Here is a 72,089-nt window from a genome sequence, read left to right as displayed (position 1 = left end):
CCCCGTAGAATGAGACGGAAGTTCGCAGCTTCCTGGGCATGGTGACTTACTGTGGGCGGTTCATAAGGAACCTGGCCACCCTGTCAGATCCCCTGAGGAGCTTCACAAGGAAGGATACCATCTGGCAATGGGCCGCTCTTGAGCAAGCAGCATTCGAGGATGTGTAAAAGGCCCTCATGTTTGAGGCAGGGATGTCATTTGGGGGTAACCAGGGGTCTCAACTGCGACCCCTGAGGTTTCCCTTGCTAAATTCTTTTTTTTTTTCATTGCATTGAAGCTCCTGGGCTGTGGCCAGTGCCATGTGGCTCTTTGTTTCTGGAGTGGATGGAATTTATGTTGAGTACTCTTAAAAAAGACAGGGGGTTCCACAAGTGTAACACTTTGAGCAGTGACCCTGAATAAGAAATAATAGGAATAACAAACAATTTGTCTTTCTGGAATTCTATACAATAATTGCTAGACTCATTAAAGGGGTGAAAGGTCATGTTCTATCGCTTCCCATGATGTCAATTCGGGGTTGGGTAAAGGGTCATATGATGTCACTTCCGCTTCCCCTTGCATTTTGGTGAAATGACCTCCCTTGTTGAGGTGGTGGTGGACATCAGTCCATTTGGTCTGGGAGCGGTTCTAAAGCAGATGGACACCAAGGGAGAAGTAAAGCCCATTGCTTCTGCCAGATGCCTGTTGTTGGAGACTGATCAGAGCTATTCCCAGAATGAGCGTGAGGCCCTTGTGGTGCTGTGGGGGTGCAGGCATATTTGGCTATATGTGCTTGGGAGGTCGGTAACAGTGGTGACAGATCACAAACCTTTGCTGCCCATCATGTCGGGCACATCATGAAGCAGCCAGCCCGGATTGAAAGGTGGATACTGGCGCTGCTTGAGTCTGGCGTATCGCTGGTGTATCAATGGGGCTGACTATTTGTCACAGTACCCCCAGGATGGAAGGGATGCTGACGACGTGTCCAGCGTTGAGGAGGCTAAGGAGCACGTGCAACTCATCGTGTAGTCGGCTACCCCAAACTCAGTGCCCATCCAGGAGCAGAAATGGGTGTCAGAATGTGACAAATGCTTCATGATCCTCAGGGACGCACTGCAGTGAGGGGAATGAAAGTCAGTCCTGGAGGGCCTGGGTAAGACAACTCAGGAAACTTGAGTGAATCTGGAACAGCTCTGGAGGGTCAGAGATGAGCTGATATTCATGCACTCAGGGCTACTGCTACTGGGGGACAGGATGGTTGTGCCTGCTCACAAGATACAGCATATGATTGATCTGGTGCATCAGGACCACCAAGGAATGCTGAAGACCAAAGCCCGATGCAGCTGAAGGTGTGGTTCCCGGACTTGGAAAAGAGAGTAGAGGATTTGGCAGCGGCCTGTGTGTGGTGCCATGCGGCATCCCCAGTGCAGACGGACCCGCTGATTGAGTCCATGTCTCGAGGAACACGGGCATGTGAGGTGGTACATGGATGTCAGATCCACGGGGAGAGACGTCCACTTCCTTGTGTTGGTGGACAAGTGGTCAAGGTACCCAGAGGCTTAGTTTTTGGACTATGTGGCAGTGGCGCTGGAAAAGATCTTTGCAACCCATGGTCTGCCACAGACCCTGTGCTAGGACAATGAGCTGCCCTTCCAAGCCAAAGCCAGTTTCTGAAGGATTATGGTGTACACCATAGGAAGATCACTCCGGTTTGGCCATGGGCTAACAGCGAATCAGAAAGGTTTATGTGGACCCTCAACAATGTGTTTAGGATCGCCCATAGGCAGGGTCAGGGTCTTTGAAGGGCCTCATACCAGTTCCTTAGGGAATATTGAGCAACTCCCCATTGCTCGATTGGAATAGCCCCAGCCGAAGCAATGTTTTGGAGATGCCGGAGGGGCCTCTTGCTAAAGGCGAGTGATCGGGAACTGGCTGTGATTGATGACGCCCAAGTGGAGGAGGAGAGTAGATACTGAAATTAGTGTATGAACATGAGAAGGGGGCTTCAACGGCACCAGTTAGCCCTGGAAGTTGAGGTAATAGTAAGAAACTGGCACCCCACAAGGGAAATTGTCATTGACATATGAAACAAGCAATGGATGTGGTTGCAGTGAAGGGATCGATGGTGACATCCCCGGATGGAAACAACACCGTTGCCAGGAACTCCCATTTCTTCAAGAGGCTTGGAGATGGCGCATGGCTGGGGGCATCCCCGGGCAGAGATACTGCTGAGGAACCGGATGAAGGTGGTGGGGCTAACTGCTCTCAAATTCCCCTGGACCGAGATGACACAGGTGAAGAAAGGCTGAGCTGGAAAGGGGGCAGATGGTATCCCCAGTGAGCTGGGAGGGGAGACCTGCCCACCATTATGACAATGTACTGGACCCCTAAATCAAGCAGCCAGGAGTTTCTGGAGACTGTTTCACCTGTTTTAGTTAGAGGGTGTGATTTGATTTGTGTCACGCTCACCTGAATCTCAGAAGACCCATAACTCGGACAGGCGGTGATGATCAGAAGGACCGCGAGTGAAGAATGAAAGCTGCCGACGTCGTCGGAAAGCCACGGAAAGGTGAGTAGAGACCGGCTCTGTACTAATGCTTCAGTTCTTTTCTTTTTCAGATGCGGAGCTCGTAGTAGGGAAGATGGAGGCCCAGCCGGGCGCCGGAACTGCAGGTAAGCTGTAGAAGACTCCAGGTATTGGGATCAGGTAAGCGTGTGCTCGATGCAACAGAGGAATACACGAAGGAAGTCTTGTTCTTTGGGCGTGGCTTTTATAGGGAGCCTCGCCCAAAGACTAGAGCGTTGCATTAGTTCTGGATTGGCCAAAAAGGGGTCCATGCTAGTGGAACAGGAAGTCTCATGTTATTCTATGGCCGCAGGGGTTTTCATTGGCTGACATGGATATTAACCCTGTTTTTGCTCTCCATGCTTTCACCCACAATGCACCTGCCTGTCTTCCCTTCTGCCTACCATGAACTGGATATGAGGGCGACTTGATGATGTCCCATAGTCTGGTGCCCATGACAGTCCTCCCCCTCAAGACCCATTCTAAGTGTGTGTTTCCTGGCCCAGGCTTGGTGGGATTGTTCTTGTGGAATTTGAGTAATAACCGAGGGGCATGAATGTTCTCACCTGGCTCACATGACCTATCTTGTGGGCCATATCCCTTCCAGTCTACCAGATAATACAAGGTTTTTCGCACCATTTTAGAATCTAATATCTGTTTGACCTCATATTCTGGTTCCTCCCCTTTTATTACTATGGAGGCTGGCGGAGCTATTGTCCTAGTCCCAGGCTGTACAGGTTTCAATAAAGAAACATGAAAAACTGGATGTATGCGCATTTGTGGAGGTAGAGTCAATCTCATGGCGACAGGAGTTACTACACTTTCTATGGTGAATGGGCCTAAGTATTTAGGTTGAAATTTCCTGGCCCCTTTCAACGCTATATACTTTGTCAATAACCATACTGAGTCTCCTGCATGATAGTTAGGGGCCTTTTGTCGATGGCGATCAGCATACCTTCTTTGTGGGTTCTTGGCTGCCTCAAGGTGTCTTACTGCATCTTGGTTGGCTTGTGACTTTCATGTAAGGTCTCGATGGCAGGCATCTCAATTGCTTTAGGTGGATCGTATGTTGAAGTTCTTGAGTTGCGGCCATATAGGATGTAAAACGGCGTCATGCCTGCGGAGGTAGGTATTGAATTATTGTATGCGTATTCAGCCATCCACAGGATTTCTTCCCAAGAGCATTCTGTCTGGTGTAGTAGACAACGGAGGTACTGCTACAGAGTTTTCTTGGTATGCTCTGTTTGACTGTCTGTTTGTGGGTGGTGACTGGTGGACAACCGGATTTCCATTCCGGCCAGTGAACAACAATGCTTCCAAAATCGTGACACAAATTGGCTCCCTCTATCGGAGATTAATATGGATGGAAATCCATGGCGCTTCACAATGTTGCGGAGGAAAACTTGAGCCAAGACCTGTGCCGACGGAATGCACTTTAGGGCGATAAAGTGGGCCATCTTGGTGAATAGGTCCACTACCAGAGGATGGTGTTAAACCCAGAACTGGGAGGCAAGTCCGTGATAAAGTCCATCGATACTGTGTGCCAAGGTGTGGGTGGTATGGCCAGTGGTTGCAGTAAGCCAGCCGGTTTTTGTCGTGAGGCCTTATGTTGAGCACACATTCCGCATGAGTTGACGAAATCGTGAGTATCTTGTCGCCAATTGGGCCACCAGTAAGATCTTTCAATCTTTTCAATGGTCTTTCCCACCCTGGATGACCTTCCATTGGTGAATCATGGTAACTAACCAACACTTCTTCTCGTAGGGTACATGTTGGAAGGTAGAGGCGGTCTTGGTAACATGGTATACCATCTTTGATGGTAAAGTTCACTCCCTTTCTTTTCCATGTCTGTAATTCCTCTATGGGTAGATTTTCCTTTATCTTCTTCTTGAATGCCTCCCACGAAGAATCGTCCCCACACAGACCTAGGATCTTGTTCCCCGGGATTATGTCCACCGGATAGGGAGTTCTCTAGGCTTGATCCCCTTTGCCAATGCGCGATAAGGCATCTGCCTTTCCATTTTTTACTCCAGGCCGGTAAATGATCACAAAATCATATTCTGATAGGAATAGAGCCCAACAAAGCTGTCTAGAGGATTCTGCTTTAGCCGACCGTAGATTCTGAAGATTCTGATGGTCCGTGATTATGGTAATAGTATGTTTGGCTCTGAGTAGATAATGCCTCCATTCCTTGAGGGCCTCCTTTATTGCAAGCAGTTCTTTATCCGTAACCGCATAATTTAATTCCGCTGGTGAGAACTTTTTTGACCAGAAAGCTACGGGGTGTAGATGACCGGTATCAGGGTTCCGTTGGGACAAGACCGCTCCCATGGCTACACTTGAAGCATCGGTCTCTACGATGTGAGGGAGGTCTGGTTGCGGATGTTGTAATACAGGGGCTGATGTGAACCTGTTCTTTAGAGCCCTAAAGGCTTCTTCAGCTGCAGGGGTCCATTCAAATTTCTGATGCTTACGTAAGAGGGTGGTGATAGGATGCACCAGATGTGAAAATCCTGGTATGAAGCGTCAGTAGAAGTTTGCAAAGCCTAGGAAGCTCTGCACTCCCTTTAGAGACGAAGGTGATGGCCAAGTGAGAATTGCCTCCTCTTTCCTGTTGTCCTTTCGAATCTCTTATGGAGACAAGATAAACCTTAAAAACTCAACTTCGGTGACATGGAAAGAGCACTTCTCAAACTTGGCATAAAGATGGTTTTCGCGCAGCTTGTGGAGAACCGCCCGTACATGTGATACATGCTCTTGTACGGTAACTGAATAAATGAGGATGTTGTCTATGTACACAACGGCACATACGTCTAGCAGCTCTCGTAGGACATCATTCATGAAGTGCTGGAACGCCGCCGGTGCGCTGCACAACCCGAACGGCATCACCTGATACTCATAGAGGCCGTACCTGGTGCAGAACGCGGTCTTCCATTCATCACCCTCCTTAACACGCACCAGGTGGTAGGCCCCCCGAAGATCCAATATCGTGAACACTTGCGTTTGTCGTACTTGGTCAAGCAGTACAGGTATCAGAGGTAATGGGTACCAGTTCTTCACTGTGACCTGGTTTAACGCGCGGTAATCAATGCATGTTCTAAAATCCCCCTCCTTCTTCGGGACGAAGAAGAGAGGAGAGGCCGCGGGGGATTTAGAAGGGTGGATGAAACCATTTGCGAGGTATTGGTCCAAGTAAGTTTTGAGATGGGTGTTTTCCCCTTCCATCAGGGCATATATGCGGCTACACGGAACCTTTGCCCCTAGTAGCAGGTCTATCTGGCAGTCATAAGAACGATGCGGGAGCAGAACATTGGTCATTGTTTGGCTAATACATCCCGGTATTCCTGGTATTCGGGGGGTAAAACTCCCAACATCCCCAACACGGGGAGTGTTTTCTGAGATGCTGATATAGGCTGCTCCGGCGACCGACCTGACTCGTAACAGTGTTGGCAGTCCCTCGGAAAGGTTAATGATCTCCTACGCCAGTCTATAAGCGGGTTGTGTTTCAGAAGCCAAGGTATGCCAAGGATCATTTGGAATTGTGATGCTGAAATCAGATCAAATGAGATTTCCTCCTTATGCCCGTCTTACAGAGCATTAAGATCTTGGTGGTGCAACGGGTAACCGGTCCTGACAGCAGAAGAGTTCCGTCGACTGCAGTTACGTTGTCAATAATTTCCTTTGTACAACTTGGTAACCCAATTCTCTCAGCTATCTCTGTATCCAGATAATTCCCAATGGCTCCACTATCCACAAAGGCTTCTAGTGCGTGTAACCTGGAAGGCTGACACTGGTCCACTATGGTCACCGGAATGGTAAAATGGGAGGTCGAGGGAGACTTAGTTGCGCTCGCCAAACCGACCTCTAAGTTTGCCGGAGTTTTCCGCTTGAGTTGATTCCTTTGCTCCATCCATTGCCCCAACCGTCTTTCGGGGCGGTTTAGCTGGACAGTTACAAAGAAAGTGGCCGGATTGCCCGCAGTACAAACATAATTGCTCTTGCCACCTTCTATCACGTTCCGCTTTAGTGAGGGGGCCTCGAACTCCCCTTAATTGCATAGCTTCAGGATGTGCTTCCATGGACTGGCGAGCTGGCGTCTCCTTGTGCCGCATATAGAATGTTCTGCTCTCAGAGGGTGAGCGGTCGGCTCTCCGGTTTTGCAGACAGTGATCTAGCTGGAGTGCTAGATCTATGTATTCAGCACACCCCTCGGGTGGGTTAACTACTTGTGTTAGGACTTCTTTCGGCTCCCCCCTTAGGCCTCTGTAAAAAAGAGTTGTACGCTTTTCTTCTGGCCAACCTGGTTCGGCTACCAGGCGATTGAAAGTTGCCACGTAAGCCAAAAGGTCCTGATTCCCTTGTCGTAGGGATAACAACTCATCATCCAAGGCCTGTCCTTGTGTACTGCGGGCAAAAAGCTTTCCCAACTCATGATGGAAGCCGGCAAAATTTCGAAGTAATGGATCGTCCCTATTGACTAATGGTACAGACCAATCTGCTGCATGTCCCCACAAGTATGACAACACAAAGACCACTTTAGACTGATCAGTGGGAAACAGCCCTGGCTTACACAGAAAGTGTAGACGACACTGATTCATAAAAGTGCTGAATTTTCTGGGCTCTCGTGAACCTCTCCGGGGGTGCCAGGGGTATGTTCCCAGGAAAGACTACTTGTACTGGGGCTGCTACGTGTTGGGGTGGTGTCGACGGCGGAGCCGTGGCTCCCCCCGGTAATGGAGCCATACCCGCTTGGGTCTGTAGTAATTGGAGAGCTATCTCATCCGTTTTATCCCTGTTCACTTCCAATTCTTGCCTTAAAGCGTTTGTCTCTGAACGTGCTGCATGCACCTTGGCTCTCAATACCCCCAATCACTGTGACAGTTGATCTACCTCCGAGGTCTCCATCGCTCAGTCGGCGGTGTTTAAGGTAGGCCTTGGCCCTCATTACGACCCAGGAGTTGGACCATGGTGTTAATAGCACCATGGTCCATGCCGGTAATTTACCGACTCCGCCATGGCAGAATGGGGAATTACCGCCCCATTCCGAGGTAGGCGGGCGGTAATTCCCCATGCCGCCATGGCCCTTCCCCATTCCCATTTTTGCCCCATAGGGCTCAATGGGAATGGGGAAGGCGCTAAGTACGGTGCCGCAAATTGCGGCACCGTACTTAGCACCAAGGTCCCTTTGCGGGTTGGTTTTTTAACGCCTGCTAAAAGCAGGCGTTAAAGTGCCACCCGCAAAGGGACCTCGTAATCAGGCATTAAGGGTTTAACGGCGCTGCCACCTTTTACAGCGCCGTTAACCCCTTAACGCCTGGGTTGTAAAGAGGGCCTTTGTGTTCTGTCACGCTCACCTGAATCTCTGCAGGATTGATAGATTCCTTTGACCTCTGCTCTGCTCTCCCTTCACCCGGAAACCAGCTTTTTCTCCCTTCACCGGGGTTCTATCTCTTCTTTTAGGAAGGTGGGCTCTCCGTCCTGGCTCTGCAGGGGCGCTATGGTGCGGGCCGGATGGTTGCCGTGCAGGCTAGAAGCTGTTCTCCTTGCTTGTTTTGGTGATGCTGCTTCGAAGAATGGCACAGCCGTTCCCCTTATGTGTGGCTGGAAAACGTTCAAAAGTCCCGAATAAAGTTCCAGGGCCAGTTACTTCACTGACCCTTAGTGCGTATAATTCCCAATGTCCTCGGCTTTCCCAGTTGCTTCACTGGGTTCCAAAGGAAGATGTGCAGGTTTGTATTGTCTTTGTGGATCTTGCTCACCGAGTGTCTATAAAGACTAACCTGTCTTTCTCTTGTGTTTTCTTTTCCTTGCAGATTGCCAAAGGAAGGTCCAACGGGCAGTGAAGATCAGAAGACCCGTAACTCGGACGGGCGGTGATGATGAGAAGGACCGCGAGTGAAGAATGAAAGCTGCCGATGCCGTCGGAAAGCTGTGGAAAGGTGAGTAGAGACTGGCGCTGTACTAATGCTTCTGTTCTTTTCTCTTTCAGATGCGGAGCTCGTAGTAGCGAAGATGGAGGCCCAGCCTGGCGCCGGAACTGCAGGTAAGCCGTAGAAGACTCCAGGGATTGGGATCAGTTAAGCGTGTGCTCGATGCAACAGAGGAATACACAAAGCAAGTCTTGTTCTTTGGGCGTGGCTTTTATAGGGAGCCTCGCCCAAAGACTAGAGCGTTGCATTAGTTCTGGATTGGCCAAAAAGGGGTCCATGCTAGTGGAACAGGAAGTTTTATGTTATTCTATGGCCGCAGGGGTTTTCATTGGCTGACACGGATATTAACCCTGCTTTTTCTCTCCATTCTTTCACCCACAATGCACCTGCCTGTCTTCCCTTCTGCCTACCATGAACTGGATATGAGGACGACCTGATAATGTCCCCTAGTCTGGTGCCCATGACAATTTGCCACGTGTTGTGTGGGTGGTGGTTCTGTGATATTGTTGTTATTGTTATGAAATAGGAGGAGTGTGGTGCCCCTTTAACAGGAAGAAGGTGTGGCAGTAGGATGTGATCAACAAAGCCTGGAGTTTAGGGAAGCTGGGGGTAGGCATGAGGAGGGTGTGAGAGTGGTGGGGCTGGTATCCTGGAATATAGCTGCAGTTAGGAGGAAGCTGGAAAGGGTGGATGTTAGTGAGTTCTTGAAGACCTATGAAATAATTCTTCTTCAGGAAACCTGAACCCTTAACCTCCCTCTGCTTGATAGATATGTTTCATATGGAATACCCACTAAGAAAAATCATAGGGGTCGCCATGTTTAGGGCATCACTGAATGGTAGGGTCAAGGTGGTGGAGAAGGGGATGGATTTCCTTCAGATGTTGTTGCTAACCTCCACTGGAGGCGGAAAGATTGCCATCCTGAAGTGCTACAATAGCCCCCACAAGGCAGAAGTGAACCGCCTGGGGAAAGTTAAGGGTTTTGTGGATGCATATCTAGGTAGTGGAGGGAGGAACCACACCAGGTTTGTCTGGGGGTTGGGGGGCGATATTAACCTCAGAATGGGGTGTGGACTATCTAAGGACCTCTATGTCCATTTGGAGGATAGACTCTTGAATGTTCAGGTCCCACAGATGGAGGACACTAGGACATGTGTGAATGGGTTACTGCTAAGTTCATGGCTGATAGAATGGGGAATGAAATTGGTTAATGGCTATTTTGCACATGACATTCCAGGGAAACTAACTTTCCAAAATCACCATGGTGTTACCACGAGTGACTATTTTTGCATATCCCTTGATTTGTGGAGCATTGTAGTAAGTTTTGAAGTGGTGGCAGATACAGTGACCCCAACCCCATAATATTGAAATTAAGTGGGAATATTGGGGGGGGGGGTGTTTCCAACAGAGCATCAAACAGGGTGGAAAGGAATGCGGTATCCAAAAAAAGAGTGACCTGGGGAGAATAAGGGATTTGGGCCTGTATCTGAGTATCATGGCAAGAATATTTCAGAAATTAAATGGGATCCTTGGGGATGAGCCAAACCCAGCACTGATAGTACAGCATTTCAGTGACATATTGGGGACCTTTAGTGAGGGACCGCAAACAAATCACAGCTTCTAGATCGATTGATCATAGTATGCTGATTCAGTATGAGAGGGTGACCCGGATTAAGCACATCAACCGCCAATATCATACTTGGCTATGCCACTATCGTAAGTCCCAACAAAGAGTGAAATGGGAAAACTTTGTACAGACACTGTGCAGCAGAAATATGCAAAAGATATGGAAAACTCTAGCAGAGGCAGGAGGGGATCAGAGGCTGAGAATTTTGAATCCCATTAGTGGGGAGCAGTGGGTAGAACATTTTAAGAACAAGTTCTTTAAGGCCAATGTGCCTGCCCCCCCAACTGTGATACAAATTGACTCTTAGCCCCTCCCGCTAAACCACAAAATGGTAAAGCAGGCTATTTTAGATCTCAAGCCCTCTAATGTGCTGGGCCCAAATGGTGTGGCAAACTCAGTTTTAAAAAAGGACCTGGATAACTGGGCGCAAGTACTCCTGACTCTCTTTTCACATGTTTGTAGATCCACTGTGATCCAGTCGACATGGAGAAGGTCAGTACTCATACGGGTGCACAAGGAAGACCATGCTCGATGTTACCAGTAAGATATTCATGACACTTGTTTGAAGAGAGTTAGAGACTTGGGTGGTAGCAAATAAAATCCGGAGCTATGCACAGACTGGTTTCAGACCTGGGTCCGGGACAACACATAATATCAGGGTCCTGGATCAACTAATTAACATCACACTGAGCAACAGAGATGCTACCCTGTACATAGTATTTGTCGATATCAGTAGAACCAAGTCAATTGGGAGACTCTGTGGTCCAAGCTAAGTGGGCTACACATGTATTGATGACCTTACACAGTGACAACAGTGCCAGAGTTAGACTTGATAATGAGGGAGTAGCTACTGATCCCATCTGTGTCAACATGGGAGTTAAACAGGGTTGCGTGGGGGCACCTAAGCTATATAATTTGTATATAGCTGACCTACCACCAGGGATGGCCACCAAAGCAAATTGCCCTCCTAAGCTTGGTGAGATACCTTTCGTAGGCATGCTCTATGCTGACAACCTGATACTGTTTGATCGAACACTATCAGGTGTCAAGAGCATGCTAGATGAGTTGGCCCTGTACGTGGCCTAACTATTCATTTGGGAAAAACAAAGATAGTGGCGATTGCCAGAAAGGGACCCTCCCACTCTGGGGTTGAGACTAGTCTGGGTAGGATTAGTATTGATCAATCTTATCCATACCTGGGTTTGGAATTTGATGCTCACCCTAATTATAGTCTGATTATCACCCAAAAAAAAGTGATGAGCCAAACTTCTTACACTTCAGGTCTGTAAATTCGCCAAGGGGATGGCAGGGTACAGTATTTCTGGGATTATAAAACTTTACCAGCAGTGTTTTACCGCGGCCATCCTGTATGGCCTGGAGGCATTAGCAATGCAAGACCTGAATTGGCTTAACTTTCTGGAGGGTCAGTATTGGCGAGCAGTACTGGGTATGGGTCCTGCCTGCCCCATTCAATTTTTAAGGCTGGAGTTGCGTTTAACATCACTCAAAGGTGTGGCTTTGAGGGCACGTAGTGTGTTCTATTTGAAAGCGCATTTGTGAAAGTGCATTTGTTTAAGTGGATTTGTGCCTGCTGTCTCGCTGGAAGACACTGCCCGTTTCACACGATTTTTCTAAGTTGCTGCGGACTTGGCCCACGTGACTGCTGTGGCTGCCGTGAACAGACCAATAGGCTGCAAGTGCTTTGGTCCCGCCTGGTTTCCCAGAAAACCTACACAAGAAAAACACCCGCGCATTTGCGCATGCGCATTTGTGAAAGTGCATTTGTTTAAGTGGATTTGTGCCTGCTGTCTCGCTGTCTAGCGGGATAGTTGGGAGTGGCGGGGCCTTTTTCCTTTCTTTCCTTTTTTATTATTTTGATGTTGCTGCATACTCTTTCAACCTTGTGTTGACCGACATGCATCTACTTGGTCATAAAACGCGCAAAGAAGGTAAAAATTGTTGTTTTAAATATATAGAAAAGAAGCAACAATTGTATTGAGTCCCGGTGTAACAGTTTACCTCTTCATAATAAGGCTGAAGATAAGTGTTGATTGCATATTGTATTGCACATCCAGGAATTGACAGAGTGGTGAGATTAACTGCTGGTAGATCCTGGGTAATGGTTACATCTAAATAAGTGATTTAGCCACCAGAGGTCTTAGTTTTTTGGCTAATAGATTTTGGCTAATAGATAAGTGCACATTGCACAGTACGGTGCCACTTGATTACAAGTGATTATATTGTCCGTTAAGAAAACGAAAGAATGGAAAAATTACCATTTACTCTGAAAACAGGAATGCCTGCTGTAAATGTGCCTCTATTTAAAGAAGGGCTAAATATGACTCCAACAAATCTGGCACCTATCTCTGACACGCCAATAAAACATCAAAAGAAAAATGTATTGACTCGCTTGGGAGATAAGAAAATGACAAACAAAAATAGAAATCATTTCATAACTAAAGGATGTGATATTCGCCAATATTGCAATCTGGGGGCTGGCATGGGGAAGGGAAAAAGCGAAATCGATTTGAACAAACCAGTCATGATAAACATGATAATCTCCATGAATTAAACATACGTCTTGATCTAGAAGTGGCGGCTATTAAAAATAACGTGCAGACCTTAGGGAGTTTAAAATGTGGTAGAATGAATCAAGACACAACAATGGAAAATGAAAGTAAATGTTGTGATGACAACATACCAGTAATGTGCAAAACACTTGAAATGATCAATGAGAGTCCGCCAAAATGATGCTCTGTGGAAGCTCAATATAGATTAAGGGAAGCTTATCACAACATGCGTATCACAGGACAAGTTGATGAGGAAGCCCTCAATTTTATGAACTTTAGTGGCGCGTCATCAATTGAGGAAGAAGTTGTATTTGTCTACTCTAACACGGGCGACCTCATGCAGGTTGATGGCCTGTCTCCAATTCAAATGCATAATACAAGTAACCAGATCTTGCCAGAGGAAGTAAATGAGACTGGTGATCCTCAAACCTTAGAAAATAAAGAATCTAAAACAACTCCTAATTCATCAGCAATTTCTGATAAAGAAGCTTCTCTAAGCTCCTTGTTGTTTGTTCTTCCTACTCCAAGACAGGTGAAGATACCCTGGGAGGGTCCCCGGTCACCAGGGTCTGATAATAATCACATGGAAGATACTCTAGCGCAGGGAGACATGAGCACTACCCTACTGTCAATGAAAACAGCCTTGCTATCCCTGGCCAAACTGTATGAAGCCATGGATCAAAAAATGCACTATCAGACATTAGTACCCGGGACGCGTGGCTGAACGGGAATACTGTGTGGTGATTGGCTCATTTGCGAGCCATACCACACGGTATTCCCGTCCATGCCGTGCGTGCCGGCTACTCTGTTCCCGGCGAGGGGCGTGGCAGCCCCTCAGCCAATGAAGAGGCTCGAAACGGGGCAATCCCCGCTCCGAGCCTCCCCATGGCTGGAGGCTTCCCTCGTCCCCCGCCGGGGACCCAGGTAAGACATTTTTTATTTTTTTTCGCCTTTCCTCCTCTCTCCTCCCACCCCACCCCACTTACCTTCTATCTCGCAGTCTTTGGCGGGGGACGATGGAAACCTCCAGCTGTGTGGAGACTTGGAGCGGGGCCATCCCCTGGCGGAGAAGGCTATCCGTTTGTTTCTTTTTTTTTTTTTTTTCCCACCCCACTTACCTTCTTTTTTCTTCTTATCTCGGGAGCAGACGCGCTGGGAACAGAGTGTTCCCAGCGTGCCCGCTCCCGATGGCCGCCATGGAAAGGGAAAACGGACTATGTTTTCCCTTTCCTGGCAGCCATTTTTTTCCCTTTTTTATTTTTTCTGTTCCGAAACGTTTTTTCAGAACAGAAAAAAAGCAATTAGTACCCCAGTCTAACGGCCGGGGTACTAATGGCAATAAGCCCCTCGACTGTGGCCAATGGTGGTGTTAAAGAATCCAAAGATGGCGGCAATGAGCTAGAGCCCAAAATCCAGATTGATCTAACTAGTGAGAGTTCTGGGGAACTGTTCACTTGTCCTGATATAGTGTGCAAATATGATGAAATAAGTAAAAAGAGATGCCAACATGAAATGATCCTTGTACCTGTAAAAGAGAATCTAGGAAAGAACACCATCAATAAAGGAGCGGGAGACCCTAAAAAGAAAATGGCGAACAAAGCCCGAGCAAAGCCTAGACGCTATCTAAAAATAACAAATGTTTCAAAAGACGAGGTTGGTAATAAACATGAGAATACTGGCTGCAGGGGGCAACTGAATCAACAACTGGTGAAGAACAAGGGGAAAGCCACCTTTGAATTGTGCTACAAGCCTTTGGATGACTTGGTGGCTGTAAGTGAGGTTGTGATTGTGAAAGAAAGAGTACAACTGCAGAAACCCTCTGGTGACTCTCTGCCCGCCACACAATCCGATGCAGATGTGGGTGGTCGGATTGATGCGCAAATGAGAGAGGAAATAAACAAGACAATAGAACAGTATATTGCAGAAAGGCAAAAGGAGAAAGGGGAAAATGAGCATGTAGCCCAAAGCACCTGGAATCCTAATCTCGGCCCTAGCACCACATTGCCCTCCTCGATTAAGTCTGTGGGGAACCTGTCAGACACAGGAAAAGTGGTACAAGGTAATCAGTGGAAACCAAATACAAGCTCAGCCAGAGATTATATTCCTAAAGCGAGAGCAAAGGGGCAAAATAATTATCACTGCTTTATTCTGGAATGTAGAGAACACCCGTCTGCCCAATATGATCTTAATCGATTCAGTGCCCTCAACATCTGTAAGGAAATACCAGAGTTGAGAAACTAAACATCATCTGATATCGATAGGGTCGAGTTTTTGAGTGACAAAGATTTATCAAGATCCAGGATTACTTTTCGCCCAACTGTTCTGGCTGACATTGTGTGGGAGGCAAGGAACACCTTTCTCCTCATGGGTTTTAACATTTTCAAGGAGGAGAGCCAGGAAACAGGAGGCGATAGATTGGGAGGCAAAAAATGGGTGCCTCACATATATGGCTCTAGTAGCCGGGGACAAAACAATGGTGAAATGGGAAGGTTTGAGCATGCATACCAAGCCATAATAGAAGAAAAAAACAACCTGTTATGCTGGAATACCCGTGGCTTTATGCATTTTACCAACACTCAAAGCACGGAGTTAAATGATTTTGACATTGTAGTATTGCAGGAAACTTGGTTGGTGGAAGCTCTGATTTGGAATGGTCATGAGATAGTTTTAGAACCCGCCATCTCCTTGCCTAGGGGGAGACCTATGGCTGGTCTTCTTATAGATATAAGAAAATCAAAAGGGTTTAGAGTTACAATTTTTGACTCTGGTGCACCCTTTATTCAATTTATTAAATTGACAAGAGAAGATTACTCTATCATATTAGTTAACATCTATTGGGGGAAAGCTCACTTGTCAACAGACTGCTTTTTTGCTCATCTAGAGGACATCTGTAATAGAATTGTATAGGAAAAGCACATCGATTGTGTACTAATTATGGGTGATATCAATCTTCACCTTTTGTCCAAAAGTAAAAGGAAATTAACAGTTGAAGGACAAAGGTGGAACCAATTTATGGAAAACATGCAATTGGTTATGGTTAATGGTTTAGTGGAAGGTGATACGCCGGCTGCAGGTTCATGGCATAATGGCCTATTTGAAGCCACCATTGACTATATTTTTGTGAATAAAGCTATGATGAATATGATCCAGTCCCTAAATATAAGACCTAATAGCAAAAGTGACCATCACCAACTTTGCCTAGTGTGGGAGATGGTGAATAAACAACCAGCAAAAAAGCTGGGAGAAATATAAAGGCAACATAATTGCAAATAATGCGAGGAATCGCCTAAAATGGTCCAACTCCTCACTGATGAATTTTGATAATCAACTGTCTTGCAATTCGGGGAGGGATTATGTGTCATCCATGCAAAAATATGTGTCAGTAAAGGAATCTACCCAAGGTTATAGCTACAAGCATACACACACATTCGATATGGAGGTTAAAATTAAAAAATCTGCACTAAGACAGCAAATACGTATGAAAAAACATCGTCCAATTGAAGAAAGGATGTTGAAAGCCAAACATCTTCGTATGAGGTATAAAAACTGGCATAAAGGCCGGAAGACACTGTGTTTTCAGAGGGATAGTGAGCATATGTTAAGGAAAATATACTCCAAATCGTCTGCTGAAATCTGGCGTGTGGTAAATGAAGCAACATATAAAGACCAAAATTTGGTACAGATAAACTCTATTTCAGCAGAACCCTGGTGCGCTTACTTCCTTCAAATATATCAAACTCCGATGGTAGATAGCCAACTTACTATTACGAGTGAAAATTGGGACCATCAAATCTCATTTGATCAGGATGACATATTGTTTTATATATCGAAACTCAGCAGCTCGCGGGCTGCCGGTCCCGGTGGGCTCAACAACAAAATGCTTAAAGAAAATCCTGAAATTTGGTCCAATATACTAATGAATATATTTAGGGAGGCGATGCGCTTTGGGAATTTGCCTGATTCGTGGAGAAAGTCTATACTTATTCCTTTATATAAGAAAGGTAACAGATTAGATCCTGCATCCTATAGGCCCATTGCACTCCTGGATTGTCCAGGGAAGATCTGCCGGTATAGTGTTCTGAGAGTTCAATTGCTGGCTTGACAGTAAAAATCTAAGAGATCCATGGCATACGGGATTCTTGAAAGGTCTAGGTACAGGGATCAACCTGTTATGTATACATGCGGTCATTGCCAAGCAAGCTAGGTTGAAATCACCCCTGTATTTTGCATTTGTTGATTTTAATACCGCTTTTGGCTCCATTCCAAGGGAACTCCTTGTCATGAAGTTAATGAAAAATGACTGGCTATGGAACATTCTCAAGTGGATCTTCATCTCCACAACAAAACATCCTTGCAAATAAGACTGAAAAATGAGGGAATGCTATCAGATCCTATTTGTAGTTCTAGGGGTTTTAAACAAGGGTGCATACTTCCGTCATCAGTCTTTAACTTCTGTATCCTCGACCTGGGCAAGGAATTTGACAACATTGTGACTGACTAGCCGAGGTTGGGACCAAAGGAGGTTAAATGGCTGCTGTATGCTGATGATCTTCTTTTGGTATCTAAAACCCCCATGGGCCTACTCAATATATTACGTGCTTTAGAGAACTATGCAAGCCGTAACAAAATGACCATAAATATCAAGAAAACTCAGGTTGTCCAATTTGGTAACTGCAAACAACGCAATAAGAAATATGGTTGGCAGCTAAATGGCAAGGAAGTGGAATCGGCATGCGAGTATACATATTTGGGAACAAACATCAGCAATGATCCCAATGATACTCCATATGAGTCTTGTCTAATATCGAAATGGAAGAGTTTGATATCTCAGTCAAGAATCATCAGTGGCAAATACTGCAAATTCACTATTGCTCCTCTACTAATTTATTACAAACAGAAAGCCCTACCAATACTATTATATGGTGCCGAAACAAAATCAATCAAGCTCAGTAGTTTCTGGGACAAAAAAGAAAGGCTCTATTGGATATCATTGTTAAATCTTCCCTCATCCACACCTATAGCCTTGATAAGGCATGAGTTAGGGCTAATCTCTATATATGCCTCATATAAATGGAAGGTTTGCATGCTCTACAGAAAATGTGTTCTGGAAGAGCACCGGAATGGCCTAGTCACAAAAATGGCAAATTATGTACAAACATCTAAGGATTCTTTCATTGTGCAATGGAAACTACAGGCGCAAAAGTTTATGCAAGAAGCAGACATAACAGACAACTTGCTTTTACAAAATCCAGACAAGGCTAAGTGCAAAATGTGGGAAATGGATTGGATAGGGACCAGGGAATCGTGCCTTAATTACAAAAATTTCAAACAAAATCCCTCTGGTCTGAAAGCGTATGGTAATCCAGAGGCTTATCTTTTGAAATCTCTCAGTGTCATGCATCGTGCAGGACTCCTGCGCCTAAGATTTAATCTGTGGAATACCAGAGAAGGGACAGCAAAGTGGGCTAAGGACATTAATGCTACTAACATGTGTCGCTTCTGTAATACTGAAAAAGAATCTCTGGAGCACATTATTACGGAATGCGTTAAACTAGAGAGATCGAGAAGCAAATATTTAAAATCTTTATTCGAGCACATGATACACATGGGGGCGAAGGCCTTATGGAAATATATATTTCATGTGTATTCAAGAACAGTCGGCTACGCAACAATGAATTTTTTGAATGAATTGAATCTTGATAAGGATGTACCTAACACAAGAATTGCAATTGGCAATACGAATTTGTTGGATCCGGCTTAGATCTGAAGAATTTTTATTCTAATGTATTGTTTTTGATAGTTCTGTTTTAAAGTCTTGAGCATGTTGTGATTTATATTATTTCCTTTTATTTTTCAATTTGTACATGATATAGATTTTAGTTATGAATACGATAAATTAGAATAATTGATCTGAATTGAATATGTAAATGTATTTAAATGAGAATTGTAAATGTATTTATGTTATTTTATATTGAAAGGTTGCGTTTCTCAACCAAACCAATAAATAAATAATATATTTGAAAGCTGTCACCACTCCAACCTGTAAATTGCTTAGTTTTGCTGGCAACAACTTTGAAGCTGAAGAGGCCCCCCATGGATTCAGCTACAAACAGTTAAATGAATTCCTTTTTTGCGGACATAGACTGGTTTTACGACTGGAAGAGAACAATGGCATTTGTGCATCTGAAAAAATCTTTTATGCACAAAATGAATAGATGGGACTGGAACCAGAAATACACCTACGTGTCTACCCTGAAGGGGTATGAGGCAGTTACTCCCGTGATCCACAGATACAGGAAGACCCAACACTATCTGATGCTCTGTCCTGACCCAGATGTGTGACAATTTATGTTAAGGCTGCACACTAACCAGCTACCAGTATTAACTGTTGTTGGCCCGCGGTTGGGCATCCTGCCTAAAGATAGGTGTTGCCGCATTTGTGGGACAGGGAATAGCCTGGAGACCACTAGGCACATTTTAACACAGTGCCCCAGTATGGGCCCACTGTATATGTGTCTGCTAGGTAGACTGGTATGCAAGTACGATACTATCATGGGAGAGCCCTTCTGGGACTACTGCTTAAACTCAGATTCTATTGGGACTCAGTTGGCATTATTCAGATTATGGACTAACGTTAAAGGCCTGCTACTGAAGCAGCCAGATACCATAGATCCTGGAGTGGAATAAGACCAGGAATGTTACTACCTGTAATTGATGCAATCTTGATGGTTGGAGGAGTACTTGGCTCAGAATCTTCCAGTACTATTACTGTTTGGCTGCATTATATGTGCCACACTTTTCTGCACTATGTTCTTTGTCCTTATGTTTTTATGTTTCGGTTTATTCTCTCTCATATTCCATATGATTCTATTTTTTTGAAGCTGTAATTGTATGTATTAAGTTACTGTATGTATTATTTGTGTAAAGTTCAGATTTTGGACTAATTCACAATAAAACTATTATTATTATTAGTGAGGGCTTTGTGGTAGATTGCCACCAGACGGGGAAGGTCAAAAGGAGGGGTTGGTTTGACTCAGCCTGTACGAATGTTAAACAGGCCCAATTGAATGCTTTAAAATCACTGGTTATCTCAAGAGGGGAGATTATTCAGGCAAGAGCCCACCACTGTTTATTGGTAGAGAAAGGAAAAATGGAGTTAGAGAATGAGGCGTGGGAAGGTTTCTTAGAGGCCTTCAGCACTAATGACTTTCAAAAGATTCTTGGAATTTGTAAAGGGGGGACCGGCCTATAAAACTCCAGAAGGCCAGAGTGGCACCCACGTGGCAATGGAAGCCTAGGAGTCACGTTATGCCTCTCTGTTTGAAGCAAGAAGAGTAGTTGAGGAAGGGAGAAAGAGTAGCTCCACCCTATGTTTCAAATTTGAAGAGGTTTCATTGGCAATTAGGGCACAGGCCCATAACCGGGCCCCTGGACCAGATGTGATACCCGCTGATTTATTTCAGGCTCAAATGGATTTATGGGCACCGGTGCTGATCATAGCTTACAATGCCTGCTTAATGACTGGCCAGCTCCCACCAACATGGAAAACAGCAGCTATTTTCCCATTTTAAAAAAGGAGACTCCACAAGCCTGTTGTTGTATAGATCGATATCCCTTTTAGATACCTTGTTTAAAATCTTTGGAAGGGGCCAGCATATAGAGTTCTGGCTCTTGGAAGATATTCGCATTGGTTTCTGCCCAGGGTTGGTACCATGGAACAGGGTCTCAATCTGTACCTTCTAATTTCCAATTCTGTGTTCTGAAAGGGAGATGTGGTATATCTTGCTTTCATGGACCTAAGCACGGCCTTTGACAAAGTAGATAGATCAAAGTTATGGGCCATGCTGGGGTCGCTGGGATGCCTCAAAGAAATGTTGTTTGTATTGCGGAAAATCCACTTGGATAACAAGGCTTGCGTTCACATTGGCACTGGGGAACAATGCATAGAGTGTTTTGATGTCGGGCTGGGTGTCCGGCAGGGTTGCGTGTTGGCCCTAATATTGTTCGCACTTTACATTAATGGGCTCCAGAAGACCCTGGTGGATATCGGCATGAACTCCTTGAGTCTGGGGGTGGGGAGGCTTTTCCGGTTCTGGCCTATGCCGAAGATACAGTTCTTATGGCCATAACCCTAAGGGCCCTACAGGCAATGAATGATGCCTATGTAGCCTTCATGAATAGTCTGGGGATATAAATGAATTCCACCCAGTCAGCAGGGATGGGGTGCGTAGGTAGGAAGAGGACTGCACCCTATGGTCTTTAACAGGGAAATTATCCCAAGGGTAAAAGAATTCGACTACTTGGGGGTCAGATTTTCAGAGGCGGCCACGGGCATTGCCCACATTAAAAAACAGTCTCTGAAACTGAGCCTGTATTTAGCAGGTATTTCCCTCATTCTGAGTAGGTGCCAGGGTCAGCCCCTGAGTCAGGTTCTGAAGGTCTATGGCGCCCAGACAAAGGCAGCTACCCTATATGGTGCCCCATTGTGGGGTCACACGAAAGCGACGGAACTGCAGGTGAAAGATAAAATGTTCTTCAGACAGCTTTTGGGCCTCCTGGGCTCAACCGTTAGTGCCTCAGTCCACAGGGAATTGGGGATGCAGTTTTGGGGGATAAATGGGCTTCTGCCCCTAGTCTTTTGGCTACATCTAATGGCAAATGAACATGCCACTGTATGCCACTTTATCATTAGGAGCATTTTGGGCAAGGAAAGTTGGCGAAATATCCCCTGGTTGGCATTCGTGAAGGAGTCTTTGTGCTCCAGTAACATTCAAGTTCGGTTTCCCCCAGATGCACTGTTGACACCCATGCAAATGTGAATCAGCAAGCAGGCATTATACTGAGGGGCGCAAGAAAAGTGGGGAAAAATGTATTGTGCAACCTCCTCTCAGAGTCAACATGTGGTGATAAATAGGGCATCTGAGATCCAGACCCACCTCTTGTGGAGCACAAAAAAGAAGGATAGGTGGTTCCTAACACAGGCAAAGTTTGACTGCCTACAATTAAGGGGAAATACAGAAAAGTGGCATAGATTCGCAAATGATCCACATTGCCCAGCACGTGGGGCTGTGAGGGAAGATATGAAGCACTTTGTTCTGTTCTGTCCAGCATATGAGGATGATAGACGGTCAACCATCCTGCAGGTGGTCAAGCCTTCTAACATCCGTCTATCTAGGCCAGCAATACTCTATTTATTGACGGCAGAATTAGTGCTGACTACCTGGGCCTATTCAACATATTTGAAAAGAGCTACGTACCTGAGAAAGGGTTTTTTAAGTGTATAGATAATGTTTTAGTGGTTATAAGAAATCTGGTCTTAATTGCTGCACTTTTAACTGTGATTTGTTTTGGCATGGTAATGCTGTGTTTTAAAGTGTGATGTAATGGCTTTTGTCATTCATTTTTATGTGTATGTGATGTGTCTTACGTTTAATGGATTTTTTAAATCCGAAAAAACCTTGTTGAATTGAATTGAACAGGTACACGTGGCGTAGTGACGTAACTCTGTCACGTGTGGATTTCAATAAATGGGGCACGTCACGTGCACTATCCAGCGCACGCGTGGAACCCGGATGGGAAGCAGCGCGTTATGTGTCTTCTGTTGGCCGAGGAGCCTCACAGTGAAACTGGGAGCCTCCTAGCAGGGGGCCCCCTTCTACACTTCTCTGAACCAATAAGAATGTTCAGAGCACTGTCAATAACTATTGGTATTGACTACAATGCAATTTCCAGGAAAGGTTTCTTTCAACAAGACACTTCCTTTGTGGAGGGGACTTTTTTTGTGGCAGCATCCTATTTAATGCACCGAGAGAGAGAGGAAGTTAAAACATGGGACTATGCTGTAATTTTCTTATAGATAAACTGTTTACTTTTGCGTGTCGCCTAATGAATGCTCAAATTAAACCCAAGCCAGTTTAACCATGTTTGCAATTAAAATACTTAACTTGTGAAGACAACCTTGCTATTTTAACACAACAAAATACATCCACATTTAATTTCCTAACTCAATGTATTTATTTGACTCACTATTAAAGTCACGTTTTTACTTCACCACCAAAACTCCAAAATATGTATTGCTACTACCACTATGTTTTATTAGGTTTAAAGACCTCACAGTGGGTCATCACGGCTTGGGATAATGACCCCCCTCCAATGTATGGCCCTCTGCTTTGCTTCAGCCCATAAATTGGACCACTACGGTCTATAAGGATATAGGTGTATATTATTATGTTTTCCATGTGTTACTTTGTGCTCATTGGTTCTCCTTCCTTCACGTCCCCCCTTTAGTTCTCAGTGCCCCCACCCCCACACCTTCATTCCCTAAATTTTCTCTCCTCCTGTTTTAGGCCTTCCTTCTTCAATATAATCCACTTTTTTGTTAAGCCCTCCTAACGTCCAGTGCCCCGACATCTGTGTCACCTATATTTGCTGCATAGGTTCCCCCTTTGCGCTGAGATGCATCATCAACAGACCATCCTGTGCTTTCTCTCCCATCTCTCCAGGGCTCACATCTGCCATTCCTGACACTTCTCATAATCCTCAGTAAAGGATCACCAGATATTTGCTGTGGCTCTCCTCCATGCTATCTCTGCATCTGTATGACCTAGGCACAAAATGGAGGATCTATCCCTGTATCATTTGGCTCCTGGTGGCCAATAGAACCAGTGAAAAACCACTGCTTGCCCCACCTACTGTCACACTCTGCATTTAGCCCAGCAATCCTATGAGAGGCAGCTAGCTGGGAATACATCTGCTCATCAATCTTATATGTTTATAAAAGTGAACATTTGAGGGTTTGTTGCTGGGTTTGTGGCTTGGGAAAGTGGCATACCTCATACAATTCCACACATTTTCACCAATCTGCACCAAACTATGCATAGTTACCTGTTAGGACCCTCTGGACATTACTGTCTGCATTTGGACACCTCACCCCTTTCCCTGGATTTCAGCACATCTCTACATTTGTTTGTGGTCTGTGGCTTTGGAGAAGCATTGTTCCTTATACAATTCAACACAGTTTGACAAAAATGTTCATAGTTATCTGTTAGGACCCCCCGGACATTACTGGCTGCATGACATGTGGACACCTACCCCTTTCCCCGGATTTAAGCAAATCTCTACATTTGCTAGTGGGTTTGTGGCTTGGTGAAGCATTGTTCCCCATACAAATCCACACTGTCTCACCAATCTGCACAACGTTTTGCATACCTACCTGTTAGGGCCCTACAGACACTATTTGCTAATTGACATTTGGACTCCCCAGCCTTTCTCCCGGATTCCAGCAACACCCTAAATGTACTTGTGGATTGGCGTAGTGTTGTTCCGTATCCAATTCCACAAATCTGCACCACATGTTGCATAGTTACCTGTTAGGACCCTGCAGACACTGCTGGCTACATAACATTTGGGCACCCCACCCCTTTCCTCAGATTTCTGCACCTTTGCACATGACACGGTTGCCTGAAATTGGTGAAACATCAATGAGGTCATAGATGGGCAGATATCGGTGCAAGGAAAAAAAACTGAGGTCCCACACGCTTCAAGACCCAAGGATGTACTGTTTCTGAGATATTTGCACTGCAATGCACCACAACAAACTGCACCATGCCAGGGTGAGGCGACAGGTGGGGAGAGAGCACAGTAGGTCCCATTATGAAGCAGCAAACAAACTCTTGCCTCCCCCCAAAGTCTACCCCGGAGTATTTCAGCCATCCACACACGCCGATTCTCAGTGCAGTTTATTTCAGGGTGCAAAGAACAACAAACCATAGGAGAATGAGAACAGAAACCTACAGAATCATGGATTTTCAACCATTGATGAGAGTGTTGTCATGCCTGTCTACAGAACCCATTAGAAGAATGGGCACTTTTTGCTAGTAATTAAATAACGGTGGAAATTCTAAATGAATCTGGATCATGTAATGTTGGACCAGGTTGTAGCATTTGGTTTCACAAAGCTCAGTAACATTGAAATGGGCAATTGTCTTGATACAACATTTTTTTTTTAGGGTTGCTTTGTTTTACTCCTGATCTAGAACCTTTAATAGAGTCAACAGGAAAAATCTATTAATTAAAAATGCCTGCATTATTTATGTGTACCTATTCATATTTCCGATCTGAAGGTCTAGTCAATCTTTTCTTTCTGAAAGCACATTTGCGCAGGATACTACAAGTCAATGAGTAAATATATGTTCACCTTTTTATGCACAAGAATCTCCTTCTTGACTGTCCATGAGTGATGGCCATGTATGTTATACATTTTTTAAAATTAATTATCTATTCTTCTACATTGCTTCATGATCTTGTTGCAGTACGTGCATCTAAAAAAGTCATGTTTTTAGACAAATTCCAACTAATATTGGGCTTCATTACAAGTTTGTTGATATGGAAATAACATGCCGGTAATAATGTTTACCGGCACTGTAACGATTAATTGGGCGGCCACTCTCTACTTGGGGAGTTGTCGCACAGTACAACGCCTAACAGATTCAGACTTGGTAAGGTTTCCAACCTGTTTAATACCACACAGCTTCCTCCCCCTGTTCACCAAATATCCAGGAACAAGGCAGGTGTATACAAGAAGGTAAAATTGATTCATTCAAATTACAGAATTAAAAATAGCTACACCACTATCACACAAACTATGGCACAACACAATAATAACATAAGAGATAACAGACTGGCATATATTTCTTAGAAAACGTTCAGTTGAAACAACAAAACAGAGGTTCAATTTTAAATCAGATTACGCATGGGATTTCTCTGCACATTAACACATAGAAAACTTTAAAAACAGACAGGCATTAATTTAATTATCAAAATGCTCTTTTCTCCCAAGGTCCCCCCCCCTCAGGCATCAGTTATATGTGCCACCCCTCAGTTCTAAGGCAAGGTTTAAGGACTGAGAATATCTTACAAATTTCATTTGGCTTTTTAATTTGAATGGCAGGGCTTTGGAAATTAAATCAATAGGAACATTTGTTTGGGAACAATGCACATTCAAATGATATGTAGGGCTTTGGGGATTTGGAATGAATGGGAGCATTTGTTTGGGAACACACATCTTCAATTGAATGGCAGGGTTTTTGTGATTCTTGTTTTGGGACCAGGGACACCTCTCTCCTGTAAGGAATTGAGGAGTTACAGGAAAATAGAGTCACCCAATTACTTTATCGACTATAGTGACCAGAACACACAGGGAACGAGTGTGGGATGTTTTTACCCATGCATCCAAGCCCTACAGTAAAACTGTGCAGTACTGGCATGGAAAACATCATGATGGCCAGAACTCCCCAGAGAGTGCACAGGGAAAACATGAAGAATAGGCTGCCACCCATTTTTGCCTATGTTGTGAGCACAGGAGGGCACTGCCTAAAACCACCATTGGGCTACACACACAGTAGCCTGAAACCATTGGGAATGGCAATGCTGATTGCCAAAAAAAAAGCAACTCAGAACTGTGGGGAATTCATTTTCTTAATCCCAAAAACGGTTGCATTACCAGTACTCACCACTATCAGAAAGCCGGCGTTTTAAAACCACCAGACTTTTGTGTAAAACTGAACAAATGAAAAAAACCAGACCAAGGAAAGACTTGCTAAGAGGTGGATACAATGTAAAATTATATTCTGAAATGACTTGAAGGAAGTAATTATTTAATGTATATGTAAAAATTGTAAGTGATTTAAACTGGGAACAAAAAGTGACATTTAGCTGAAACCTGGCTTAATGAAACTGGATTCTGCCTGACAACTACCCCCGACAGGAGTTGAAACCTGCTCAGCCACTCTTCCCCTTGCCAAAAGGAGTTGTCACCTCTCTGATTAGATTAGGGGTGGAGCAGCTGGGGACTACAGGGAGTTGAACAAAGGCCTGTCCTGGACTCAGGCAAATGTTATATTGGGGGCGTCGTAAAGTGGCTTCCTCTTAGGGGAAACTGGGAGGGGCAGTGCCTCTGCTAGCAGCTGAGCTTGGGGGAAGTGGATAAACCAGTTATTCCAGCCTGTGATGTGGGAAGCCACACCCCTTTTTGACCAGAGCATAATTTTAAAAAGATAGATAACTCATAGTGCGGACTTGTCAGAATTATATAAGTAATATCATTATTTTTGTGATTTTTCTGTGAACATTTTGAGAGGCGTTAGGACCCTGTGGTATATTCTGGGGGGTTGCTAGCGGAAAATAGGGTCTCACTCCAAATGTATGCATGTTAAAAATCTGACACTTTATCATCTGTAACCCATATTCCTGGTGCACATTTGTGTAAAATCTGGAAAGGTTTAGAGGTCGTTATTTGGATGAAAAGGGGAGAATTCTGTCATCAGTGGACACAACATCGTCAAAAAACAGGGATCGGATGGTTTGGTGCTACAGAAGATATGTTAACTGGACCTATAATATTAGAAAAATGGTGCATAGATAAATATGTATATGGGTCAGAAATAGATTTGTGTGCAATCTGACAAGGGGAGGTTCCTCTGACCATAAAACCATTTGCGAACTATTCCACAGCCGGGCGAGCTGTTTGAATTCTTTTGCCAAGAACAATTGCCAAAGACCAGACCAGAGATCCAGAGTGACCCAGACCGCTGTGAGCAGAACCAGAGAGCTGACCCAGATCACTGTGAAGTGCCGAGACCAGAACCGGAGTCCAATGAAAAAACCTGACCAGATCCGTGGTGAGGCCTATTTCAAATTTATATTGTGAGTACCTAGCAGAACTGTGCAGAACCAATCTCTTAGTTAAAATAATCTAATCCAAACTATTTTAACCTAAGTAGAACTGCCTCCTAGAAATCGTGTCATCTGTCATTTTTAAAGCTGCACAACTGTCACCTGTCAATTCTGCAGCTGCAAGCTGTCACCTGTCATTTTGAGTTTTACTTTAAATCCGAAAAACTACCTTTATTAAATCGTCCGTATCTCTGGAACCGTTTGTCCTAGGAACTCGGTTTAACTTTCTTCTGAAAGCTTAGACTCTCAGCTTTTCAAGGGACCTAGAACTGACTTATACTTTTGCCGTAATCACGATTCACGCACTCGCGAATTTTGCCGCGATTCGCGATTTGGCCTGATTTCTTTACCTGTAAAAAGATAGCAGCTTTTTGCTTTCCTCTGCTAAAAATTTGTTTGCCTCTTAATAACCATCCCTGAATCAATGCTAAAGTGAGCCTTAGCTCATCCCAAGTATCTCTCACTCACCCTGAACCTCCTAAAGGGAATTAAAAGCATTTTCAGCATATTTCTCACTTCATTGCCACCACATTCAAAGCACTTGGGCCTGTGTTTTAAAATTCATACCTTTTTTCTCTAAGCTTGCTGGGGTGGGAATTGAATTTTGTATTGTATTTGATTGCATTCCTGAGAACTGTGTGCTCCTCTTTCCATCTCCTTCCATTTCTTCCATTGCATAGGGGAGGGGGGTGAATTGCCAGAGAAAAAGTGATTATCTTATCTTTTGCTAAAATCATATCAAGTATTTCTGTACTGCATTTTATTCCTCATTGCTTTTCCCTTGAAATCATAAAAGTATTTGTGCTGCTTTGTCCATCCTATACTAACTCCTCATTGATTATAAAGAAGTGTGCTAGTGTCAGATTACCCATTGTTGATTAACATTATATTTATAAGGGCGATATCGATTATTAATTTATTATAAAAGCGTGGTATCTATATTTTGTTTTATTTCTCAAATAAACCTTTTAAACTTGCAAAACAGAACTACTTCTTGGCTCAGTGGGGTCAGGGGGATTCTAAGAGAGGGGTGTTATATAGGGGTAGTCATCCAGAACTCATGAACTGGACATAAAGACATATCAATAAGGGTTTCCATTCAGTATCCCAGACTAGGCATTGACTTAGCTGTAGTGTTGAATTGAATCCTCTTACACGAGATTTGTTCATTTCAAATATTAACAAGAATTCTCCTGTAATCTTTAGTATAGGAGAATGTATTAGTTATTTTCAATGAAATGGGTTAAGGCTCTATATAGTTTTGCCCTCCCACCCACAATTTAAGGGAAAGGATTAAGGCAGGTAATTTGCCCTCATATGTGATAGCTTTGCAATATATCTAGTTACATGGTAGATCTCTGTTCTTAGTTCAGGATGTCAGCCAGATCTTAGGACCCTCTCTTGGGAACAGGTAGGAGTCAGCTCACACCACAGGCATGGACAGCTCAGCTATTTTTAAGCAGGGCCCAGTCAGGTTTGGAGGCTGTCTCCATCAGACAGAGCTCACAGTTTTCAAAGCACAAGTCTCCTTTATTTTCTCCTTCTTTCTCTCTGTGTTTCTGTCTCTTTCTGTCTCTCTCGCTGACGGTATTTTATCTATCCAGTCCACTTTTCTTGGGGTCATAGTGTGATGCTATTATATAGTACTTATGACACATCCACATTATGAATATTTTCACACATTGGATTGGACATTCATTTTCTCCCACACCTCTCTAGTCCGGCCTCTACCAGTCAAAAGGGCAAGGGTTTTAGGAGGTCCATATTATGGATAATGAAGGTAAGAGAGAAATGCATCTTTTTAAAGTGGCATTTAAAGTTGCATTTTTCTCTCTCAGAAAGTCACAACATGACTACTTTCTACAATATACATATAACTACACTAAAATATATGTTTTCCATTTCAGCATGTTATGCCAGGTCTAGGGACACTACTTTGACTGTTACATGACCTTCCTGGAGTGAGCTATCATTGTTCATAGTTTATCCATACACCCAAATAGTTATGAACATCAAAATTCTCAAAATACACATGAATTGTACTTTCTATCATCTCACCAAGTTTTGAATTTCTGTCATTTATAGGAGTGTCACAATCCCATATTTATCTCTAGTTCAAATTACACTCATTGCCTGATATTGATATTTACATAGAACTGACAGGCTCTTTGTGATCTTTAATATGAGTCATGGATGAGCTTACGGGGACGCACAATTCTCTTTTTATCAAGGAAATGGAGTCCCATGTTATTCCAAAGCAATACATTAATATAGATGTCTTCAGTTTCACATTTCAGAAAACTCAGGCAGTTTTGTTCTCCAGATTCAGATCAGCTGAACATCTGCTTGGCTCCATGTTATTTCAGCTCGGAAATTCATTCCATTAGGCCTGTGTGAAGCTGAGACCCTGTTTATTGGGATTGTAAAAGAAGTCTGAAAGGTCAAGTCAGTATTCCCTTATCCCTTCCATGTATTTGATCTCCAAAATTGTATTTCTTTGCATTTTAGCCAGTCTTGGAACCCACCAGGGCTGCACCCCTGTCACACACTGGCCAAAGGTCTCTGGGGCCAAGGATCCAGCTGCACAGTACAGCAGCTCAATGTGGGATACTGCAAAACAAGCTACAATCACATTTGCACACTGAAAACAGTATCCTTTTAAATAATTTTATTTCTATACATTGCATTTGGCTCGTCTTTCCATTGGTAAATATATTTCCTTAATCTAACAGTTGAAAATACATGAGGTTTATTCTGAATTGTCCACACATGGGCCACAGTTTAACATAGAAAACCGAGGTCCTCTTTAAAACCAAGTAGGCCTTTCCTTTTCAATAGTGTCAGTTTGTATGTTGGAAAGTAAGTGTTTCTGTTTGTGTCAAATGAAATATGTCACTTGGCTTTGTTTTTATATATAAGTCACTATTCCTTATTATTTTCCAAATGCACAGCATTTTAATGTAGGGCAGTCTCATATGTCATTCTGCTGTTTGTTTTTCTCAGTCAAAATGTGCCTTTTCCCATTTTACATGAAGTCAGCATATGCAGCAATAACATGTCTTTTGGAATCCATTGGGCACATTCAGCCATATTAAGTTCTAAGGCACACTTTTCTTCAGCTGGGTGCCTTCCCATTTTGGTAATGTTGAGTGAGGCCCACTTTTCGCATTCACTAGGCCTCAAGTTAGAAAGTAACTGGTTTGGGCTGGCCTGCATTGTTCAATGGGTCTTATCCATCAGCCAGTATCTATCTTGTAATAGTGGCCTTGCTTGGCCTCTCAGTTCATATCATTCTGGGGCTGAATTTATACCCCACAGCACGTTTCTGTACCAACAAACTACAAGTTTTCCAGTGGTGGCCTGATTTACCTTTAGCCAGAAGCTGGAGTTAAATCAGAAACCCCACTGCCAAAAAGCCACTGGTATTACCTGCACCCGTAACAGTACCAGTTCTGGTGTCAGTAATACTGGTACTCCCCCCCATGGAGTCCATGGAATGGGGATTAACCACCCTTGCTCGCAATTGGAAGTCCATGTTCTGACAATGGTAATTCCATCTGGTGGTATCCCGCCACGTTCCCTGGCGGCATGTCACCAGACTACTAGTGAAGCCCTTTATAGAGCTTTTTTCATATATCAACTACAGCTGTGTCCTTGACATGTTGAGCATGTGTTAAGGACATTAACCACAACCCACATGTGAAGGGTGTAAACCTGTCTCTCCTAGGGGTAAAATAAGTGGCTATGATTACAACATTATAGAAATTAAGTGAAATTCAGTGATAACAGTCAAGTTCTCAAACCCCTGTCTTAAGTATCAAACTCCAGGTACCCAAGATAAACACCCAAGTTCAGGTAAGACCAGTCCTAGTCACTTTGAATGTGATTAACATTTTGTAAAAGTCATCCCCATAGGAATAACTGGGATATCCATAGGCAAGCAACAGGTGCAGCAACAGAAGACAACAAAAACCATATGGAAACACCAGATTACACCTGCTTGAAGAGCTCCAGTGCTGGGTTCAAGAAAAAGCCACCTGGAGAAGAATGGATGCAAATCAGGATTTGGACTAATGCAAGTGGAATGCATGGAATAACCGTGTACGTAGAGGGTGTTTTTACAGGCTTGGAAAGATATCTGCTACCCAGGGACCTGCAGGCTGGACCAGCAATGACCCAGAAAGATGAAAAGAAGATTAATCTGTGAACCTAGGAGAATGACCTACCAGGAAGAGGCAGCAGCAGGAAGGCAACAGGGAGACAGAGGAACCAGACCCATGTGGAGGCAAACAATTTGATGTGGCAAGAGGACAGCCATACAGCAAAGAACCAGCCTATGAGGGGAGCATCCGTATGAGGTGACCCAGGATTGGCCAAGATACAACTGTAGTGGATCGATATTGACCCACTCCTAAGCCAGGCCAAGAGGACTCCCACCTCAAGGTCCAGGAGTATTTGGCTGGGAGGTAGCACAGCAACCACCACAGAGTGGTACCAAGATTAACAGCAACCTTTTCCTCGCAAGGGGGACAGGAGAGGACCAGGAAGAACCCAGTGTTTTTTTTCAACAACTGAAGAAGGAAATGGGAGCAGGGGCTAATGTGCCAGAGTACAGACAATATGGCAATCCAGGCCCTCAGATGCAACAACCTATCTTCACAGCAGTCCTCTTTCAATTTAGGTTAGAATCTAACCAATTGACAATGTTTCCCCTGGAGATAACATTCTCTTGTACCCCAACCCTCCAATCGTGCACCTTAAAAAACACCAAATACAAAGGTTCCACACGGATACAGAATGTGTAAAGGCATATCTGCGGCAGAAAACCAGGCACACCTTGTTCAAGCAACTGTTGAGCATGAAGGGCTGGGCTCTGGGTGAGCGCACGCCAGCACAACATTCATTTTAGGGCTGCCTCATGGTTGACACAGACAAAGAAAAAGGGATAACCCAACCAAACAGGCCAAGAGTAGGGCTTAAAAAATACATTAGTATCACAATATCTACCATACTGGTGCATTTGGCTACTAATGTGGTAACACTAATTGCACTCCAGGTGACAACCACACTAACTTACAGCTATCCCTTCATAGAACACTTATAGGTTGATATAATCAAAGTGGGACCAAAATGGAATGCTTTAAAAGCATCTGTGTCCTGGCATCCAAATGGCCGGGTGGAGAGCATATCTAAAAAAGGGTTGCATTGTCTTCTATGAAAATCTTTATGGCCATGACATTAAAGTATGGAAACTAGGGAAGCCCACAAAAAGAAGCATGGAGTTTAATGTGGGTCAATGTTATTATGCCCTAACAATGTATTACCATGATAGTTTGATGTATCGGCTATCAAGTAAGAGATTATTTATTTTTCAATTTTGTTCTGCTGGAGATACAGGGACACTTGGACAGGCATGCTTGGGTGAATCTCTTTTTTCCAAGCTGGTTTATGGTGTGCATGTGTGGATAGTGGTTGCAGCATATCTCAAAGGCTTAGTTGAAAACATCCATGTACTGAACAATCCTTGATTCAAGGATCCAATAATAGTATTCCATTGTATTAATCTTCAAAAGATAAGAGCCTTAACTAATCATGCAGGGGTTTCTGCAGTGACACTTAACCCACTATGCTTCTCGGTGCAACCCCAGCATTTGCATGTTGTTTATTTGAATAAAGTAGTCCAAGAAAGAGGGATCCTTTATTTAACAAAATGCAAGTGTGTGTTGGCCTCCCTGTGAGAAATGATTAAGATGCAAATGGACAGTGTACTAATGTGCTGGTTCTGTCTCTCCCAAATTCTCATCCTCCTTGCTCTTGGAGGGTTACCTGTTTTTTTTTCATTTTGAAATAGTGTCACAACCTTTACGCAAATCGGAAAAAAGGATACAGACTTATATAGGATACAAGACCAGCATCCACATTTGGGAGCCCCTTCACTCTGGGATGTCCTGGACTATCACCAAGATGGTTCTGGGATATCTTGAACGCGATGTTTAAACAAGACTTTCCCCCCAAGAGCGCAGCCTGTAGAAAGTACACTACAACTAACAGGCCAGGGGCTTAAGTGGAAAGGCAGGAGCAGCGACAACAGAGCTAAGGGAACAAAGAAAAGGATAGTTCAAGATAGCAGCCAAAGAGTTTCGCAAGTACAGTACTTGCCCACCCGCAATTACCCCCTCTTACCTGCTTAGTAAAACAGGAAGTCCCGCAACCTATGAGAGTCCAGTAAGATGGTGACTTGATGAAGGAGGAAGGAAGTCCCAGTTGAATGAAGTCTGTGTAATGATCCACCTAACCCGAACGGCACGAGGGCGCAACTAATAGTGTCCAAAATAATCCCCAAGAAAATTCAGCAGAGCGTCCCCAAGTGAAAATAGCCAATCCAAAAAGTGACCACCAGAAACAGGAGAGCGTCCGTTTGATCACTTCAGTATGTAGAGCGTTGTCTTCTTGTGATGCGGGCAGCGCCGTGAATCAGTCCGAAGAAAAGAGTTTTGCTTGTGTGCTAAGTAATATGTGAAGGTAAAGGGAGTCAGGAAAACCCATGCAAAAGTAACAGCAAAATAGAAAGAAAGAAATGTGCATGGAAATTCAGTTTAGGTTTCTTTCAATATCCGGCAGAGGGTTACACTGGAGGTTTTTAGCAAAGTCCACAATACCACAACAAACGGGAACAGGAGGAAGACAAATCCGAAATGGGAGCCAGGAGTTCGTTTACCTTGGGGAAGCAACCGAGGGGGTCAGGAGCCAGAAATCGTAGCAGAAGACGTTCAGAATAGTCCTTTAGGCAAAACCGGGTCAGAAATAACACAGGAATCAGAATAACAGAGAGTCGAGCACTCGAACTGTATACTCAGTTTTAGGAGCACCCGTTACAGGGACACTCCGTGCTAAGTACTGGAATCTGTTCCAGAACGCGAGGCACGTTGCGGGCGTTTCACGTGACCGCGAGCAGATGGAACATTGGACATTGTAGTGCAGCGGATTCCACGAACTGTAAAGAGTCGCCAGGGCAGTTTCCACCTGGAAGTAAACGCCCACGAGCATCCAGAAACAGGAATGCGGGGCATGACAGTACCCCCTCCCCAAGGACGACCACCCCTGCGGGCACGCAATCTTTCCAACCAAAAAGCCCGCAGGAGTCGGGGTGCATGCAGATTTGAGACCGGTTCCCAAGTCCTATCTTCAGAACCGTAACCCTTCCAATCAATCAGGTAGAAACGCACTCCGCGACGCAGACGGGTGTCCAGTATAGCACGTACTTCATATTCATCTTCACCCTGTACGATGATTGGAGCAGGGGCAACAGAAAGCCGAGTGCCAGGTACAAAAGGACGGAGCAAGGATACGTGGAAAACAGGGTGAATCCGCCAATGAGACAGTATGTCCAAACGGAAAGCAACAGGATTGAGACAAGAAAGTACCTTGTATGGGCCTACATAGCGAGGCACAAGCTTCCGTTTACCCCAAATATTGAGATGTTTAGTTGCCAGCCAGGCACGATCACCCGGTGCATAGGAGGGGGCAGGTGAACGATGTTTGTCCCCTTGCGCCTTTGCCCTGAACTGTGCAGCCTGTAGATGAGACACAACGGAATCATGTATAGCAACCAGAGTGTCTCTCGTGGTTTTTGCAGCAGGGATTTGGTCCAAAGAAGGCAGGACAGGTGGAAGGACCCTTGAGTGTAAACCATACAAAGCGTAAAATGGGGAACATCCTGTTGAAGTATGTCGAGAGTTGTTATAAGCAAACTCTGCGGTTCCCAGAACGGACAACCAGTTGGTCTGATGTTGCAAGCACAGGCAACGAAGATATTGTTCCATGGTGCCATTAGTGCATTCGGTTTGTCTGTCCGTTTGAGGATGATAGGATGAGGAAAGCCGTGCATCAATACCCAAAGAATGGGTGAGGGCTTTCCAAAACCGCAAAGTAAACTGAGTACCCCGATCAGAAATCATGATTTTAGGTAGGCCGAATAAGCGTACCACATGATCAAAAAAATGATTAGCCAATGATGGTGCGGTAGGTATACCTGAACATGGTATAAATCGTGCCATTTTTGTGAAAACGTCCACCACTACAAGTACCGTTGACATCCCCCTAATCAAGGGCAGTTCCACCACAAAGTCGAGTGAAACCGTATGCCAGGGATGTGGTGGAAGAGGCATGTTCATTAATAGACCGAAGGGTCTCCCTGGTTGCTTCTTACATTGTACACACACCGCACACTTAGATACATATGATGTGGTGTCCTTCTTCATACCCGGCCACCAGCACCATCGATGTAACAGATCATAGGTTTTAAGCTGACATGGGTGCGCAGCTAACGGGGTATCATGTGCCCATTCCAAAGCCTTCCGTCTGGTTTGGTTATCAGGTAGGTATAAAAGACCACGAACATAAGGAAGACCCGTGACAATCTGAGCACCCAAGGTGTCAAGAAAAGAGGCATGATCTTTGGCCCACTACCGAACTCGATCAAGGAGTGAGAGGGAGACCGAACAAACACAAACAACAGAACCTGAAGGCAGTATAGAGTTAACTGATTCCCGGGTGTCAAAATCGGCACCGACACAGGACAAGGCAACTGCCTTTCCATGTAGAGGTCCAGGGCGTAACTGTGAAGTCAAATAGCGTGAAGAATAAGTGCCAACGTATTTGTCGACCATTGGTACATTTTGCATGTGAAAGAGCCTGGAGATTCCGATGGTCGGTGTGCACAGTTACTGGATGTCGGGCACCCAGAAGGTGGTGCCTCCACTCCTTAAAAGCTGCCCGAATTGCTAGGAGTTCCCTCTCCATAACAGTGTAATTGCGTTCAGCCGGAGATAGTTTTCGGGAGAAATAGGCCAATGGATGCAGTTGCTGTGTAGCGGGGCAGATCTGCGACAGAATGGCCCCCACCGCAATAGCGGAGGCGTCAGCTTCCACTATAAACGGAAGGGAAGGGTTTGGGTGCTGCAGAACTGGAGCAGTAGTAAAAGCCTCCTTTAATGTCTCAAAGGCCGACTGAGCTTCGCAATCCCAAAGGAATGGAACCTTCGGGCTGGTGAGACGGGTCAAGGGCGCTACTATCTCAGAAAATGAGGCAATAAAGCGCCTATAAAAGTTCGAAAAACCCAGAAAAGATTGGAGTGCCTTTACAGAATCTGGGACCGGCCAGTCCATTACTGCTTTAACCTTAGAAGTACACATGAGCACCCCTTTCGCAGATATCTGAAACCCCAAGAACTCGACTGACGATGTATGGAACACACATTTTTCCAATTTGGCATAGAGGGAGTGTGCACGCAAATGCTGTAGTACAGAGCGAACATGTTGGATATGTTGAGTGAGTGAATCCGACAAGATCAAAATATCGTCCAAATAGATCACCACATAGCAATCTAGCATATCTCCAAAAATATCATTAACAAAGTGTTGGAACGTGGCTGGAGCGTTACAAAGCCCGAATGGCATGACGCAATATTCGTATAGACCAAACTTCGTTTTGAAAGCGGTTTTCCATTCGTCCCCGCTTCGCATCCTCACCAAATTATATGCCCCTCTGAGATCTAACTTGGTGAAAATAGTAGAGGATGTCATCTTGTCCAGCAGTTCTGTTATGAGGGGCAACGGGTACTGGTTCTTGACTGTTATCTTGTTCAGGGCTCTATAATCCACGCAAGGGCGCAGGTCCCCCTCCTTTTTCGGTACGAAAAAGATGGGAGAGGCAGCAGGGGACCGGGAAGGTCGAATGTGTCCCAGACGTAATGCCTTATCCACATACTCTTTTAGGTGCTTCTCTTCGTTCATGGTCAGGGAATAAACACGACCGTGAGGTACCACTGCCCCAGGTACCAAATCAATGGAGCAATCATAACAACGATGTGGAGGGAGTTTTTCTGATAGCCCTTTGTCGAACACATCAGAAAAGTCTTTGTATACTGCGGGTAGTTCGGGGGTTGTGTCCCTCAGCGTGGCATTAACAGAGGAGACATTAGTCACCAAAGCCAAGCAGGGAGACGAAGGCGTCACATCAGGGTTTTGAGAGCAATGTTGGGTACAGAACGCAGAATAAAAATGCACTGTTTGTTTGACCCAATCAATTATAGGGTTATGAGTCCGGAGCCAGGAAAGACCAAGAATGATCCCAAACTGAGGGGCTGAAATAAGGTTGAAAACGATTTGCTCAATGTGGCCTTCTGAGGAAGACATGTGAAGTGGGACTGTCTGTTCCGTTATCCATCCGGACACCAGACGAGAACCGTCTACGGCCTGTACTTCCTCAGGTCTAATTTTAGGAACCACCGGTAAACCATGGTGTTGAGCTAATTGTATATCCATATAGTTTCCGCTAGCCCCTGAATCGATCATAACTGGACTAGTGAAGGCTCAACACCAGGGATGACAAAACACATGGCAAGATAGATGTGTGAGGAGGAAGGACATTGGTCAGAGCCATCCATTTGGTGACTCATCCTTAGGGCTCGGTTTAAGGACGAGTCCTGGCGTTTCCCGCTGTCTTGACAGGTCTCTTAGGACATGTACGAATGAAATAGCCAGATTGACCACAATAGAAACATAGGTTGTTAACCATACGCCGTTCTCGTTCGGCTTTGGTTAAAGGACCTCTGATTGCCCCTATTTGCATCGGCTCGGCTTCTCCTGAGGAAATAGGTGAAATCGTTTCTGACTTGACTGAGAGGCGAAGGTCAGGAATACGCCGTTCGCCACGTCTTTGCCGCAGCCGAGCGTCGAACTGTAGGACCAAGTCCAACAATTCTGGGAAGCCGGATGGTAAAGCCGGTACTACTGATAAAGCGTCCTTTAACTCATCTGAAAGACACTTATAGAAGACAGCTGCCTTCTTCTGTTCGGGCCAGCTGGTTTCCGCTGCTAATTCGTTAAAGCGGGCAAGGTAAGACAGAAGGTCTGATTTGCCTTGACTGATAGCAAGGAATTCGAGATCCGAGGTTTGTGCCTTGTAACGCATATCAAATACGCTATTCATAGACTGAATAAGGACATCAAAATCGTACAGGGCTGGATCATTGGCTTCGAGTAATGGGTTAGCCCAAGCCGCTGCTGTTCCTCCCAGATGTGAAAGAAGAAATGCTGCTTTGGTAACAGCGTCAGGAAATGCCAGCGGTCGACAAAGAAAATGCAGACGGCATTGGTTTATAAAGGTCCGATATGTCTTAGGATCACCATAGAAGCGTTCCGGAGGGGCCAAAGGGAACGGTCCAGGAAGCACAATGGGTGCAGAAGCAGGAGGTTGTGCCTAGGATACAGGAGGGGCTGCTGCGGCAGCAGCATCACCGAACTCCTCATCGGGGGTAATGGCTGCACAAAACTCTGTAGCACATCCATACGTTGATGGAGAGTCGCATTCGCGGATGCCATATCGGTGCGCAAGGTCGCAAGGGCTTGCATCAAAGCAGCCATTGGATCAGCTACGGTTTCCATGACCGACAGGCAAAATTAATAGGCTCCTAAATCTGTCACAACCTTTACGCAAATCGGAAAAAGGATACAGACTTATAAAGGATACAAGACCAGCATCCACTTTTGGGAGCCCCTTCACTCTGGGATGTCCTGGACTATCACCAAGATGGTTCTGGGATATCTTGAATGCTATGTTTAAACAAGACTTTCCCCCCAAGAGCGCAGCCTGTAGAAAGTACACTACAACTAACAGGCCAGGGGCTTAAGTGGAAAGGCAGGAGCAGCGACAACAGAGCTAAGGGAACAAAGAAAAGGATAGTTCAAGGTAGCAGCCAAAGAGTTTCGCAAGTACAGTACTTGCCCACCCGCAATTACCCCCTCTTACCTGCTTAGTAAAACAGGAAGTCCCGCAACCTATGAGAGTCCAGTAAGATGGTGACTTGATGAAGGAGGAAGGAAGTCCCAGTTGAATGAAGTCTGTGTAATGATCCACCTAACCCGAACGGCACGAGGGCGCAACTAATAGTGTCCAAAATAATCCCCAAGAAAATTCAGCAGAGCGTCCCCAAGTGAAAATAGCCAATCAAAAAAGTGACCACCAGAAACAGGAGAGCGTCCGTTTGATCACTTCAGTATGTAGAGCGTTGTCTTCTTGTGATGCGGGCAGCGCCGTGAATCAGTCCGAAGAAAAGAGTTTTGCTTGTGTGCTAAGTAATATGTGAAGGTAAAGGGAGTCAGGAAAACCCATGCAAAAGTAACAGCAAAATAGAAAGAAAGAAATGCGCATGGAAATTCAATTTAGGTTTCTTTCAATATCCGGCAGAGGGTTACACTGGAGGTTTTTAGCAAAGTCCAAAATACCACAACAAACGGGAACAGGAGGAAGACAAATCCGAAATGGGAGCCAGGAGTTCGTTTACCAGGGGGAAGCAACCGAGGGGGTCAGGAGCCAGAAATCGTAGCAGAAGACGTTCAGAATAGTCCTTTAGGCAAAACCGGGTCAGAAATAACACAGGAATCAGAATAACAGAGAGTCGAGCACTCAAACTGTATACTCAGTTTTAGGAGCACCCGTTACAGGGACACTCCGTGCTAAGTACTGGAATCTGTTCCAGAACGCGAGGCACGTTGCAGGCGTTTCACGTGACCGCGAGCAGATGGAACTCTGGACATTGTAGTGCAGCGGATTCCACGAGCTGTAAACAGTCGCCAGGGCAGTTTCCACCTGGAAGTAAATGCCCGCGAGCGTCCAGAAACAGGAATGCGGGGCATGACAAATAGTATAATGTCAAATATGCCAATAGGGTGAAGAAATGACTACCTATCGAAGCTTACCTGAGAGTCGAGTTCGCATTGAACTTGTAGAGACTGGGTTGAGTTGGAGTCGAGACCATCAAGTTGAGCACTTCCCAACAGCTTGAATAGGGAATTGAGATGGTCAAGTTAGTACAAGTGATCCAGCATTGCAAGTCCGTCCTGCAGCAGCAGCCATTTTGTGAAAGCTGGAGAAAAGGCACGCATTTGTGGAGTTGACAGCATGAAAATTGCATGACGCACAGTGTAAATCACTGAATGTCAAAATAGCTTCATGAGGCTTGCAGCAGCTTGAAATTACTCAAAAGCAATTTAAATTGGCTCAGTAAGTTGAAACAAAGCCGATGGTTGCTCCTTTGATCCTTGCTTACTATGGGATGCTGTCCCAGGTCTCAGAGGATACTTCCTCCTAATGCCCTTCTCTGCCAGGAAGGTTGTCAGAGAGCACTCTCACCATTTCCACTTCCCATGCTTCTTGGTGCCAGTGTCCAGGCACAGGGGAGAACTTGCCAAAGAGAAAGTCAGATCAAATGTGCCTGTGAAGTGTTTGAGGGGAGGGTTAAATTCTCTTCTCATAAATCCTGATCATCAGTGGATTAGGGTTTTTGGGAAATTCTACCCCAATAAAGTTCCAAGAAAATCCATCTTCTGAAGTCCAAAGATGATTCCCTTAAGGTTGGGGTCTCAACTTCTTACATAATAGTTTTGGCACAATGGATTGCTCCATTGCAACCATATTGCAAGGGGTGGCGATCTCAGCTGTAGTAAGAATAGTTTTGCATTCTAATGTCTGCTCCCAGAGTGCCTTCTCTGCGGTAGCGGGGGCAGAGGAAGTGTGTGTGACCAAAGAAATTCCAAAATGGTGCAAACACTTTCTTAGCTATAACTTCTCTCCTGTTACTCTGTTGCTGTCATGTTGCCCAACGACATGATAGTTGCTATTGTGACAGTAGAGAGGACCCAATTAAGAGAATACATTTGCACTCTATTTTTCTCAATGAGAGATTAAGAAAGTGTGGGCAGATTAGCAGAGTTTTCTTTCTGTGGCAGATGTACCAGCATCATTTTTGTGTTACAGAAATCAAACATCACAGGATTGTCTGCCCTCGCAGATGGCATTCTGTCACACAGTATGGCCACTGTGGTTCTTCATGATATCAAAATATCTTTCAAAGGTGTTTGAATTGGGAAAATTATGTTCTTCTTGGTCTTGTTTTTAGGCATCTCTACTGCTCTTTTATCAGACCGTTGGCTTCCCTTTCCAAATATTTAAGGTTCAACTTCCTTTATCTAGTTTCAAGTCTTTACACAATCTTGCTCCGCTCTTCCTTTCCTCTTGCGTATCCTTTTATTCCCCACACGCTCACACCATTCCCATTCGCTATTCATTCTATCTAACTGTCCTCTGCATTCCCGTGTGCTCAATCCCGCTCTTTTTCTCTGCTGGCCCCATTGAACTGGAACGTGCTTCCTCTCTGCATTCATTCCATCTCCTCTTACCCTCTCTTTCGCACTCGACTTGAAGCTCATCTCTTTTCACCCTAAATATGGCCTATGTATGTTTCCATTTAGATCTGATGTACGTCTTTTAATTCCTGTGCAGCGCTTTTGCGAGTAGCGCTTTATAAATCATAATGAAATACAAATCTGCATTAATCGAACATCTGACCTTTGAAGTCCAGGTCAAACAGCTCATGTGTCAGATTCTCACTCTGGTTATCCCGACAAATCGTATTCTGTGGTCATTGAAGCCGGGATGGTCTGTCTAGACTATTACAATGGCATGCATTTGAGACTCCGCGCAAAGACAAGGAGCATATTTCAGAGAGCTTGGAACAATAAAGACCATCATATTCTCAGTTGTAAAAGATTATGACATATCACTCCAGCATAAAAGTCACTCATTATGCTTGTAAACACAGTTAGCATAAATCACAATCTAACTATCCAGATGGCCAAACCTGACAAAACAGATGATTCCAAATCAAAGTGAAGCACAAACAATCTGGGGTGAGATCCACTATTGTGCAGTGGACCATTTTATGGAACTCTATTACAAACCAGTCCTATCTGGCCTTTAATATATCGATTTTGCAACTCCCATTATAATGAGACTTGAGAAACCAAGCTCCTCCACACACGCCCCATCTCCATGCGGGCCTTATCTGGGGACACCCCAGAGCCCTTGCCACTCCCTGCCATCCTTTCCTTTACCTTGACCTCCACCAGCTCCTTCCATTCCCCAGTCTACTCTCCTTCCCTACTCGACCGACCCACCCCATTCACCACTTACCTCAACTCATCCTCCCCTGGCAAGCCCCATCCCATTCAGACTTGGATTGGCCTGTGGACATCAGGGCAATGCCTGAAATGCAGACCCAACATGCCAGTATGGGACAATCTTTTTGGTCACAGTGTGCCACTCTTTGGTGACTTGAGGGAGGATTATACCGGTAGGAGACCCTAAACCATTCTAAGAGAGGTTCAACAGTCTTTGAAAGGCCCAGCATCATTTCTGCTTCCTGCCTTCTTTTGGGATTTGCTTGTCTTTTAAGTTAGGAGTAGGCAGGACAGACTCACAAATTGATGATTTTAGAGGTGTTTCGGAGCATGCATGGAAAGTTTAAGATATCTTAGGAGTGTGATGGAGGAGTTTATTAGTTGTAAATGATTTTGGGGTTTTTCATGTTCCTGGTTTTATCCCTTTTGTCTATTATTGTGTACAGGCTCAGACTGGCCTATAGGGCAATAGGCCCATGGCCGAACCAAAAACACAAAATGCTGGTGTGTGCCCGTTTTTTAGGTCAAAGTGGGCCACTTTCTTTGCCAATTAGGGCCAGTTTGATGAGTTAATTTACTTTGCGGCTAGTCGTTTTGCAGAATAAATATTCTTTAAAATGCACAATTTGCATCACACTTTATCAAAAACTCTCCATTGGTTACTATTCAAACAGTGTGACAAAAGAAATGAATAGACATTTGTCACTGCGGGCCACTTTTTCATTGATGGAAAAGTTGCAACTGTGCCTGCACTTATTTGCGCCAAGATAAATTACTGGTGTATTTCCTTTTGCTATGAATGACAAATCCAAAAGTTCTGTTGTGTTTTATAAAGTTTTTTATTTTGAATTTTCAGCCCCTCTTGGATGACACCTGTTTCGGCGTACAACCTGCGCTTTTTTCAAATCCGGGCCTTTAATGTGTCATTACGGTTCACACAAAGAATAATGTTCTTGTTGTAAATGAAGCACTTTTAGTCTTGGGCTCAATCCCACCTGAAAATTCTGATGCTCGCGCTACAAGCGTCGGGATGCCCGAAACAGTTTTATGGCCCAGTCCGACCCTGGTTGTGTACCATTTAGGCTCCCTCTCTAACCTTCCTTTGTTAGACTTACTCCTGTTTAATAAAATGTCAAAAAATAAAGAGTTCCTCTTGTATATTTCACTGTTCCCTTTATGCCACAACAAATATACAATGTGTTTTTCTAATATCGTTCCTATCCTGTGTTTGCATAGAAACCTTTGTGTGTTAACCACTGAGGTGCTCGTGTGCAGTGTATATTCTCCTTCCCTACAGTTTGTGTGTTTCTAGAACCTTTCACCCAAACATTTTTGCTTGTTTTGTGTTTTACACATTGACAACTTAGGCACATTAGGCACATTAGCGTTTTACACATTGGGACCTTAGTCTACATGTTCTTTTATTTGGAAGGAGTGCTGGGTCCGAAGATGAGGAGCTACAATACTCTGTAACCTCCAGAACAGAGATTGAAGTAGTCAGCTAGAAGTGGAGATAGAGTTTGAGATACAGTGTAAGTGAGGGCGGCATTGGTTTAGGTTGGGGAGATGGTGGCTGGTGAGGGGGGTGAATGAAGAGGGACAGGCAGAGCATGAGGATGATGTGGCTACCAATCGGGATAAGGTGCTGGTAGATGCAGAGTCACTTGAGGAGTGCCTGCAGAAGATAGAGTGAGTTATTTTACCTTGACGTTGGAGAGGAGTAGGCAGTATTTCATGAGAAGCTGGGATAGGTAGGAACAGAGGTACAGAGGGATGAAGCAAAGAGGTGAGAGGAGAAGGTGTAGAAGACTGAAGAGTATCACATGGATGGGACGGAGATAGTCCCCCAGCAGATGGTTCAGAAGAAGGGGACTGGGGCCACTTCAGGATTACCTGTCAATGAAGAGTGGGTGGGGTGGGCTCAGCCTTTCCTTGAGAGTGCAAAGTCAGATCAGAAGATATCCTCACCCATAAAATCACCACCATCTGGTCATGGGTGTGTGACTACTTCTGCTTGCCATGTGTAATCGCTTCCAGAAAACAGTTCACGTTGGTAACCCACACAAAAGTGCCTTTAGCACCAGTTTAATACATAGGCACTGTAGGCTGTGTCACTATACGTTCAAGAAGTGCACTGCCTGTGCAACAGATGCAGCTAGTGCAGCACCCCATGCGGCAGTGATGGTGGGCGAAAGGGAGTGTCATATCATCATTCATCACTTTAGGAAGAGACCACCATATTCCCTCACTCTGGGCCAGCCCGAGCATCTCCTTGAATCCCCATGTCTGGACCTGTTCAGTCTGAATCCAGAACACTGTTCACTAGCAGGGCCCTTTTACCACAATTTACAGCAACACCGCCTATTGGTGCCAGATGTGTCTCTTTATTCCCCTTAACCACAAATGCATAGATCCTCACAGAAGGTAAAGAGCTTCTGCATCACCAGATAGTCATGGTCATGTACTATGCTGATTCGTTTTAATTCCATACCACAATTTACAGCAACACCACCCATTGGTGTTGGCAGATTTCAAGATGTAGTGCCATTTGAGCCAGACAGGTGAGACACAGTGATGAGGCCCATACTTCATGTTTTGGAAGACATCTGTCAGTGAGTATTATCTAGATTATGAGCTAACGGTGGGTGCCATGGAGAAGTACAAGCATCTGCACCACTATAAACTATTCTAGATGGCTGAGCAAGAGGATAATACATTGAAAGAATGCAGATAAAGAGCATTATTGGCTCTGCTGGTTGGTGAAGACAAAACTTTGTACAGGACCTCCAGTTTCTGAGTGGGTTACTAGGACTAGCAGAGTGACACTTTGCTTACTTGAGCAAACTATTGAGGCAGAATGTCTAGTTTGTGAGTGTGGGACTAGAACTGTGAGACAGGTTCTGCTGGTTGGTAGACCATTTACATGTTGGAAGAACCTTCTGACTGTGATCATGGTTCTAGGAATGTGAGTTTGGCTTTGGTGTTGCTTGAGTGAAAGAATGTCAGGCAGTCCCAGATTGTGAGGGCAGTACAAGGTCTCACAGAATGGTCCCACTGTTCGGTAGATTCAAGTAAATTGCTGCATAATCTTTAGCTTGTGAGGTTGAAACTAGGAGCCAGAGAGAAGCTCAGCTGTTGAAATCTTCACTACCTTTTCCCATTCCACTCCATAGTGATTGATCCTAGCTCACACATCTTCATCATCTGAAGAATCTGATGTGTGGTCTTCCACCTGATGGGCCTGTTCTTGCTTTCCACCATAGTCTTTGTGTTATGATGCTAATTCAATTTTATGAAAATATGCTCCCTCACATGTGTCTGTGAGGTATTTCCTGTGGTCTGACACCATAGCTCCACCAGCAATAAAACCCTGTTCACAGGTCAGGTTAGTTGTGGGGCTGCTTATGCTGTCCACAGATAACTGGATAAGAACAGATGGCCACACTGACCACTTGCCAAGCCGGAATTGCAGTATATGATCATCAGTACCCAGTTGGCATTTGCCAAGGACATAGGCATTGACCATCTAGTTAGTCGAAGGCCCCACTGAATTCTACTTGGGACAGTGATGCATATAGCAAGCCAGGCAGTGGAAGGAGTCTGTCCCACAGTCTCTTACAGTTTTCAACTCTCTGAAAACGCACTTTCGTGCTGCCTGCATTAGTGACAGAGTTGTAGAGAATGAGTGTCCAATGTCCAATAAGGTTCTTTGCAGTGGTGGAGATCCATACTGAGGTGTTGATATTTGATCTTTGCTCTTGCTTCTTGTTCATGTTTGGCTTTTGAATGTCTCTATACTGCATTCTTGCACATTGTAAGAACATCCCCTTGATAATGACAACCTCTTGCTTTTTCTTCATCTTCAGAGGCATGCTTTTAAAAGTTGCCAGATGTGTCTCTTTATTCCCCTTCATCATCACCAGATAGTCATGGTCATGTACTATGTTGATTGGTTTTAATTCAAACAGATTCACCAGTGGCAGCACTGTCCTGAGAGATTCAGCGTACAGTTTAACCTGCTGGATGACCTTTTCAAATGGCTGCCACAAAGAACATTTGCCAACATTTGCCATTGTGTAGGTGTTAACTAGCAAATATCCAGTTGTTAGCTCTGGCTTTTGCAGTAGTTTGTTACTGTTCGACACTGTCCCCACAAATAATGCAGCATTTGCAAGGTTGAATTTCACTGAGTTGGCATTTTAGTTTTCAGCTCATTGGAAAGGAGCTGGTTGTCTGCCGATTTCCTAACATATTCCAAGAACTTAGGAGAGTCCAACACAGGTGCAGACCTCCTAGGCCTGAATTAACATGTTATATAGTGGCTGGTACTGACATATGAAGCGAGGCACCACAAGATGGTGCACCTGCACAAAGCAGAACATGTCCATGGATTTCCCTAATCGATGGGCAGGTACAATAGTAAACCCATCGCCAGCTGCAACCCCTCTTTTAGACCACAGAGAGTGAGAAAATGTGACACAACCTCCTCTTCTTTATCTATGAGAGCAACTCCACTGTGGGGTATGCTGTCAATTTTGTTAGGCCCATCCATACACATGGTGGCCTCCTAGTGAATCACATTGTTCAGCTGCTGCCCTGAGCTTTGTTGGTGAAATGTATAAGGGAAGGTGACCCAGTGTTCAGTAATGGCTATTAACTGGTTGCCTTGAGCACTGGGCTACATGTCAAATGTAGGTGGGATTCCTTCACCCTCCCATTATCCAATGTCATTCCCACTGCTTCCACAACATGTTTGAGGAGATGTGCTACTGAAGTATCTGTGAAAGTATTGTCAATTTCCCAGCAGGGTTCATCGAGACCAATTAGGCCCATAGGCCATCTGAATCTGCAAATGAACAGGGCAGTACATCCATTGGCAATATTAATCCAAGTGTGTCAATGAATAGACAGACATTATTATGTCTTCTGTTTTGTGACATGCCCAACATGGACTGGTACATTGAGAGGACGTAATGTATCTGTTTGTTGTGGGATCTTCATGCAAAGATGCTGTTTCAGCATGTGTTTGTGAAACGGTGAATCACTGCAAGTCTCTATTGTAGTGGGTATCAGGCTTGCCTCAGAAGACACTTTTCCTGCATATATGTGAGGTGGTAAAACGAGCTTGTTGCCTTGTTGCTGTAAAAAAAAAAAAACCTCCACACTCCTGATTTTTGTGGGCCGGCTGAGTCTGGCCCTTAAATGTCCTCCTTCGTTGGGTCTGCCCAGAGTACTTTGCAGTGGATAATGTTGACTGTGGAGCCAGGGCTCTTGCTGTGACTGACTGCAAAGTTTTACTACCACTACTGTGTGTTTTATTGTTTTTGGAAATACCTTAATTCAAATTGTCTGAAGCTTGCTTTCTGTGTACTCTTCTTTCAGTTGATAATTGCATGGGTTTTTCAATGCCTGTAACAATTTCTTCTGTCTCTTGTTCTCCGTCTACGGTATCATAAAAGAGGAGTTGTCTGGGTCTCAACCTTCAATCAGGAGATGGAAACTAATCGTTGTCGTCTATTTACAAAGACGTTAGAGGTGGGACATTTCCAGGAATCACCACTTCTTCCTCATCCATGGATTACTCTCTTTGTTGCTCTGCTGATATATTTTCCGTGTGATTCAGGTGTGGGGGCTCAACTTCCTCCTGCTCCTGAACTGTATCCTCTGGCAGCTAATATATGTGCAAAGGCACTCTGTGCACAATTATATTTATTTTCAATGCACTAGATTCTTTTGAGACCGATGTCCTTGTTCTTTGCAAAGAAGGGATATATGGCTACTTATTGGATGGTGTGGGTGGCACAGAGACTACATAATATCTTAGCTCTTCAATGCCAACAGCTGCTACTATAGCAGGTTCAAAATACCCAACGCATATATGTATCCCACAACCCTTACTGTGTCCCCTTTCACTTTAGGAACTACAGTAAATTCAGACCTGTTCATTTAATTTGCTGCTTCCATTCAATGGCTACACGTGGAGTTCTCAGTGCTTTGACCTTCTCCTCCAGCTAGAAAATGCTTAAGGGATCTTTATGTTTTGCCCTTCGCCTCTGCCTGCACCACTAGTGATTTGCCCTTTTCCTATGTCTACTAGTTGTGGAATTCTCAGTACATTGGTCTTAGTACATTCAAATGTGCTTCAAAGTGTTGTGGGCTTCTCCTTTCTCTAGTAAAATTACATGGGCTTCTCAGTGCTCTGGCCTCAGAAAATGCACATGGGGTTTTCAGTGCTTTAAACTTTTCATAACTTCACATAGAGTTCTCAGTACATCCTTTTTCTTCTTTGCCTAGTCAATGCAAACGAGGTTCCAGTGCTATTCCATACTCATACATTTTGTAATCGTGCTGGTGTTTCTCACTGCGTTGACCGTCTCCTCTGCCTATTAAATGCACATGGAGTCACAGTGCTTTGGCCTTCTTCACTACCTAGTAAATGCATATAGGGTCCGCAGTGTTTTACCTTTCTCCTACACTGAGTAAATGCATGCCAGTCACTCAGTACTTTGGCATTCTACTATGCCTACTTAATGCATAAGAGGTTTTCAGTGTTTTGACATCCTCCTCCAACTAGTAAATGCACATGGGTCTCTCAGTGTCTTTTCCCCTCTCCTCTGCCTAGTAAATGGGCACAGAGTCCTCAGTGCTTTGGCCTACTCCTCTGTACACTAAATACACATGGAATTCTCATTGCTGTGGGCTTCTATCATACCTACCAAATTCATATGGGGTCATCACTGTTTTTTCCTTCTCCTAAAGCTGCTAAATGCATGTAGGATCTTCTGTGTTTTGTAATTTTACTCCACATACAACTTGCACATGTGGTACTCAGTGCTTTGGCCTCCTATACCCTCTAGTAAATGTTCATGGGGTAATTAGTTCTTTGGCTTTTTCTTCCACATGTATTTGGGATTCTCAGTGCTAGGGCCTTCTTCTGTATCTGTAAAATGTACATAGGGTGCACAATGTTTCTCCTCCATCTTGTAAATACATGTGTTTCTCAGTGATTTGCACTTCTACTACACCTACCTTTTGGCCATCAATCAGTTCCTCCCCACCTTCTCTTTTTTCCTTACTGCCCTTCTCCTTCTCTGCATCTTTCTGAGTCACTGTTATATCCTGTTTTCCCTGGCTGGTCCATCATGTCCTCTCTCCATTCTCCTCAATGATCCAACACATCACTTATTCCTCTTCCTGAACTCCACTCTGTTTCGCTTTCTGTCAGGCTACACTTTGCATGATTTGTTTATTCTATTTCTTCCACTCTTTTAGTCTCTTCATCCTTAACACCTCTCAATCGCCTTTACTTCTCTGCCTGGTATGGTTTTCTCTCTTCCTTCTCCATCTCTGCCTTTCCTTGCTACATCCTGCCATTTTCTCCTTCCATTCTCCCCCTTTCTCTTCTGCTTCCTCTCCTCCATTCTCGTGTATTCCCCCTTCACCTCCAAACTTAAATTACCCACTGCCATGTTCTTTGTTGCTGAATCTGCACTACATTCTCAAACCTCAGATTTATCCTATGCCTCATTTCCATTTTGGGGGCTCTCTCTCTCTCCTTCAGCGTTCTCTCCACCAAGCCTGCATCTCCCTCCTTTCTCTCCACCCTCTGCTCGTTTTTATGAATCTGCTTTTCTCCACCTCTACTCCTGTTTCTCCCACCTACATTATTGTTTCTGCATTCACTACACTTTCTCCCACCTCTACTGCTCTATTCACCTCATCTTCTCTTCCTCCTTCCTTTGCTCTCCTCTCCATCGAAATCGAGATATCATTTGTTTTACACTCTTCCACTTCTCATACTTTTTTCTCTGCTGTTTTTTCTCTCAACCACCTCTATCTTTGTCTTGCTTTCTCTCTGTCTTGCACCCTCTCCCCACCTTAGCAATTTCTTAATCACTGCCCTCTTAACACCCACACTATATCCTTGCAACGTCAAATGTTATCTCTCCAAGAAACTGGGACAGGATTTTCCAAGGGTACAAGTATGTTCAGATGGCTGTGTGGTGTACATATATCTGGGGTTATTTTACAAACAAAATGTAAATTGAATCCCAGGTGACCACAAACACTAGAACTTACAACTTTCGTAAGGTGGTGTGCAAACGTGAAGAGTAATAATTTGCCTTGAAAAAAGTAAATGCGGCCTGCAAATTCCATGTTGTGGATGCCATTTACCAAGGGATTGCTGCAGCATCTGCCAGCGTTTAGCAGATTCTTAGTGGAGGCAGATTCCATAGGAATCCATTTGTTTTGAACTTGCATGAAAATCTCATAGATGCCTAACATGAAGTGCACTTTCAATAGAGAAGGAAAGCATGTCAGATTTCTCAACTCCTCTTTCTGCCCTTCTCCACGTTGGAAGCACATGGAAAGAAATGGGCTGGAGGGATACATTAAGGCACAATACAAGCTTTTATACTTTGCTTTTATGGCTTCATTTACCCCACCCCCCACCCCCCTATTTTAGAGTGATCCTCCATTATGTGATTGGTCAACACTGACTAGATCTACAGAATTCACAGGATGTATCTAGCTGTCACCCGCTAGCTGATGTTTAAGACTATCCAGTTACCATCACCACTTTTGTCTCTCACTGTGTGGGGTGGGGGATCAATGCAGCAGCTGGTGATTCTGAACCTCCCACCCTCTTGCTCAGTCAGCCTGCAGGTGTGTGGTATGTGCTAGCAGCCACACACATTATAACCAAACCCTTGGGCGAGTCACCGGCATGCTCAGTTGGTTCTGAATCCAGCAGGCCTCACTTGTGGATAAGCACCAGATGGTCAAAGTGTCGGTGCTATGAACTATACAGTCTGTGGCTGTGTTGAGAATATGTTGCCAGTTCTGCAATCCACCACTATGCTGCCCACATATTTTGGTGGCCTTGGTTGAGGAACAGAACAATGCTACAGAGATTCTGGGGAGCCTAGGGGATCCTTTCCATACCAATTCTGGGGCCCACTTCAGCATGCGGGTCGGAGTCCACCCCCCTCCCCCCACTGCCGTGGTCAATCCAGTCCCATTAACTAGCTTCCACTTTGGGACTTGGAGCCACTCCTTCAAGGAGAACGGCCCAGATTGGAAAAGAAAAAAAACAGATTAAAATGATAATCTTCTGGGAGACGTCTGAAATGCGGGAATATCATCCTGCTTGACACACAACTAATTACCTCAGCCCTACTGTTCTTCAGTATCTCTTCAGAATTCTTCAAGTTTTCCAATCGGTCTACCTCAGAGGGACAACCCCTATTAATTGTTCCCCCAATTTTCACCAATCCTTCTATGCAACACACAATCGCAAGCACCTTAAACTGATATTTCATCAAGAATGTTGTCAGTCAGTGTTTTGCAATCTGCGCTTTCACACTGCACTGTATATTTGCCTCTCTGAGCTGTTACATTGACTTGAAATGAGACCATACATTATTCAGATGGCACTGAATAGCAAGCATCTCTTTAGTCAGTCGAATACCGACTCCTATCCGAAGTTTGGTGCACTCCTACTGCAGAACCATAGGCCATACATCAAGTCAAGTGGCACAGGGAGTAGCGCGCTCGCTTTGACATCCGTGCAGAGCCTGCTAACGCAGGTTTGGATCCCGGCTGTGCCAAACTCAGCCCTTCATCGTTCCGAAGTCGATAAATAAGCACCACACACCGTGGGTAAATAGTATAGTACTATATAAGTGCCAAATTATTATTATTGACGCAAGGCTACTTCATCAGAACTGACCTTCGGTCACCATTTTTGGTGATGGGTTGCTATCATTATATCGGGAACCATGAACTTCCTTGTGGATTCAGCCCACGCTACTTTGTGTTAGGCATGTTTCCACAAAAAGGAAGGCATTTGCATGATTTAAATCGAGCTAATATATTAAAATGAAAGCTTCACACAGACAAAAACCTGCTTTTCATATAGGACGCAATCACAGGATGTGTGAAGTGTGTATAATAAAACGCCACCTGCTCCTACAGACAGAAATGCGATCGACCAAATGCATTATTAATTCATCAGCGTCAAGGTGCTGTTAATCCCGCATTCTGCAGAGGTCATTGAAGCCACAACTTTCACTCTGGAAGCTTCCGTACTTACCTGTAGAAGCAGATGGCGGCTGTTTAACACTTCTCGCGGTAATGCAACCTTCTGCTGGGAGATTTCGTGCGTTCTGCAAAGCCGAGAACACCCCTTTTCCGGTGTCCCATCGTTCGGAACATTCAGAGCCTCTCACTCTCCAGGATGACCCCCCCCCCCCTAAATGTGTGAAGCACTTGATTACTGCTTTCATCCTCCGACTGCCTCAGTTGCTAACATGTAGCCAGGGGAGTTGCTAGGTCTGGAAAAGACCCGGTGCTAAGCTGATGTGAGAACTGTTGGGACTGGGGGCTAGCTAGTCTTTTGGCTGTAGCTCCTGAGATTCTATCCGGGGCTACAACCAAAAGATCAGGGGCTATAGCCCCCTTAGCCCCCCCCTAGCAACGCCCCTGCATGTAGCTAATTTCTCTGACAGGCTTTGGCATTTTTCATTAAGCTAAAAGGCAAATTTGGAGTAATAGCAGTAAAAATGATGAGCATCAAAAGGCATGAATTAGGAATGCACTCTACAGCTAAACAATAAAAACATAGATCAGGGCACTCAGGCTCCAGCGGTGGGGTGCACTCCACCGACTCGGAGTGCAATAAAAGGTGCTTTCAATAACTAACGTATTGAGATCCTTTAAACAAAACTATACAAGTCACTGTCACCACGTGGCAGGAAGATGTCCTTTGCTAGCTCAGTGACTTGAATGTGCACAGTCTATTACTTCCGGTTTTTCGTATGACATCCTGCGGTCCCAGGTAGACAAGGATCAGGCATATACTAAAGCCTTCTGTGCCAATAGGAACCATTACATATAAAGGGCAAGAATTGGGCCAGAGAAAGATGGAATGGTGCCCCATCAACGTTTGTCTTGCCAGAGCGTTGCCAGAGCTCGCCTCTGTCCCAAGGGCCAGGGGCTAGCACAGGAAACTCACAGGTCTGCTCTGAAACGGATTTCTCAAGCTTCAGCGCGCAGACCGCTTGCCTGGGGTCGCACCCCTTGGTCCCATCCCACTGGTCATCCCCCCATCCCCTCAGGAGGTGAAGGTTTCCCTAGTTATTTTTTTTCCATTTACACAACACACGTTTAGCTCACTCTCACGTATACGCTCTCTCTGGCATAACAAAGTCAATCCTAAGCAAAATTGTTCTCATGTACCTACCACCTATGTGATTAAAGAGTCTTTCTTTCAGTGTTTTATGTGACGGCGCTGCGAATGTCATTTTTCCCTGGTGATAAAGAATTGACCAGTAGTAATTACAGAGCACATTAAGCAGGTCCTGTGGCCACCCCGTGTCACAGGGTTAATTTGCCATCATTCCATGACATCATTACTCACACAGTGATAGGCCATTCCAGTCACATAAGAACACTAATTAAGTTTGCTTTACCAACAGTGTCATTATAAAAGACCAACCATGTGGTACTAATACATTGTTACCAGACTGGCTGCAACAAAGTAAACCAGTCCAGCCACATCATAAACATATCATGTTTACTTACCATTGATGCTCAGTGAAACACAACTGTGCCACAATAATACAATATAGACAGACTAGCTGCACCAATGTAGGCCAGCCACCTAATAACTATTAGCATGTTCCTGTTGCCATTGATGCACCATATAAAATGGAGTGCCATAGTAGGTAACTATAGTGGGACTGGCTGTACCAAGTAGGTTAGTCCAGTCACATAATACATGTAAAATCTTTGCTTTAACAACGGTGCCCAGTAACACATGCTGTGCTACAGTAATAACATGTTTGCAGGGTGGCTGACCCAAAGTAGGCTAGTTCATCCATGCAATTCAACTTATGTTTGCCTTACCATTTATGGTCAGTAAAAGAAATATCATGACACAATAACAAGATATGGCAAACCTGCTGCATCTAAGTAGGCCAGGACAGCCAAATAATAATACTTATGTTTGCTTTACCATTGATGCCCAGTAGGACCTGGATTAGGAAGAAATGTAATTAAAACAAACCCCACAGCCAGAGCATAGTGTCACCATGGCCATACTGGTGTAATTATTAGAGGAGACAGACTCTTCACAATCTAGAATCAAGCAGCAATGAGAAAAAATCAAATTTTATTACCATTCTGAACACTATGGGAATAGAACTGTAGTTCTTCCTGGCACAGGGCCAGGCCTACTACCATTACAGTAATTCCAGTCTGAGGTCTTGATGTGAGCTGAATGAGGAGGGATACCCCATAGCCACAACATGATGTCTGTACAATTTCAGAATGTGCAATGTCATTTTACTTAACTAAGTTCGATTTAGACAGGCTCGGAACAGCCAGCTGGGTCAGGTAGGGCTGCTCCTGGGGTCAGAACGGAATCGAAAGGAAACTAAAAGGCAATAAAAGAAGAGAAAAAACAGAAAAGGAGAAAGGAGGGGAAATGAGTGTCTGGTGGATAGTGGCACTTAAGTAAATGGATAACTTTTTAAACAACCTACCTCATTAAAAAGTAACAGTCAGTCAGTAACACACATCAATATGGATTAATCATGCTGCTACATCAGTTCGCTAGGAGAGAATTAGGGCTCCCAAGTCCAGTCTCACTCCATTGGCCTTTCAATGCTCTGCTGTAGTTGACTCACTGAATTGTGTTCACATGCACTTGCTTGGGAATGGGTCAGCAAAATAACCCAACACACAGGAGGCTGGTTTGGTATAGTTTTAAAATGTCCTTCACATTGATGGGGTGGGTCCTCCACCAACAATAGTCCTGACTGGCAGCGGAAGCAAGATTCATGAGTGGAGGGGTCAAGACTGAGTCTTAAGTCCTTATATCTCCCTATGCGTGTGACATCATAGTGTGTCATCAACTCTCCCACTCCCTCTACTGTCTCCTGTACAGACTGGGGTGGGGTTCACAAAATCTGAGCCCATCCCAGACTGTGTAAGGGGCAGGACAGGAGACAGGGTCAAGTGCAAATTATGTCTTGGGGATTTTCTTTTTTAATGTCCCCAGGCATCCGTTTGATCTGGGCTTATTCATATTTTTGCTACTCGCCCAGACCTAAGCTGCACTGCGCATGTGCAGCAGGTCGGCTCATTAGAGCATTCCCCGTGGCACAATATTAGTGCAGCACAAGAAATTACTGTCACTCATGGGTATGTTGGGGGTGTCATTGTGGTGGAGCATTGCCCCTGGCACTATTATATGCCAGGCACACGACTGAGGTTGCATGAGGAAAACTGTTATATCCCGTTTCTATGTTGTGCATATGGAAAGGGATATTAAATGATGACACACGCAGAGAGGGATTCAGTTTCAAGAGGAAGAAAGAATAAAGCAGTTATTAGCACACAGTGACTCTGAATCTCTTTATGTCATATGCACATCGCGAGCACACAACAAGGGCAATGACGTAGGTTTACTCACCCTGAAGACTTCTCTGCTTGGCCAACTATCTACAAGTCCTTCTTGTGAGTGGGAGTCTCACCTGTTTGACACACAACAGTGTTGGTGCTTCCACCCTGCCATACACATCTGATGGCTACACCTAATCTCCCTGTAAATGGAGGCTCAGGTCTCTGATGTGCTGCTGCAGGAGTACTTGAGGCAATAGGCAACCATAGTTTTCAGCATACCGTTCCCACTCTCCCTGCACAGCAGACCACATGCCTGACACTGAAAAACACGCTGAGTTATGATATGATGTGATAGGTTATTTAGCTTAATACCCAGAGGTTTGTAAGCGCGGTCCGGGGTGAACATGTGGTGCTCTGTGTCGTCTTCCTTCAAAGGCGAGCACGTTGCCCTTGACCTATCCTCCCGAGACAAAAAGGCACTGTGGCAGGCAACACCACGTTGTCCATTGCCTGCTGCATAGTTGTTATTTTATACTTCCCTTTACCCACACAATCCACTGCCAAGTCTGTGGAACTTCATAGAAAGGTCTGAGTTTCAAGCCAACATCCAATTATTGTTCCACCATATTCAAATCCTGAGGCAAACTGTGAAAACACAGAAAGGCATGTATTTTATTTACTTGAAGACCCTACTTCAAAGACATTTTACATATTTCAACAACCCTCCTACCATCATGTCACATGACAATATGTTATCTAGGTCCCGGGTTATGCACTCCTCCTTGAACCTCAGCGAGGCCACATAGACGGCATTACAATGAAAGACTCCTTCTTATGTTGATGTTCCTGACGCAAGCAATCTAGGCTCCTGATAGGATCACTGGAGGAAAATGTCTCCATGGGTGCCATGGGTCTGCAAGAGAGCAGGCACTCCTGAGAGATTCAAATGCCTCTGTTTGGCCAATGATACCTGTCATTATTTATGAACTACTTGAAAAAAAAAACATGGACACATTTGAAGATCTAAAAGACAACTTGATAACACACAGCATCCACACTACACTACAGGCTAAAGTTGAGACATTGGATAATTTTGTCATGAGCTTGAGAACACATCTCAAGCTATGTGATTTAAAAACAATATTCCAAATAGGATGGGAGATCTATGTAAAGCAGGAATCTGTGAGAACCATTAAAAGTCGACACTAATGACGCAACAAGTCTACTGAAAGAAAAACACATCAGCGTTCCCCAGAGCATCAGCGTCATTTGCCGATGCCAAAGAGACGCTTCTCTCAATGCAAGCGATCATCACCGAGTGGTATTCGCAGATCACACGAGTGAGTTCGCTCCAGGCAATCACAATGAAAACTATGATATCTGCAAGCAAAACCAGCCTCACTGTGATTCTGAATTTTCTTCGTTTGATGAAAGTAAATGGGGATATGTCTTCACACTAAGAAACCCTAATGCACTTCAATAGTGGACTGGCCTACAAGGAACTCTGTAGATTTCCCAATGCGCTCTGCACCAAGAGCCTCTACTGTGTTTGTGACCTAGTTTTCTGCACCTCTTACCCTCTAGCCTCCATGCACCAGACCGATGTTTTCCATCTCTCCTCAGCCTCCACATCCCTTTGTTTTGTCTAACTACTTTTTAAATTCCAATTTAGCAACAAATATGATTCTTTAAACACTTTTCTCATAAGAGAACCACCCAAACCCTACTTAGAGGGTTTGGGGTTGCTGGTAGGGTGTAAAATGGGGCTACTTTGAAGAAAATGTCGAGGGAAACATTTGCTTTTCTGGCCACCGATGCCGCTGTTGAACACAGCCTAGATCTGTTATTAAAGTTGAATGGAAATTCTAGAGCATTCCTCATTGACACAGAGATGCTGCATATATGAATAGTGTAGAAGAATATAAATCATTGTCACATAGTCCAAACTCTGGCAACATTCCATAGATATATATCCCTATGGCTCCACCTCAGCTCTTCCATGAAAATGTGTTTTCTCAACAATCAGTTTATATGAAGAACAAAGGGCACACATGGACATTTATGTCATGCAAGTTGTGGTCCTGGTAGGGTGCATCCTTAGTTTTAAATCAACCAAGACAAACAGAGCTTGTTCATATTCTCTGTCACCTTGCACAAGCCTACACAACGAGTGCAAAGGACCTAGTTACAAAACTATCCCATCTGTCTTTTAAGATCTGGGAAAATTGAAAGATTGACAGATCAAATTACAGATTGGCAACACAGTGGATGGGGGTGAGACTTCCTACATAGGCATTCAGCTGCTCCTCAACACTCCCCCCTCTGGTTAATTGATTGACCACTATTTCACCAGTCTCTGCATCTTGGTATCTTCTCTTGAAGAAGTGCTTCTTTGGAGTCCAGATCTTCAACACTGCCTTCAGGGACCCTGCTGATTGTATATGTTCATCAACACTCCAGGTCATATAGCTGCACTGTCCATTCGGATTACAGTAGACCATTTTCACACACACTTCTTGTGATTTCTTGGATGCAGGAACTTGGTTCCCTAAGGTGCTACAATGCTGGACCCTATATATTTTCAGATCTGTTCATCTGACAATTGATCCTCATTCCTACTGCCTTCTTTGCTGTCTTCTTGCACTGTGTAAATATTATCGTGATTGTACAGAATCCAAATATCGCCATCACTATTACTGCTCCAAGGAACTCGAAGATATTCGCCATCCATTGTGGAACCTATGAGAAAATAGACGCAAACCAACTGTCATCTGCAATATCCTCTGTCTCATTTTACATTTGATTGTGCGATTTCGTCAACAACGCTATGGCCACTGTCAAGGTTCCATTTTTGTCATCATGAGATGTATGAAGGTGCAACATGATGGCACGATATTCATGAAAACTCCTCTATCCATTACTGTGATCATGTCAATGACATATCTGTTCTGGAGAGTCATCAGTCTTATGGCCCTCAACTCCTCCCTGATAGCATTGAATCCCTTTATGGTAGTGTTGATTGTCTCCAGGAGATCCCATCGAGTGATTTGCAACCACTTCACATTGGACATCGTCTGGATCCCAGGCATAAAGATAGTCATGAAGATTGAAGCAGTTTTGCTGAACAGTCTATGCTCATATGGAATAGCATCAAAGGCTTCTATTGATTTAGCAGAGAAATAGTTCTCCCTCTTTGTTCGATTGAGGAATTCAAGTGCTCTTCTCTTTCTCAAATGGGCATCTGCCATTGGAAATTCACCAATGGTCGGGTCACTTTTAGGAATCACTAATGCTGGAGCATGGACAAGCACTAAGGAACACGCTCCTCCTCAATCCTTGGGCAGCTTCATGTAGCTTCTGGTCCCACAAGCCCATTATCGACCCATCAGGATGGCTGTCCCTGCTCTGTGGGATGTATTGACCCACGCCGCTATGCTATGCTGCATCACTCTGATAGTATGGTGCAAGGAACTGCAACAATGGCAGCAAAACTCTTGTCCATACCAAAAACCTACAAAAATCACGTTCTCAAACACATAAAAAGATGGATGCACAACCGGACACCCATGGTGTATGTGTGGTGGAATAAAGCACACACTGCAGAAAATGTGCCAGTGGGCTCCATGACCAGCAGAGGGCAGAGAGAGAAGCAGCACTTTGCAAATTAAACTCCAAAATGTGCCTACAAATGACACTCTGTTGCTAAAAACTCCAAAATGCCTATAACACAACACTACTCAACATTCAAAATATTGCTTGGCGCCAAAAATCATGCAATCTAATGAAGCATTGCGAACATACAAAGACCTAATGAGAAGAGCAAAACATTTCTTCAGAAAAACTGGATTGTCTGTAAACTGACAGCCCCTTCAAAATCTGGGTGCAGTACCTTGCGCTACCTGAATGACAGCTGTCAGATGAGTTACTGATGAAACTTCAAAGTGATCTAAACTAAAAATCTGCCAGATCAGCAAACATAAAAAGGATTGTGGCTAAAAAAGAATACAGATGTCAGTTGCTTTTTATCCCACAGAGTTAAAGCTAAGAAAGTAATGCATTTATGTTGGATGCAACAAGTTTGGTTTTTCCTGGATCTTTAATTAAGAATAAATTAGCTTGGCTGAGCTGCAACCCTTTAGAAGTGGACAAAGAGGTTTCTTTCAGGGGGAGGGACATTCTCTCAGCAAGAAACTCATGGGGAGATGATAATTGTGGGTTAACCCAGACATTTGTCTACAGAAAGAGAATGAACAATAGCAGACCCTTCAGCCCAGGAAAAGGAGGTGTGAGAGGGTCGTAAATGTCTCCTGGAAGGAACTTCCCCAAGCAGGGGCATGCTCCTACACTCCCAGGAGAGACAACGGGGTGTCCATGCAACCATCTGCTGTTAAGAATGAACAATGAACAATTTTTAGAGACTCATAACTTGTGATTCAAAGTGGTGAAAAATATAAAAAGAACAGAGTTGTTAATCTAATTTCTGGCTGCACGTTTTAAGAGGTGGCAGAACCGTGTAACATGTTCTGGACAGGAATGGCAATATATGTGGTTTTATGTGAAATATATTAATACTAGAATTGTGAAAATGTACACACACATCCCTATGTTAAACACACACATTTGTGGAAATTTGCATAAAGTTTGGAAATTGTGTTCATAGCAAAAAGGACAACATACTGTAGAAAGTTGAAACAAGATCCCACAGCTGCGGGATTTTGAGGAACAGATGCTACATCAAATATGGAAGCTTTGTGTGTGATTTGTGTAAAGGTGACCAATGTAGAAATGTGTATTTAGTATAAAATCCAATTTTGAGACCAGTGGCCAAAGGGAGGTTTCTAAGAACTGAAAGCAACCATAAACTGTGGCATCATCCGGCCTTGATCCAATCACTCAAATGCAAGGCAGAGATGAAGTTTTGATCCAATCCCAGCTCACAGGGGCAAGCTTAGCTGAGCAGGCCCATACACCCTTTTTGTGATGTCATTTGAAAGGATAAATAGAGACAGCTGACAACACATAGGGACTCACTGATCCACTAACTTTCCTGATTCCAGCGAAGCACTCTGGTCCAACATTCTACATCCAGCTTTAACATCTTTCCAGATCCAGATGCCAAGACTCTTGCAAGCAGTAGAAAACTTTTGACTTTCTGCAAGGCCTAATTTTCAAACTTATTCTTGCAACCCAGTGAAGCGCTGTGGTGTGAGAAGGACTTTTGAACCAGTATCCTGAAATTCTCTGGCTTGCTACCACTAGGCTTGCTATCCAGCTGATTGAAATACCCACAGACTAGGAGGGCCGATCCTGTGCATATCCAGTGACCGGCCTAGCTGATCCAATCCCATGCATGATGTGCTGTTCTTCCTAGACCAGATCCAATCCATGACCAGAAATGAGAGTCCAATTTAATAACTTATTCTGTGAGTATTAATAGGAAGAACAGCGACCCATAGTATATTTGCATTGTCTTATCCCAATCTCAACACATACTATCTGTAAATTCAGAATCATAGTATTGTCAGAACCTTTCTTGCGCTGATTTTCTCTCATTTGTTTTATAAAATCATAAGTCATTAGTGATTTTGAGTAACTAAAGTGAATCCCAGAATTGAGTATCCACCACGTGAAGGGTTTAGCTGGCCACGTAACTATGGAGATTCATGTGTGGCATCCTCGTTTTCATAGTCATAATATAGTGTAATCAAACACAGCAGTTTCAAAGTGCATTTCTGTTTTCCATTCTCGCTCCTATTTTGAAAAAATGACTTTCACTAAAACCTCTATAACTCACTCAGTTTTTATGATAGAAATGAAATTCCAACTAATACTTGTACCTAACATCCTTAGCTATCCAGAAATTATTGCGAATGTCGTGCAAGGAAAAGTTTGCCGCAATTTTACATTCTGAAAAATTTTACACGTGTGAAATAGCTTTAATTTATTTCCCACTTGGACTTTGAGATTGCAAAGGTTTTCTGACTAAATCATTGCTTGTGATTGTGCGCAAATGTTGAAAGTGGCTCCCATAGGAATTTATAACAATTTACATATTTTTGACCAGATTTTGGTCAGCCAATTCCAAAGACAATTGCAAAGCCATTCTGACAGCTGAAAAGTCAATTCCGTTTTCCTCTCATGTTTGAAGGGGGAAGGTGGGACTGATATTCTGTTTGATTTGTGCTATTCCTGAATACCTGCTCTCTCCTCCCATCTCTTTACATTGCCTATTGGGGGGTTGAGGGGTGTTGCAGGGGGAACCTCTAACCAGAGTACTATCTGTTCCAAACTAAACCAAAAGTATTCTTTTCTGTGCTGCATTGTTTTTCTGCTCATTGCTGACTCCCAGTGCATTGTTCAGTGTTCTGTCACCCCAATTGTTATTTACCTATTTAAATATATTAAAATATACTGTGATTTGAATTCTATATACATAAATAAATATTTACCTTTGCAAACTAGCCTGATTCATGGTTCAGTGTGACCTGGGGGGGGGGTTCCAGGAGAAGGGTGTGATATGAGTGGTATAGCGTTCAGAATATTGAACTTATAGATAAAATAAATAAGTGTTTCAGTTGTGCACTGCATGCTGGGCGTGACTTGGGTGTATTCCGGATTGAAATCACTTACAGCTCCCATATTGAGGGCATCAACTATAGTCTTGCAACCCATGTTATATCCCGCATGCCTTCTTCCTTTTCTTTGAAAGCACAGTGTCACATTCACCAGTGGAATCACAAACATTGGCCCTGATTCATCTTCTACCCATGTCAGCAGCTTGGCATGTTCGGCCCATGACTTCAAACACCCATCATTTACTTTTTGTACTTCTCGCACATAATCCTGCTTCAATAGATGAGCTGCACAGGACATCAATCCTTCTTCCCATCCTTTCTTGGACTTCACCTGTTCATAGACTAGCATCTGAGTTCGTTTCTAGCATCCAGGCATCCAAGCTACCTCTGCTGTATCAGGACAGTCAATACTCTTCATTTCTGTTATGACCACTTCATCCTGCCCTGCCTTAGGGTACTTGAGCATCTTGTTCTTCCATGCACATTCCTTTTCCATCTGTGTAGTCATGACATAATCACCCTGGAATGGAAATGACCATTTCAATCTCCATTGTAGAGTGGCCCAATGTCCTTGGAACTGTCCTCGAGTCATTCATGCAGCAAGGTGGACAAGACATCTGGCATTGCATTCTGGTATTTCTCTGGAAATTAAAGTTTGGGCAGCACTTATAGCATAAGGTACAAGAGCGCAGATTTACCAACCCTCCTTAGATGTCCTCTCTCCCACATTTTTCATGTGCGGATAGCACATGTTATTACCCACATGTACTGAATTATCTAGATATGTGTTTATCCCATCATTGTCTTACTCTGCACTTCTCCTGTGTCTCCCTAACAAAATGTTTGCAGCCCATCGAAACAACTCTAAAGCAGCTCTATGCTGAGGAGACAACACAAGGTGCTTTGGCTCATTGGTAATGGGCAAATCGACAAGAGTTCCTGGATTGGGGAGGATCAAAGGGACTTCTGCCTTTTTTAATCAAAAGTATAAAAAAGGTGAATCATGAGAAACAAAAAGACACACAGCATAACTATATCACGAACCAACATATTCACCCCCACCACTTGTGCCATTATGGAATCTCATGGGCTTTCTCATACTCTGAAGTCATGCAAGCATCAACATTCCTCATTTTTACTACAATTTAAGGAAGGAAAAACACTTTACTCCACAACTATAATGTATTTGGTAGCTGCAGTAATTCATCCATTATTGCTACACACTGCCTTATAATTACATGGCCATTCTTAGGATTAAAGACAAAAGCAGCACGCACAATGTGGTGCACATCACTTTCTGTGTACACTATAAATTCAGCAAAACAGGTATTCAGTGAGAGACTATTCTGGGTACTGCTCGTGTTTCCAATTCTTAACCAAGTGTTGTTGTTTAGGCACAATCGGGATACATCAGCAGTTCATTTTCAAAGATTCCTGTGGCTCAAGAAAAAGAATTGCACGCCTGCTATAATATCTATAAGGAGTGTCCAGGAGAGCCAGAGTCCAAATGCAAATCTGCATTTATTAGTCTCTAACTGTATCATCCTTCTTCTTTGTCATCAATAGAGTCTGCACACAATAAAATTATTCTTCTTGTCTTGCTTCTGGTTCGGTGGCTGGGGGTACTGCGGTCTCACTGGTGTATAGCTTGTAATCGTTCAGGTTTATCCACTCTTGTCTGCCTTGGAATTTTACTGCTGAGGGAGTAACATTTTCTATAACAAAAGGGCCGTCAAATCTTGGCTCGTGCCACTTTCTAGTGAAGTTTTTAATCTGCACGGTGTCACAAGATCTGGTTGCTGAATAGTTTTCATCTATGTTCTGCAACCGAACTCCCTGACACTACAGCTGATCTGAAATGAGAGAGATACTAGCGGACATTCATGTCAAATAATCACGTAACTCATTTCCTAACATTTTTGCTGTACTCTGGTTATCACTTCTACTCCTCGATGGAGGAGTTAAAGGCATTCTCATTCGTCTTCCTTTCACTAATTCATGGGGTGTAAGGTGATGGTCCAAACCAGGCTGATTCCTTAGGGCATATAAAGCTAAGGGCAGTCAATATAACCATCCCTTTTTCAGCATCAGCTTAAACTTGGCAAATCCTTCACTTAAAGAGGCCATTGAGTCTCTCACATATCCTGTTCGCTTGTGGGTGATAAGAAGAAGAAAATGTGTGCTTAATACTCAACAATAGTCCTACCTGTTTGAACACTTCATTGACAAAATGTGGCCCATTATCCGATCTCAGCACTTCACACACTCCCCATCTTGGAAAGACTTCACATACTAAAAACTTTGCTTCACAAGTGACGTCAGGATGTGTGCACAGACCTGCTTCAATCCACCATGAGAAGGGTCACACCACCACTATCAGATACCTATATCCACTACACACGTGCAGCATATCAACATAGTCAATGGGCCTCATTATGACCTCGGCGGTAGCCATGCCGCTATTGGCAGTATGGCTGCCGCCGAAATCGCATCCGGGTCCGGGTTCCCAGAATGAGGAAATACCAGGCCATTCCAAGTTCGGAGGGCCCGGTAATTCCTCCCTCCAAGGACCCGGACCAGGACCTTCCCCATTCCCATTTCAGCCCCCATAGGGCTGAATGGGAATGGGAGAGGGAGCAAACAACGGGACGATTACGAGTGGCCCGTTGATTGCTCCCTCTTCACCTCGTGGGACCCGGTAAGCACGCCTGCTTTTGCTTATCAGGCGTGCTTACCGTCTCCCGCAAGGGGACCTCATAATGTGGCGGAACAGGTTTAACGGGTCTGCATCCTTTTGCGGCACCCGTTAACCCATTCCGCCAGGGTCGTAATGAGGCCCAATATGTCAATGCTGAAAAGGACCGTCCGGTCGAGAAATACTCCGCTAATCGTTTGCAGTGTATACCCAGCGGTATACATTTGATATACAATGCAGTGTACTACATAAAATGTGACGTGTTCTAACACTTTTGGAGTAAACCAGTCTTCCACAATTGTTGCAGCAAGACCTTTCCTAGTTATATGTGCAGGGTAGTGCAGCTGCCCAAGCGCTACCCTTAACAATGCTACTGGCATCACCGGCTTTCGAGTGCTGTCCTGTCACCATAATGCTTCAGCGGGTGAAAAAGTACACCCTCTTTGCTTCCATAATTCTTGCTTTCCTTCTGATGCACTGCCTTAATTCTCCATTTTGTTCTTAGTAAATTATTAAATCCTTCTTTCACTACCATAATCGTGACTACTTTCTCTTTAACATCTGGAGTATCATAACTTGAAATATCTGGTGAATACGCAAACCCTTTTGGCTTCTCTGTGGCTTTGTTTCTGCAAGAAATAAAGTCAGTTTTCTTAGTATGCAGTGCACATTTAACTATTGCTATGGCTACTGGGAATTTTAGTGCCTTAATAAGCTTGATTAATAAGGATGCGTGCTGCACTGGAGTGCCATACGCTTGGAGGTAGCCCTTCATTTTCCAACGTGCTAGCCCTGCGTGTACGGTTGACATCACATAGGGCGAGTCACTGTACACTGTCACTTCCTGCCATTTATGATTCTCGAGCGCGACAATAAGTACTACCAATTCTGCCACTTGCCCTGAAAACTCAAATTTGCCATTTGCTCTGCGCTTCACTACAGCTGCGCCAGAATGCATTTCTCCACTCATTTGATCAATTTCTGAAGAACCATCAATAAAGATAATTTCCAATCATGACAACGCATTTTCCTTTACGTGTGGTATATCATCATAGAATTCTACATCATTTGCACAATCATGTACATAGTCACCCTCAGTCACTGGCTCAGCTATAAAGATGGCAGGATTCACCATTTAACATTTGACAATTTTAATCGCTTGGTTTGAAATCATCACTTTGTAAGCCGAAGCTCTCTGGGATGTCAATGTACCTTTGGCTTTCTCTACCATGGCAAACAAACCATGGTCCACAAAAAGAGTCATAGAGCAGCCCATTTCAATGCTTGTAGATATCTCAATTGTGAATGCGGCGGCTGCCAATGGCTGTTTGCAAGGAAAGTGTCCCTTCATAACTGGGTCTAGAATCCCACTATAATAGGCTAGAGGCTTGTACCCCAATATGGTCTTCTCTGTAAGCACTGCAGTCATGACTGTCCCATTTATGCACAAAAATAAGAAAAACTCATCAACATAATTGGGAATTCCTACAACAAATTGCTTTCTTCAACTCTTCAAAACCTTCCTCCATTCCCTCAGTCCATTCTATTTTGACTTTATCTACCTGTGCTTTCTTCAAAGCCTGCAAAAGGGGTCTTGTGTATGAACTGTAATCAAACACCCAGGCTGTAACATAATTACATAGGCCTGAAATCTGTAGCATCTGCTTTATCGTTTACGGTTTTGCAGTTATCATAATTGCCTGAGCTCTTTCAGGTGTCACATTCTTTCCTTCATGTGAGATCAACTGTCCTATGCAAAACACCTCTTCTTGACAATGCTGTAGCTTCTCCTTGTCTACCTTATATCCCTTGTCAGCTAGGATAGTCATCAGTTGAATCGAGTCCTGTCTGCACTCATCTTCTATGGTGTACACATTAAAATGTCATCTACACACTGTATCAGAGCACTCTTCAAATCAATATAGGCTAGGTTCATCTGCAGGACCCTATTAAAGATCGATGCACACTCACAGCACCCTTGGGGCAGCCTACTGTGTTTCAGAGAAGTCTGGGAAAACATAACTGAAGTCAAGTCTTGTGAATCCTTGTGCAACAGGATTAAGAAAAACACATTTTTCATATCGATCATCATGAAATATCGAGCTTCCACTGGGATACTGCATAGTATTGTCGCCGGGTTAGGAAATAAAGGAAACTCTGTATCTTCCATCTGGTTAATCAGTCTTATATCTTGTATAAATCTCCAATACCCACACTTTGATTTTTTCACAGGGTACTGTGTAGTGTTGCACGATGATTCTGACGTTACCTGAACACCTTGTTCCATCAGTGCTGAGATAGATCTGAAAATACCATCATCCGCCTCTCGAGACATGGGGAACATTCTTGCTTGAGGTAAAATCGCTCCTGTCTTCAGTTTTATCTTGACTTCCCCTATCCCCTTTAACAGTCCTAAGTCATACAGGCCTGTAGTCCATAAGACACTTGGCACCTTCTCCAAGTCATCATCAAAAAATGTTGGATGCTGCTGCACTATCACCATCTGTAGTGGGATCTCCCTTTTCTCTATTCTAATACAATATGTAATGCTCATAAAGAAAACTACTTCATCATCTGTTGGATCATCTCTAACCATGTAATCATCAGTATATCAGTAAGCCTGTACCCTTCTTCAATAGCTATCACTGTTCTCTATGGCTTGCCCTCATCATCTGTTCCTTTGAGCATTGCCATTTCTCCTCATACTATGCTTGCATCTAATTCTATAGGGATAGTCTGTAACCCCTCTTCGCCCATGGGTTCCTGTGGTCTGAACAAAAACTCATCAGGTATCCTCATAGTTCTTCCCGCTAAGCCAGGTAGCTATGTCAATCGAATGCTCACCCCATAAAGAAAAACCTTTGACTCTAGTGTTATACCCAGCAGAGACATTTGCCCTGTGAATGCCAATATAAATTTGCCCACATTCATGTAATGTATTCCAGGAGTGGAACACACCATCCCTTTGACAGTAAAATAAATTGTCATGTTAAGTTTTGTCATCAAATCTCTTCCCAAATTGTGAACTGGTGTCTGTTGAGAATACAATAGAACAGACATTTTACACTCTCCTATAGAGACTGGTAATTCATCAGTAAAAGGAACTCGACTCGTAGCTCCAGAGAACCCTTGATCATTCATGGCAATCCCCGACATTGGATATTTTCCCTCTCATATACATGAATGAGTAGCCCCATTGTATACTAAAAAAGAAAAAAGATTTGCCTCCTATTGTCACATCAACCCTCGGTTCCACTTGGGGGTCTGGTATCACAGATAGTACTGAACACATCAAGCCGCCCTGTTAGCTGTCCTATTGTGGATACATGCATACCCCGGTATCCGTGAAAGGATTTCCTCTAAAATACAGTGACACTCCCTATTCTAGGTGTCAATAATTGTCCTGTATTTGCATTCTGCTGTATCTGCATAGGGGCATGCTGCGAATGCCCTTGTGGTGGATTCATTTGCACTTGTTGTGGTTGCTGTGCCTGTTGCCTTTGCAGCATCTTCATTTGATACAATGTCTGATCCTGGACGAACCCTCCCCTACCTTGTGAGCTATATGCTGTAGGATAAGCTGTGCCCACTCTTGAGAATTGTTCATTCTGTACATACCCTTGGCTCCCGCATACGCGCACAATGTGCCCTGTCATCCCACAAGTCCAACATACAGGAGGAGCCCTCCTAATTAGTCCCCCTTGGTTGTCCTCCTTGCACATTCTGATTCTCATTCTGCACATTCTGAAACACACCATGATTATTTTGGAATCCACCACTTTGTCTGTTGCCCATACATCAACCTTTTGGTACAAACCCATTCCCTCCTTGGTCCATCGGACACTGCTTTCATACTGCAATGTACCCACTGCTTGCTGTACTCCCAGCCCTTCTCTGCTTGTCCATACCACCCTTCCTATGGCATACTTTGACAATGTTTTCAGAACTAACTTGGCTTCCTCAAGTTTCCTAGCCTCATCTCTCTTCTTATTTTTCAACCTGCAACAGCCAACAGTGATGTTCTATTGTCAACTGTATTTCAGCCCATGGCTTTGCTTCCTTTTCTACTAGTTTTTTTCCATCTGCCTCTGTATCTGCTCAGACAACCCCTGATATGAAAGGTGGTAAAATAATGCCACTGTTTTTTCCCATGGTTCCCTTGTTTCAAGGATCCAACGCTCTTGGATATCCTGAAGGTAAGCAAGAAGGTCTTCATCTTCTTTCATCTTACGTGCCATGATTGCACCCATGTCTGATGTGTCAAAATACTGTACCTTGCGAGCCTTCCAGACATCTGCTCTGCAATTATTAAACGGTGCTCCATTGTGCACTGTGTTCTGTGCTGTTACACTTGAATAGGCTGCCCTCTTCCATATGTCATCAACTCTTTCCCCAAGAATGACCGCTAAGAGACCGTTAATGTCCCCTATGGCTATCGTATCTCCTCCTATCATTTTTTCCAATTCATAAATCCATTTTCCTGCATCCGATGTCAAACTCATGAGTGTGCATCTTAAATTATCCTTATCCATATGCGGCCATGGAATATACTGTGGTCTGGCTCCCCCTTTTTCCAATAAGGGAAATTGTGTAAACCCTAACCTGCAATTGGTTCCCATCGTCTGCCTATCCATGGTGGGGACAATGGTTCCTGACCACCTCCTCCCTGGCAACGATGTTAACCTGCTCACATATGGCAGTGATTCTCCCTTCTCACTATAGGATCGTCCTCTGGGACACTATGGATATGCTATGGGATCTGAAATTCTATCCTTTCGTTGCTCTAGATCAGACCATCTTACTTCCTTGTTCGCCTGCAGGCTTCCCTCGGGGGTACATGCACCACCTCCTTCTTCCCACTGAAGGATTCTCTCTCCTCTTTTGACATATCTAGTCCCCAACTAGTGTGACTCTCGTCCCCTTCACCCTTAAGTCAGTGTGCTTAAGGATAAGGCTCTATGCTCAAGACTAAATGGATTTTCCTCTTCGCTACGTGGATGAAGACTACGGTTTGATTTCCCTTCCCACGGATTACCGATTTGCTACCTTAGCTTAACTCTTCAAAAGACTTATCTATTCTGTCTCTGATACTTCCTATAACAAAGTTATCTTCTAATGCCACTCTAGATGGCCCTGACGTTTGTCCCTGTACCGGGAGAAATTCTTCTATACTGCCCCACTGTATTGCTGGACTTGGTTCGATTAGCTCCTTTTGAATGAGGTTAATATCAGGCTCCCGCTGTCTTCTCTTTCGTTCTAATTGTTCATCTAATTCTCTTTGCGTTTTCAACTCCTATCTAACTCTCTCCTCTTCTTGTCTTATCTCTTCTCTCCTCACTTCTGCTCTCCTTTCTTCTTCTTTGCTTCATCTTTGTATTCTTTTGTCCCTTAAATTCTGTGCTTCCTCCGCTTCTCTTTTCCTTTCTTGCCTATACTGTTCTTCCATTGCTCTCTGCCTGTTGTCATACTTCCTGTGCTCCTCTGCCCTTTCTTCTTCATTTTGTTGCTCCTCCTGATAAATCTGTTCTCATCTTTGTCTGCTCTTCCTTTTATGCTGATTTTCCTTTAATCTCTTTTCTCATTACCTGTCTTTTCTATCCTGTTCATCCTGGTGCTTTCTTTGCCTTAGTTTCTTGATGCTTTTCCCATCTAGCTTGATCAATATCTGTCCTCCCCATCCATTCATTCTGTACAAGCATTACCACATCAGTGTTATTCTTCTCTCCTTTCCATCTCTTAATCTCTTGTTCTATCTCTTTCGATACATTCGATTGCTCACTTTTCCCTTCATTGCAAGATCTTACTCTCCTCTGGACTATCGTGACTGCTGTAAGCAGGCAATTTGTATATCGGATTACTATACCCTGTCGCTGCTTTCGGTTCCTTCAAAGGATACAATGCTATTTATTCATTATTATTTCCTTTTACTTCCGGTGAGGTAAGGGGAGCTGAGGGCTCAACACCTTCCACCTTACACTGATTAAGAATGGACTCTTCGTGTGGTGGATCTTCCCTCTCTTCCTGGTACATTTTCCAGAGCTCTAAAATAGCTAACCTCTTCTCTAACTTCTTTCTCATGTACGCAGGGTGCAAGAATATGGTCATGTGTTGCAATACCGCTTTTGACAATGATCCCCTTGTGGCCATGGCATGAACATCTCATCTGCCGTGCCTTTCACCCATTCTGCACTATACTGTTTGAGCTTGGGCATGTATTCTGGCAACGTTTTACATAAATGCATCAGAGGAATAATATCTCCCATTGTGACAAGTCTCAATTGACTATCAATACTTACCAGAGTATATGAATGTTCTCTGTCTACCTCTGTATTGGTACTAACCACTTCCCTAGATATATAGCATACATTCTTGACTTTTTCGCAATTCTCACACAACTATTTGTGTCAATCCTCAACAACTTAATTCAACACAAATACATAAACAGACAGATAAACTAGTCGACTCTTTACATAAAAACTTTGGTGCTCACCATTCTTCTCTGCCCCTAATTAATACTCTGATCACAGAGTTTAGATTGTCACTTTATGCGGACCTGTCCTCCACATAGCCTAATTTACTCTGATTAGAGTGTGACAAAACCTCTTCTAAAACCCCTTGGGTTAGGACTCTTGGGCCTTTTTATCTTTTTATCAGTCTCTCTTTTCACACAATATTTCCTGTTACTCCACTTACTCTGTTTACTTTAATTACTTTTAAAATGACCACAACCCCTTCCCATTAGTTTGGCTCTTAGTCTACTCACCATTTGCTCGTTTAGCTCGAAGACTTCGGTATCATACTCTCCTCCAATGACAACTTTCGCCTTCTGTTCGAAAAAGCGCCTGTGAAAACCAGATAGGGATTTTGTCAAAGATGGACCCTGCCCACTGTCTTGATTTTAATTGCAAGTTTTCTGTTTGGCCGCTCTCCACAGGAAACCCAGTGATTTTCTGGCTAGATGGTGGAGGATGTCCGAATGGCCG

This window comes from Ambystoma mexicanum, chromosome 4p (assembly GCF_040938575.1).
Source record: "Ambystoma mexicanum isolate Mex_15411 chromosome 4p, UKY_AmexF1_1, whole genome shotgun sequence".
Taxonomy (NCBI): Eukaryota; Metazoa; Chordata; class Amphibia; order Caudata; family Ambystomatidae; genus Ambystoma; species Ambystoma mexicanum.
This window is presented reverse-complemented; position numbering follows the sequence as displayed.